At 42.4% G+C, this 72089-nt stretch overlaps 2 protein-coding genes across 2 annotated transcripts; both read right to left on the bottom strand.

Moving 5' to 3' along the window:
* Positions 1–3332: 3332 nt before the first annotated feature.
* Positions 3333–12877, bottom strand: LOC147894615 (uncharacterized). The gene is made up of 9 exons (XM_087385348.1): positions 12789–12877; positions 12276–12407; positions 11979–12202; positions 11598–11867; positions 11137–11441; positions 10993–11046; positions 10686–10910; positions 3538–3627; positions 3333–3430 (listed from the first exon to the last, which is right to left on the bottom strand). Exons 2-9 carry the CDS (start codon positions 12375–12377, stop codon positions 3333–3335), a joined length of 1368 nt encoding a protein of 455 aa, XP_087241474.1. The 5' UTR covers positions 12378–12407; positions 12789–12877.
* Positions 12878–54986: 42109 nt separating this feature from the next.
* Positions 54987–57920, bottom strand: LOC147894614 (pentatricopeptide repeat-containing protein At3g09040, mitochondrial-like). The gene has a single exon (XM_087385011.1). The coding sequence runs from the start codon at positions 57874–57876 to the stop codon at positions 55372–55374; it is 2505 nt and encodes an 834-aa protein (XP_087241137.1). The 5' UTR covers positions 57877–57920; the 3' UTR covers positions 54987–55371.
* Between the last annotated feature and the right edge of the window lie 14169 nt (positions 57921–72089).

Raw genomic sequence — 72089 nt, 5'->3', positions numbered from 1 at the left:
CAAGGAAGGATGGGCCATTGTTGCCTCATTGAGTGTGGAGCACATAGACCGGTGCCTACATTTCTCAATGAAAAGTTTAGCCCTTTGAGTTTCCAAAACCATCATCAATTGCTTGGAGTGCGGTGGAGGGGTGTAGGGTGTGTTCATCCATTCTTGCTTTTAGCACCTGCATATCTATCGCGGCCCGCCGAGATACCATGGCTATGGCTTGAGATAGCAAGAACTCATTTCCTTCTACAGCATCCAAAGACAAAAAGTCTAATCAGCCCACAAACCTGTAATGCCCAAGCTGAGAACATGTTGATGCTTCTGGTTTTTACCTGCTATGTTTTGCAGTATAGACATATAACCCCCAAGTTCATGACGAAGTCTCTCCACCTTCGTTACAGCATCAAGAGTGGCAGTTTCTAAAATGCTAATAGCGTCTTTGGGTGCATTCGAGGCATCCACCTGAGATTCAATAGCCGATGGTAATTCTCCTTAAGCAAATTTGAAAGCATGTTACTAACAATATCTCAAATTTCACTATTACTAACTCCAAAACCCATAGTACCTCACAAACCTTGGTTATCAAACTCTATGAAATTGTAATCATGTAAGTGCAGTGCCTCGACAACCACCATTTCCAAAGGAAATACATGGAGTATCAGAACCTTTGCTTGGTGCTTGCAAAAGTTACCCTTGGAAGACCAGTCACAATCGCAAAAATCCCACTCACAGTTGGCATTGTGCACAGCATACGTTTTCGCGACTCTTAACAACATGTTTTCAATCATAGAAGCTGTGAGGTGATCCCCTTCTAGGAATGTAATGTAGTCATCTGGGATGTCCTTCGCTCTATGGACAACATTCTCGATGATGCCCTCAATATTACAATTCCTTTTAAAGCCCGTGTTCTTGACCATGTCAACATACCAGTAGTAAGGTGCCTAGGCACTTACACAACTTGTCCAACAACCAATCCGTACATCAACCAATAGAGCTCTTCCACCCTGCAAGAAATCTAGCCTTCAACATTCTATGATATGACTCTATGGCACCATTTGTGTCTTGATTTGCATGGGGCAATTGCCTAGTTTCTTGTACCCACATGTCGACATGCCAACGAAGTAATGAGAAATAAGATAGAAGGACTAACATTACATTTTCTTAGAGTTATGCACCCAATTAGTCGTACAGCTCACCCAAGTGGGGCAACCAAGTCTTCTGAAAAATATGCCATGAACTCTGTTTGGTGCTCAAACTCCACCATAAAACCAACCACCCCACCAAGTCGGTCCTCTTGAGTCTTTGTTGGTTGCCCTGGCAACCCACACATGTTCATGATCGCTCTGAGGCTCCTAAACATGGTAGCTCTAGTGGGCCAATTATGCACCTTATTCACTAAATTCTTTATCCACGAACGTCGGACGTGCCACAGGCATAGATATATGTCCTCTCCAAAAACCTACTTGCAACGACATATGTGTTATGACATTGAGAGAGGGATTCGGATCTTGTCATGCAAATGAAAGCATCTATACCTTAGAGCATCTATCTCGATGAGGGCATCATCTATGATGAATGCATTAGGCTCCCATGACTTGTTGTGATCAAGGATGCATTCACAGAATGTCGTAAGCCAACTTTGGACATCCACCTTCGTAGTTGAGGAAGTTATCACCCATGCAATGGGAACCCCATTTCAATGCTTGTCAAACACCATCAATGTGTATAAATGGAACTACATGACATGAAATAGTGAGGTCAAATGAGCCATTTTTGATAGCTTAGTGGGCAATCATTGATGATGTACATATGTGTAAACTATAGACATAGTTCAAACAAGTAACTTGTATCGATTCATGCCAAATGTTGCATCCATTGCAATGAGGCTGCCATTGCCGTATGTGTTTAGCATGCCCATATGCCATTATGTTTGAATGCCCAATATGAATGGCCTTCCATTATGTACATCTTGTTCACAATAGATGAATACGTGCTCTACGTTCATTGTAGACCAAATCCGAACAGTGACAGCATCGTCGGTGTGATGTTGGAAAGTAGTTGAGTCCAGCTTCTTTGCAATATTGAGTATGTCACAGATATGAGGAAGTCATCTCTTTGGACCAAGGCCTTTGGGTTCCCTTGCATACGCTTTTGGAAATATTTGATTTGTTTGTCCCACACTTGCTATGGAGTGGAACCCCTGGGAAGCATTGTCAGCACCCAACCCTTCATTTGCCATGAGAGCCATGGTGCAAATGACACATCTATCCTAGACATGCCATCATATCCCAACCCATGGGCTATGTGTCCAATTTTGTCCACGTGCTCCATCTGGAAGTATGTGATCGGTGCAATGTCTTGAAACAAATAGAGTTGGCAAATGGAGAAATGGCAAGTGTAGCCATGGGAGTGGGTTCCTTTTTATTTCCATGGCCTGTTCCCCTTCCTAGTCTTTGGTGGGTGGGCAGCAGCCATAATGTTTCAAGACGGATAATTGCAAAAGTCATCAGGACCAAAGCTACACCAGTAGCTACAGAATAGGACCACGGTTCTGAGACAAAGTCACAATAGACAATTAACAAAGTACACATGCATGTCAGAGTAGTAGTAGTATAGAAATCCTTACATCGTCTCTTCTGTCCAGCTCTGTTCATTGGGATATTTTAGCAAGCCGAGAGTCCTTTTGTGATCAGACACCCTCTTGAACATGGTGGGATAGTCGATCCGACTACCTTCTCCCACAATAAAGTCTTGGACCCCAACATGTGGAACATGAGCCCATCTTGACATGCCTTGTGCACGTGGGTCTAGCAAAGGAAACCATTGCAAGATATATTGATCAAAGGGGCCATCAGGAGGTTGTTTCACAAAAAGACGCCCACAACCAACATGTTAGAGGGTGTTTCCATGACAAGGTTCATCTTCCCGTGGTACTATGAGGGGAGAGGTTTTCTCATCTCCAAGGAAGTCTACAATATGTTGCTTGCCTTTGCCTTGTGGTGCCTTGGGATGAGGTCTAGTCTTGGGCAAGCATGGTGGTGTAGGGGAGTCCATCTCAACCATAGAGGATACTCTGCACAAAGCATCTGTTTGGCTGATACCTCTACAGTATGTAAAGACCAGTTTCCTCTTTGCTTGAGTCTCGCTTGAGTCAACGAAGATGTGTACCTCAAGGTCCGCCAAATAGGGGGTTGTTCAACCTAGAAGAGCACAACAACCATAATAACATGTGAGAAAGAAAACCATAATCTGGTCTCGATAAAGATTTGATACACGTACGGATATATCAAGGTTATGCACATAACATTGGAACCATGAAGCCCTTTGATGGATCAAGGTTATGCTTACAACATTGGAACCATGAAGCCCTTTGATGGATTGTTGTCATAAAGAAACAATCCAGGTAGAGCATTAAATTTCCAAGAAGCAGGAGTGACCATGACTACAAATAAGAACGGACCAAGAACGACATTAAACCCATTAGGAGTGACCTTTAATGATAAGCATGAAAGTTTACATTACGCTTGCCATGACATATCCACAATCTACAAGCTCCCATGAAGCCCTTTGATGGATTGTTGTTGTATAGAAACAATCCAGGCAGAGCATTAAATTTCCAAGAAGCAGGAGTGACCATGACTGCAAATAATAACGGACCAAGAACGACATTAAACCCATTGGGAGTGACCTTTAATGATAAGCATGAAAGTTTACATTGCGCTTGCCATAACATATCCACAATCTACAAGCTCCTAAAAATTAACTTCATGATGTATAAACATTGTAACCAGCCATAATGACAATTGAGCTTAAGTGCAGGCCAATAAAGCCTCGTACACGTAGAAGTATTGAGACTCGATAAGTGTATAACCGTAATCAAATGCCATATAAGCTTTCATAAATCTTTGTACATGCATTGTAAGTTGCCACTTACTCCATTTCCACATGACCTTGTAACATTAAGATTTCACCATTTAGTGCAACCATTTCAGCATTTTTCTTTACGACATTGTCAGTACAACATTTTACCCATCATATGCATCATCTTTACAACCATCCGTTTAGACAATGAAGATATTCTTTCAACTTGCAAATATCTATATGTAACATAAATATTATTGCCAGAAATAGATATCGCAATGTACTACTTTATAGATACGTTACTCTTGTGCATTGCTATCACTTGTGATATCATTATCATCATTAGTCAGAGGGTCACTTGGAACCTCCTCTTCCACGTCCTCTTCTATGCAGTCGTACTCTATATTATTGATGTAGCCACAGCTCAAGAAGACATACACACAAACCATGTGCATGTGAGGTGTTGAAGACCATAAAAGGTCTTCCCAAGGTTAACTATCAAGGTCTCTCTCTTTAAGAAACCTTCCTTCACATCCCATATTGGATATAGGAGATTATCAAAAAATGCATTTGCCAAGTCTTTTTGTACTCACATGGTATTTGTTTTGTGGATGAAGTAAATAAATACAATCGAGGGTGTTGGTTCAGTAAATAAATACAATCGAGGGCCTGAACCAACTAACACCCACATATTTTTAATTCAAAACTCTCTCTCTTTCTCTCTCTCTCTCTCTCTCTCTCTCTCTCTCTCTCTCTCTCTCTCTCTCACACACACACATACACACACACACACACGCATGTGCACATGTGCGCATGCGCACACACACACACACTGTTGGAGTAAAGGCCACTGGCCCAGTCTATACCCCTTTATACCATACATATATAATAAGAGCTTACCTTCATCTGGGTGAGTTAGCACCCACCATTTTCCATTGTTCTCCCTTTCTTTGTTGCTCTCCGATAAGACCTCCTCTCCATCAACTGGTATCAAAGCTTGGTTGAGCGAAGCCAACAAGGAGACTATAGCATTGTGGTGTTGATGTGCCAAGATACTATTTCAACCTTATATATCAGGTTGCCTCAACTGTTCTAGCAGTCTATTGCCTTGTTTGAGTGGGGAAGAAGGAATATTATCCATCTACGATAAAAAACGACCTCCTGCTCTGCAATTCCAGCCTGCCACATGTTTTCGGACAATCTATTACCTTGTTTGAGTGGGGGAGAAGGAATATTATCCATCTACAATCAAAAACGACCTACTGCTCTACAATTTCAGCCACTAGAAGTTGCCTTTTTTAAGGCCCGAAAGCAAAAACGTCTTTTGCTTGTGGCAGTCCAATTGATCAAAGGTGGTTGGTACATTCAAATTTCAGTTGGGTTTATGCCTTCAAGTTGACACATATCAAGCCAAAGGTTGGCTGAAAGTGATTGCTTGCAATTGATGCTGTGGGGGTTAAAGGTCACTGTGCCTTAACCCCAGTTATGTACAATACTCAAACACATATATAAATGAATGAAAAAGAAGATTAGGGTGGTTCTGCACCCACCAAAACTTGTGTGGCTCTCTGTCTCTCTCTCTCGCTCTCTCTCCCTCTTCCGTTCTTGCTTCCGTTGAGAGCACTCTCAACTGGTATCAGAGCTCGGGTGATCTAGCTGAGCGTGCGTGAATGCTTGGAAGCTCAGCAGCTCTGTGGGAGGAAGGAGAAGCTTTGTGGGAAGCTTTGTGGGTGACTTTACTTGCATCCGAGTGTGCAGAGACCTTGGAGGAACCTTTGGAAAAGTCACTTTGGCTTTACAAAGTGGTTTTGAGAGCCTGTTAAGAGCTTTCAAAGAAAAAGTCGTTTTTTGAGCTTTTCCCTGTTCCGTTCGATGACAGAGACTCCGTATTGACTTGTGGAGGCAACTATTGCTTGCTTTTGGTGTCCACATTACTTCAGGAGCTTGGAAACACCTTCATTCTTGAATCTGAGATCATTTCAGTGGATTTCTGACTCACTGTGTCAATTCCTGCGTTTTTTGCCCGGGTGTTGGAACTCAAGTTTGGAGCAACCATTTGCAGATCTGTCAGTTCCGGTGGACTCAGGAGGTCCTAAAACTTCTATGTTGCTCATCATTCGCACTCCGGTGGAGTTTACAGATAGCTCTGTTTCCAAAAACGTTTTTCAGTCCGTGTGTTGGACCCAGTGATTGAGACCACGGTTTCCAAAACCGTCTGTCCCATTGCGTTCCGGACGCCCAAAAACCCCTACCTATCAGTTCTTGCGCGATTCGGTGAAGGATTTTCAGAGTTATAAATCTCTGTGTATTCGATTTCGTCTCTCTGTTATGCATTTTTCATACTAAGGTTTTGAAACCTTAGATTTATGCCACATGGCAGTGGATAAGTGTTGACTCCCATTTCTCACTCATCGGTTGGGATTTTGGAGTTTTGGCAGAAGAGAGATATTTGCAGATTTTCTTGCTGAGTCCGATTATGCAATGGCGCCCATGTTTTGAAGCATCTCAGGTTCTATTTTCAGTAGCGCTCATTACTGTGGGACTATGATTTCTTGAGCATACCTTATGCAGATCACTCTGGTTGCAGTGAGTGTGCGCTCATTCGTGGTATGCATTGGGTTGCAGTGGATGATTTATAGGCCATTTGGATGCATTGCGGTCCTTGTTGGATGCGCTGATAGGCCCAAATTGCCTTGTGGGATGCTATTTTTTATGGACGCTTTGCACATGGATGCTATTTTAAGCTGAGGGACAGCTTTGACACATTGCAGGTGATGCACTGATAGTGCTATGCTCTCTTGGATGAGACATTATTGATGCATATGCCAGTGGACAGTGTTTATGCTTGAGTCATTTGGCACTTATTGGCATTTTCTTTTGGGCCAGATTTGCTCATATGGATGCATAGTATATGCACATGAGTCAGATGCTTTGAGTTTTGAGTTTTGGTGATATTTCACTCTATTGTGGCATACACATTTGGGTGCACCTGGTATTTGGTGTGATTCTCTCTTGCAGGCACTAGCATTTGGGATTTTGCTTTATTTGCATCATGGCATCCTCTTCCATGCCTGAAAAGGAGTTTTTCAGCATTAAAAAGTTTGATGGGACAAACTTTTCTTTGTGGAAAGAACAGATAAGGGATGTGCTTATTCAAAAGAAGCAGATTAAACCCTTGGCAGGGATTGAAGCTAAGCCTACAAATATGTCTGAGGATGATTGGAATGAGTTGGATGCATTAGCAAAGTCTACTATTAGACTTCATCTTGCAGAGTCAGTTTATTTCACAGTAGTAAATGAGCAGACTACGGAAGATTTGTGGAAGAAATTGTGTGCCACTTATGAAAAGGAAATTGCCTCTAATAAAGTTTACCTCATGGAGAGGTTGTTTGAGCTGCAGATGAAGGAAGGGGTCTCCATTGCTTCTCACTTGAATGAATTCAATATTATTTTCAGCCAGCTTCAGGCTTAGAAAATGAATTTTGATGCGGAGACTAAGGCAATATTTCTCTTATGTTCATTGCCATCCTCATGTACAGCTGTCAGTAACTCTGCACCTGGTGGAATACTGAAATTTGATGATGTTGTGGGTAGCTTGTTGGCCGAGGAGATTAGACGGAAGTCTATGGATGGCAACAAGCAGGATGCAGCCTTAAATGTGCAAAGGGGCAGATCACAGTTCAGGGGGAAGTCCCAAGAAAGAGGGATGTACCCCTTTTCTATACAAATCTGTAAATTTTTTTCAAAACTATTTTAAATAGTCCCTTATGTATATTTATTTCTGTAAATTTTAGAAATTAAAAAAATCCTTCTATTGAACTCACGTGATAGGGTTACATATGATGAGTGACCCCCCCGAGCAAAAAGGATTTGGAATTCTTCTATTGTGGGAAGAAAGGCCATTTCAAAAAGGATTGCTACAAATGGAAGAACGATAAAGGCAAAGGCAAAACTAATGTGCAGCCCAAGAAGGAAGAGAAATCCACAGTCAATATAGAGGAAGTGAATGCCATAAGCAACAATAGTGATGAGGGTGACATTCTTTATGCCTCTATGTTTGAGCATGCTTTTCTTGTGACTAGTGATGATGCATTGTCACAAAATTGGATACTAGACTCAGGAGCATCTTTCCATGTCACTCCTAATGGGATATCTCAAGGTGTATGCCCCAGGCACACCTTGGTTTCTATATGTGTGTTTGCTAGAGGCACAGTTAGGTGCCCATAAGCACTGTTAGGTGGTGGTAGATGCCACATAGGATGATTTAGAGATTCTAGGAGCTGATTGAGGAGATGAGTGTGGAGCTTGGTGGCTCATGTAAGAGGTGCCTACATATGGACCTCACCTTTCTTCATTCCATAAGCAAGCAAGCATTCTCTCATTTTGTGTTTAGCTTCATGCTTTCCTTTTAGTTCTTCAACATGGTATCAGAGCACTATGATCGTCCTTGAGCCCATTTGTGCCATGTCATCTTCTTCATCTTCTTCTTCTTCTTCACCTTCCTCTCCATTTTGCCCCTTTTTGCCCAACCACTTGGAGGGCTGAGTTCTCTACCTACAAGCAACCATTCCTAGGGTCCTTCTGGCTGGAGAGACCCTTCATATGGGTGGACTTCCACGTCAGTAGAATTAGATAATAGTGCCCATGAAACTGTGTAACAGTCGTCTTCTTCCTGACGCCATTTCTTGCAATGCGACTTGTTGGAGCAGCCATTCTAGAATTCCTCTGAGCCAAGCTTGCACAACATTATGAGCTAGCTCGTGTCCAGATTTAAAGGGAAATGGTCCACCAGGGAGGGAGAAACAGCCAAAAAACCAGTCGACTTTCAAGCTGCTGGCTATGGCGACGTGACGTGGCATTTCGCCTCTCCTCCTTAGTGTCTCTTCTCTTGTATATCAGCTTTGTTTCTACCTAGAAAGCCCTCTTTTATTTTCTTTGAAGAGTGAGATACAAGCCCTCTAAGTTCAAGCCTCTGTTTTGGACAGTTTTGACAATGTTTTGAGTTTGATGCTACATTAGATGGAGGTAGTCAATAGAGCGAGCGAGAAAAAGCGAGCGGGCCCAATGAAGCGAGCGAGTTTTTTTACAATTCCTCCGATGAGAACAAATTTGAAACCGAACTTACTATAGCAAGATGTTGTCATAATAAGCATACCAATAATCAGACTTACAATCCACCCTATCTTTCACTTGAAGAACATAAACTAATTACCAAACTCATAACATAGATGACTATTGAAATACCACTTCACCCGCAAAATGCACTAGACCAAAACTTTCCAAATGTATCCATGGTTCACCACAACAATTATCAGTCTATGAACAAAATGGTGTTTTAAACCATGTTCTAATCCCCCTGACATTCATCATCAAGAAAGTAGTTGCGCACATGTGGTTTATCTAATTGCCACTCATCATATCTCTTGTCGGCTGTCATGAATCTTGCCATTTTTTCTGCATAGCATGGCAACAAACTACAACAAAACATACATTTCAAAGGAAAGTAAGTCAAAGTGGAACAATGAAAATAATTTCCAACAAGAAGAAAGTCTTGCCATCCTTATGTGTTATACAAAAGACAATTCGCTACCAACAAAAAGCAAAAAAAATCAACTGCTAGATCAAGGCCTTACAAACACTATCCAAAGCATCAAAATTTGTACTTTCTTGATTCAAAGGCACCCGTAAATGTTCACTATCTACCATATTATAAAGATGCTAAATAACACTTTCAAAGTCCTCAATTTTAGCATTCAAAATATATAACAAAAAAACTCAGGGCCAGTAGCATACTACTCATCAAAGGGGTTTGTGACAGGTTCCACTCTCTCTTCTTCCCCCTCTCCATCATGCTCTGACCTGATCCGTTTTCTAGAATGATCTGCCACAAGTGGCTCAACAATGCTAGCCATAATACTGTTGTCTGAATCAAATGAAAAACAAGGCCTGCCAATGGCCTGACAAGCACGCATAAGAGGGGCTGTACCACAACCCATCTCTAGAACCAGCCCTCCAGGAACACAGAGAAGAGACATAATGCAACCTACAAAAAAACTACTCCTCTCTAGTCCACCTCGTGCTAGCTGAGAAGACATCGGCATGATTGTCCTTGCAGAGGGAGGTATGTAATGAGTCCAGACATCTTCACGTGGATCAATCAAAAGCTGTTGGAAAAGTGGAAAGCTCTCCTCCCAAAAAACTATTGGATTCTTCTTTGCTCTACGTATTAGAGCTAATACTGAAGATTGCATCTGGAAACCACATGGAGAAAAACATGTATAGTATATTGACTTCAACTAGCAAGCATTATAGCATGAAAGATGGCAAAGATAGCATGCATAGGACTTATCCTTCCAAACATAGCATGCATAGGACTAACGAGGAGACATTTGTCAAAGACACTTTTATCATGGAATGCAAACATAGAATGCATGGAATGGTAGCTTACCTTAACACTTTTATCATGTTCTCTACAAAATCCATATGGAAACTTGTCATGAATGATCACACGTCTGACAACCTCCAAGCCCTGAACATATGCAAACCGTTCCATCCAACCAATACATTGTCCTACAAGCAATTAATTTTATTTAAAACTAGTAGAATGGAAACAAAAAATGTGAAATGTCAATTGTGGTATTGTGCCTTACCTGCCAAAGGACATATGCATGCCAACCAACCACTATCAGACAAAGAAGCTGATGCAATTGCAAGCCCATGCTGCACATGGTCCTCGAGCAAGACATTCCAAGTAGGAGTGGATCCTCTCTCATCAAGTGGATAGCCAGATGGAAAATCGAGCAATATAAAATCTGAAGCCCACTTCACCTTCTTACCCATCCTCTTGTAGTCCTGATCTCGACTAGCCACTGTAATAAAAAACTCATGCAAAATAGCATACTTATCATTTCTTTTAGAGTCAGCAAAGTCTTTGCCCATTGCAATGTAATCTCCAACTGTACAAGCAAACAAAGGTGTGATGCCACGGGCCAAGGAAATGTCAGGTGACTGTGATCGATGGAACACGTATTGCTTCACAAGTCCCGAGATTGATTCTCCACCTATATGCAAAAGCAAATTAATTACAAGTAAAACTAGTGTTAAAGGAACAACTACATATGCAGAACACAACAACACCCTTACCTGCACTCTCTATGTGATCCATTTCATGCCGCATAGGACTAGATGGTCCCTCATCTAGAAAGAGAACAATCATAAACTTATTAATGCAATGTCAAAACAAATTGAAGACAACATCAACAAACAATCATATTGTATCTTCCTTACCTTTTTCTGTAGGATGTTCTTGTTTCTCTTTCTCTTTCTTATCTCTCCTTGAGCTTCCCTCCACTTTGTCCTTACTTGCTTCATTGGCTTTTTGTGAAGCATAAGTATTGTACAAGTCTCTTTCTCGCACCAGTACTTGTCCTTTAGGAAAATCTATCCACCAGGGACAATGTGCTAATTCCCATTGAGAGAGACGGTGCATGCCAGGTGGATACATGCATGCAGCATGACCAATCTCCACCCAACTCTTGCACAAATTTGGAATGTCAGAGATCCTTTTCTCTATTGCCAAGTGGGAGAGATATCTATCAACCAAGAAACCCAAAAAAATTGGATGTCCCAAACCATCAAAAGGTCAAAAAATCAAGTGGAACAACTATCAATGATTGTGTAATTACATGAATCAATAGCACAAAAATAGACAAATGAAAAATGAACCTTCGAATGAATTGACAACATACCTATAAACCACCCTATGGGCAGCCATGTCCAACTCAGATAGTCCATCTCCTTTTTTTCCACCCTTGCTCTCCATCTTTGTTTCCTTTGATCTTAGCACCACAAACATATGTTTTCTCCCCTCCAGTTTTATATCCTCCATGTATTGCTGCAATGTGTAATCCTTAGGGGTATCCAAAGGCATGCCCATTGTTGTGATCACCCTCAAATCTTCAAGCACTTTCAATGACTGTCTCTCCACCTTCTCCAAAAATATCTCTCTACTAATCCACCTAAACAATAAAAGTTGACGCAATTTTATAATAAAAAAATAAGAGTCATGTTATTGGCAAGAAACAAACAAACACCATGAAAGATGATTTGTATTGGTAGAAGAAACACACCCTCTGTACTCAAGGTCGCCCACAGGCATGAAGTACATGTCTCGCATAGGTTTAGTGGCTTCTAACAAAGAAAGGAAAATATTTTTTTTTTCTAATCTCAAATCAGACTTTGCAATGAGTTGGAGCTTCTCCAATGTCACGCAAGAGTCCGCACCATCAAAGCGCAAGGCAAACAACTTTTCCAACCAAGCCTCTCCAAGACCAGGATCTATACAATTCAACACCTATCCAAAGATGACATGTCAGTCACTTAACTTCAAAATAAATGCAACAAAGTATAGAAAATTCAATTCACACCTTTCCCATCCTATCAGCAATTCTCTTTTGAATTATGGTACGCTGCTTTCCTTCTGCCTCTCCCCTTTGATCTAAAGGTAGCTTTGTAGATATTTTGTCCATTGCTTTTTTAAGCTCTGTATTGTACTCAACCTACATACATAAGTTCCAATTAGAGAAAGCAAAGGAGTGATAAAGAAGTAAGCATCAATACAAATGCAACATTCTACCTGGAAGACAAGCCTTGCCAGATAACCTCTTGTCAATGGAAACCATGGCTTCTTCCCTTTACTCTCTTGAGCCCTCCAATTCTCTATTGATTTGATCTCACTCAAAGACAATGTTTTCATAAACACCATAGAGTCACACTCACAAATGTTGTGTGCATTTATGAGTATGTCCCTTAGACTGGGTTTGATAATGGCATGTTCATTCATGCTAGAAAACAAACAGTAAAGTACACAACCCAATCAATAAATGCAAAGTAGCATAAAACACAAATGTGGAGAAGATTCAAAGAGTCCATGTACTTACGAATTCATTCGTTGTAGCCCTGCCAAGAGAGCAATCTCACTAATTTTCCTTGGGTCAATTATTGTGCATACCACTCGTACATGTCTTTTCTTGTTTGTAGGAAAGATTTCCTTGATAACACTCATCCATGCAGTGGTCCTATGATTGCCCTCCCAAACAAATAACATCTTTTGCGACATAAAATGAAAGTCAGTGTTAGACATCACATCTTTCTCAAACTCCTCATCCACCTCTCTCCAGGTGGGAGACCAACTCTTCCTCATATCATCTGTCACAACTATCTCCCCTCCATCACTCTTGCAGACAGATACAATGAAAGACCCTTTCTCCGGGAGATAGCCCTCCACTTGAAATGTACTTTTGAGTGAAGATACATCATCACGAAGTCCTCTCACTCTTGCATAAGGTATCAACCTACACAAGGGAATGCGAGGACACTGGTTTGAATCAAACATCCTACATTTGCCAATCACATCACCTCCTCCTTCCACCTGAACTTCACTATCATCCAACTCATCCTCCTCCACTCTTGGACCTTCATCTCTTTGAGTTGATGATACTTCAACCTCTAGACCCACCACACTTTCTTGCTCTTCGGTTCCACCTACTGATGATTCAACATTGTGATCTACTTTTGTTCCTCTTGTCACCTTTGTAGAATGTGCCACTTGAACTTTTCTGCCTTTTTTTCCTGTCATCCTGAAAAGACAAAAAACAAGGCATTTTTCCAATCATAGTTCTCAAAACCTTTTCAATAAAAACCAAAACTAAAAACAAGAAACAACATGTAACAACAGATAGAGTATAACCTACGGCAGGTTCAAAGGTCTTCTCAAATCTTTCCATATGCTCAAAAAAACATGAGAGCTTTTTCACATATATATATGATAAAGGGTTTGTTTATGAAAACATATCCAATACATATCACGAGGGCAAAGCCCCAAACAGATAATGAAGTGTGTACACCTCATAAGGAAAAAGCTTCAAACAAATATCTCAAACTGCTGACATATATGAATGCAAAGGTGTGTAAACTCGCACTTATGAATAAATATCATTTTACATATCTAGACAAAAATACATGTATCTACCAATGCAATTGATTTCCAGTTTAGGGAACATTCACCCACTTGTGTCCTAAAAGAAAAAGTTTCATCTCCAATGCACATAGTATTTCAACTTGCAGTGGTATCTATACACTTAGATATATGGAATTGCAATGGCAAATATGCACTTCTATGCCTACCCCTTACCCTCATGAAAAGACACCTTGAGAAGCGAAAAAGGACAGCGCGTTAACGTGCTGTCCTTTTTGGCATCTCAAGCTGTCTCTCATGAACGCTTTTCAGCAAGGCTTTTCTACTCAATCCTCCATGTATCAATACTCACAAGAGGTTGCTTCGACTATTTCATCTTTTGTCTCCAAGTATGCTTTGGTATACAGGTCTTATGGTCTTTGGAATGCTATTGGACTCTTGGAGGGATAGGTCACATGGTCTTTTGATCGCTATGCAAGGAGGGGACTATTGGACTGCCCGAGGGACCAAAATAGGCAACGCGTTAACGCGCTGTCTCTTTGGGTCTCTCATGCAATTCTAGAGCATAAATAGGACTGTCTTCGAAATGCTACCTAGATGCCGATGGTCTACAAGGTTTTCTAAAAATTTTCCTCTTATCTCTACACTTGAACATTGGACTTGCACTCGCTCATTTGTTTTGTGAACTTCTTTCATCCGTTCAAGAGCTGAATATCACTTGAATGCCTCACATGGGAGAGGGTCTTGGACTGAGTTCCCCTCCCTTGCATGACTCTGGGTAACTCTAGCAACCACATACATGCCTCGTATATATGGTTTGTAGAATATGGGCATAAATTTTTGACGGCAAGTCCTATAAAATGAAATGATACCTCGGGCTGCTACACAACCAAGTCAACAAAAAACCTGTGAACACCATCGAGTCCTTAGCAACAACCACCGAGCAATGCAAGCAAAATGGAGTAACGAAACAAAATGGAGCAAGCAAAAATCGTGAAGAGCCCGAGGAGATAAAATCCGACACCAAAATGCAGACTAATTAGACTATACAGAAAGGCGTACATCCCATAGCCTGGGGCAGCAAAAGAGGCAGTGCGTTAATGCGCTGCCTCTTTTGCTGCCCCAGGCAGTCCAACTGCCACCACAGCAGTTGAACTATGGGAAGTGTGGGAAGGCATACACAACATAGCCTGGGGCAGCAAAAGAGGCAGCGCGTTAACGCGCTGCCTCTTTTGCTGCCCCAGGCTATGTTGTGTATGCCTTCCCACACTTCCCATAGTTCCCATGTTGTGTATGCCTTCCCACACTTCCCACACTTCACAACATAGCCTGGGGCAGCAAAAGAGGCAGCGCGTTAACGCGCTGCCTCTTTTGCTGCCCCAAGCTATGTTGTGTATGCCTTCCCACACTTCCCATAGTTCAACTGCTTGGGGCAGCAAAAGAGGCAGCGCGTCTCTTTTGCTGCCCCAGGCTATGGTGTGTATGCCTTCCCACACTTCCCAGAGTTCAACTGCTGTGGTGGCAGTTGGACTGCCTGGGGCAGCATTTAACGCGCTGCCTCTTTTGCTGCCCCAGGCAGTCCAACTGCCACCACATCCAAGAGAGGGCAGGAAGGTACGCCGACGGCACAGAAACTATACATTCAATAGATGTCAGAGTGCTTACCAAAAACATATGGTATAGCGCGAAAGCAGGACTCAAAAACATATGGTTTTGGCGTCGAGTTCTTGTATTTTTTGGAGGTGCTGCTGATTCGTGAACGGTGAAAGCTAGCTGTGTTGTAGGCTCTAGCTATGGGCCGAGTGAGGAGTAGATGATGAGCACGTTGAAACGTTGAAACTTTGGAGCAAAGCCGGAGAGGGGATCCATAAAATAATACCTGAGTGCGACGTAGGTGATGAAGAAGGAGGCCTGGGGAGGGAAATAGGAAGCGAGGAGGTTGACGATGGAGGGGGGGTGGGCGATGAGGGCACGGGGTAGCGATGGTGACGCCGAGGAAGACTGGAAGCGGAGCGATGGAGAGGCGAAGGAGGAGCCAAGGGAGGAGGGCAAGGAAGGCGAGCTGGGGGAGGTAATCTTGGAGGAGGGAACGGATGATGGGGAAGGCGAGCTTGAGGAGGGCAAGGAAGGCGAGCTGGGGAAAATCCAGGGAGGGCAAGGTGGTAAGGCAGGAGAGCGTGAAGTGATCGAGGAAGAGCGCCAACCCCGTCCTCCTTCGTTTCTGCCTCTAACAGACCAAAGCAGTTAAAGCCCCACAAGAGGTGATGGAACTTTGAAGTTAAAGCCCTTTCAAGAAAACTGGTCGAAGCCAAGAACAAGGAACGACGAAGACATGGACGGTAAAAGAAAAAGCCTTAAAAAACACTCCGGAGCTTATGGGTTGGTAAATTCAACACTGCCGGTAGAATTCCTCCACATCTGCAGCAGAGAAGAGGGAGGACGTAAGCAGCGGAGCCGACGTAAGCTGACGACAATATTGAACGTGAGGAAGGTGACGAAGAAGAGAATCAACGGTGCACGTGAAAAGAAAAGGATGCAAAGAAACGTGAAAAGAGAATCAGCGATTGCAAACAGAAGCGACCTGTGGTGAGAGCCTTGATGAGGCCTGAGCGACGACCGTGGTAGTCGTTGAAGATGTCTATGATGCTTCTGGGGATGGAAGCTCCCGCGACTCTCTCGTGAGAAGACGAAACTGGCATTTGGCTGGCGATGGAGAGCAGCAGATGAGGGGAATCGAGAGGGAACGTTTCCCTGGCGACCGTGGCCTCTCCACGCGCTGCATGCAGGACAATCGGAAGCAGCGGCAGCAAGGAAGGAGAAGCAATGATGATTCGCTGCTGCTGGCTACTACGTAGAAAGGAAGAGCGTGGCAACGGCAACATAGCAATAAAGAAGTAGATCTTGTTGCGAATGGTGCTATCTTCTTTGCAGGTGCGTCCAAGTCTTGCTGCAGGTGCGTCCGGGTTTCATGCAATCTCTGAATCAGCTGGCACACTAAGTTGACCGAGGTGCCGCAATGAAGGAGCGCCTCCGGGCTCAGTTTATTTCCTCCGTTCCAAGTACTTGGAAACTCTGACGGAACGCTGGGAAACCCCGATGCCATCCTGTCTTCATCGATTCAAAAAGCCGCTTCTGATTGCAAGGTCGCATAAAGGAATGCGTGGGCATGCATAGGATAGAAAGAGGCTATGCACACAAACAAATCAGTATTAGTTGGGTGTTCCGTTGCAAACACCGGGTCCAAATTCATGTCAGCAAATCGTGGATCCATTCCAGGTTCCATCACGAAAGCTAGTTTGTCCTTTGCTATAGCAATGCCAAAGAACAGCGCAAAGCGGGAAAGCGTATTTGAGTCAGGGATTCAAACAAAGCGTATTGGAAAGGGGTGCCCTTTCCAATACGCCCTTCCTCCAGGTTAATCTTGTTTTGGAATCCTCTATCTTGTTTTCAAAATGCTACATAGATTGTGATTCAACACAGCCCGATTTCGCTCGTTTTTTGTCAATGCATCTTGGGCATTCCCAAATCAATAGCTTTACCTGTCGCGGAGGTTTTTTGTGCAGTTATTTGTATTTGGGTCGCTTTTTGCGCGTCGCAATTCGTCTTTAATGGCTTCTTTACCCTGCATTTTGCACCAGCACTCTGTGGAGTCTGGACCAAACTACGATGATCGTCATTATGACATGTTGTAATGTATTCTGACGTCCCATTTTGACATTGCACCTATTGCGTGGGGATCATAAAAAGTGGATTCCGTCCTTGGAAGACACCTTTGCGATGAGGAGAAGTGCCTTACTATCGTGTCAGGCTTATCCCGCGACAAGAAGTTGCTTTCGAAGGTCCTGCAAGTCGATGTACTATCGAAAGGAACTTGTCCTCTATTGTGGATGATTGGAAGATGCAACGCGATGGGCCAGTTCTTAACTTGCTATGTTGCCAGCGGAAATATGCAAGGAAGAGCGTGGAGGAGAAAGGGAGAAGAAGGTAGAAGGGTGGCTATTACGTAGAGCAGGAGATGAAGAGTAAAGCACAAGGGAGGACCATGGGGATGGTAAAGCAATAAACTCCACATGCTAATCCAAAGAAAAACATCATACGAGGCACAGGTTGCATTTCCTCAAACAGGAATTCGAGAACATTGCAAACGGCGGTCGCATTAAACGGCGAGCTTGAGGAGGGCAAGGAAGGCGAGCTGGGGAAGGCGAGCTTGGAGGAGGTAAGCTTGGAGGAGGTAAGCTTGGAGGGCGAGGAAGGCGAGCTGGAGGAGGTAAGCTTGAGAGACGAGGGGTTTAAGGAAGGGGAGTTGTGGGTAAGCATTTACTCCACTCGAATTCCAATGGACCTGTCACCCCGCCTTTAGAGAAACGATTTTATCAGATTTTGCAGGCCTGGTCATTATTAGACGGTAGGAGAAGACGTGGGTATGGGTAACGCCTTGTAATAGTGAGGAGAACACCTTGTATTATGAGGAGAACACCTTGTAATGACTCATGATGGAAATAGTAATATTGCTCGTTCATGCAAATGTGAAGTAAACTAACACGTTTTGATAGTTTTCATTTTAGATATGGATTTGAAGATACTACTCATTCTAACTATTACTAGTAAAATATAGTAATTATAAATCTTTAATTTTTTTTTTGATATTTTAGTCTTTCAATTATATAAATTTGAAAGTTACTTCTCTTTTTATTCATTTATATTAAATGTACACCCTTACTGAATGAAATGCATGGAGGCGTCATCCAAGTTACTATATGCATGAAGGCATCTTGTTCAAAGATTACCATTATTGTAAACAAATAAACACATCTTGTTCAATAAAGACTTGCAGTTAAACGACCACCTTGGATGCTAATAGTGACATCCATTTGCATTTGACACTTACAGAGACGAACTTGCTTCTTCTCTTCTCTCCCATAATCCCTCTCAGTGGCTCTTTCAACACTTCTCTTTGCTCCATTCTCTTCGGTCTCCAACACATCTATGCCATTTCTTCTTTTGCCTCCCTGCTTCCGGACCCTTTGTGTAGCTAGCTTTTCTCTTGTTCTTTGGTTGGTGTTGTCTGGTGCTACATCTTGGCTCTAGCATTTGAATCACGCCTTTCTCAGTTTTCATTCGCTTTGGAGAACACGAATCATTGACCATTCGTTTTGACACTCCTTTCTTGGAGGTTTCATTGGTGGAGCTTAAGGAACACTTTCACATTGAGAACGAGGACATTGAGCTGCATCAAGAAATCGGAATAGATGAGCTTGCCATTGTACTTCCAGTGGTAAACTTAGAGGATGGTCAGAAAGGGTTTAAGATTAGTGGTAGCCAACAATCAACCTTAAGAGTTCACATGCCCTATAAAAGAGGTTCTCATGGTGACTTTATGAATCATGAACTAAATAGTGTGGTTTCACTGATAGAGAGGATGCCTTTGAATAGTTCTCTTCATGTTGTGCTCAAATCTGCAGTTCGAGTGGAGAAAGTTACTAAGCTTCCTCTAACTTATGATGGATATATTGTCTTCGAACTTCCACCTATGCCTAAGGGTTCACCAATGTCTGGAATGGAACAGAATACTGATGGTCATGTTTGGACAAAATATTCCACATGTTCGCAAGACTGCTTCAATGGTGTTGTGAGAATGAGTAGATGTTCAGGTTATTTGAGATGTTGTAATTTGGATTGTCCTTTCCTTGAACGAATGGGAGTTTTAAATGATACACAATGGAAAGGAAAGCTTAGGAGACCTCCTCTACCTGGTCCCATTGATCCAGCCTTGGGGTCACTTGTGTGCAAGCATTGTGATGCAATACCAGAGTGTGTTTACCTATGCAGTGCTATTATATATTATTGCTTTCCCCATGAACGAGTGAAGACAACGAGATGTGCAGTGCATGTGGGTTTCCATGACCATCCAGTTGAAAAAGGTAGAAGTCGAGCAAAGGAAATGCAAGTAGATGATCTCATTTCAATGCGTGCAAGGTTGAATGGAAATTCCTCTTGCAAAAACATCGAGGTGTCTGTGGCACAAGACCTTGTGATGGAGATGATGCTAGCAAAGGATGGGGTTGTTGTGGAGCCGCTAGATGATCAAAAGTTCGAAGAAGTGCTTGAAACCATTACACCAATGACCCAGAGAAGGAGGCTTCAGAGAGTGGTGCAGAGCGCAAGAAGTGAGGCTAGAGGAGGGGATGGTGGAATGGATTCAATACTTGATTTAAAGAGGAGATGCAAATATCCATACCTACAAAGTATCCTATTTCCTGAACAATTGCAAGATGAACAACAGCCACATATCTTCAAAATGTCGACCATTGGTCCAGGATCAGGAGTTGATCTAGTGAATCGCATGCGGCCTGGTGGGAGCTTGGGATCACAATGGGTTCATTTTGACCATGTGCATCGAGTGAGGGGATGGTCAACAATGGGTGCTGAATTCCGTGGATTCATGGCAGATGGAGCAGGAGCAAATTGGCTGGCTGTCCGCACTGTTTACAATGGGGGACCGGAAAATGTGATGGATGGTAGAGAAAGAACTTGTGTTTTCCATTGGGAGATGAGCATGGTTGAGCACACCAGACGATGCATTAAGCCGCAATTTCAGGAGGAGCATAAACTTCTATGTCGGAAGTGGAGAGAGGCAACAACTTCAACTTTTGCAGACCAATGCAAACAAACATTGAATTTGTATTGGTCCCCAATTCATGTGAAGGAGGGTGAGCTACCAACATTGCATACGTGGCTTGCTTGGTGGGATGTTAGAGTCAACCAGTGGGGGGGAATGTTCTTGCAGCAAGAAGAGCACTCTGGATTTGTTCCTACAGTGAACCTTTCAGAGACAAAACATTCTAGCATGAGAGCAGCACATGGATATGCAAAACACATAACATTGTATGATGCTTGTGCAGCAGATCTTGCAATGAGTGTCCTTCAGAGTGCCCACTACAATGCCTTTATGAATGGAAGACACTTGGGTACAGGACCAAATTTGGATGCTCTCCGGCGAAGAATACTTGATGGTAGTGGGTCTGGTAAAGGGGACAGAAATAGGCTTGTGGATTTATCACACATAGTGATTGAAGAGGGTGGGATACAATCTCCTGAGATGAATAGGCCAATAACAGAATCGGTGAGCATAAGAAGAAAGAGGGGTTCAAAATGTTCAACATCGGTCCATGCAAATGATAGTCATCGACCAGAATACATGACAGTGACAACAAGGAGAGTGATAGGAAAAAGAAGACAAATTGATTTTAAAAGTCCATCACAGGACGTGGTTTGTAGAGAGATAGATATTCATGAAGCCAATTGGGCGATCAGGAGAACTGAACCACATAGCGTTGTCACATGCTTTGGCTACTTGGCAGAGAGTCGGAGACGATGTGGGGCACTAATCAATGCACTTGGTAGAAGTGCAAGTTATGGTGTGCCAGCCCCTTGTTTTAAGGGAAGAAGGCAACATTCTCATGGAATGACAGAGCAGTTTGTATGGTTTTGTAATACTTCTGTCACCCATACATGGAATGTGGATAAATCCATTCAAGGTGTTCCTGGGGTCTCTCCAGGTGTATGGAAGGTTGCAAGTGGGACATCAATGACTGTAGATGAGAGGGGTGCCCTTGTAAGGGCAGGGTTCATATTTAATAGTGATGATTCTATTGGTGTGATGGGACCTCCTTATGCACAGCAGATCCATACACCTAGCCATGTGCGCCCTTCTCATCGTGATGGAAAGCTTGTTTCATGGAGAAGTAAGTTGAATAAAGATTTCAACGAAAGGATACACAAGGCAGTTACAGAAAATGGGGAGGTGGTGAGAGAGAACATCATTATTCCACATGAGGTGCATGTATTCCATGTTCGTACAATAGGATCAATGTCTAAGGGGCTAACATATAGTGTCTTGATTTCAGAGTTTCCACGTTGCACATGCCTTGATTTCACAGAAAGGGAAGCAAGAAAAAGTCCCTACATGCCTTGCAAGCACATATACTTCGTGTTTATTGTTGTCTTGGGCTTAACTGAAATGGTGCATCAGTTTATGCATCAGGCTGCATTGACAAAAGTTGAATTGTTTCAAGCTCTGGGTGGTAGAAGAAACCCATCAAGTATGTAGTGTATGGCTTGGATGCCCTTTTTTTTCAATTCCTTCAGAATCGGATAATATATGTAGGTGTGCTTCCTTGCATGATGCTGCACTAAGTTGTATTTTTTGAAGGTGGAAGAAACCCATGAAGCATTTAGTAGGCAGCCTAGATGCCTTTTTTATATTTCCTTTGGAAGCGGATGATATACATAGGTGTGCTTCCATGTTTTGGCAATGCACAAAAAAACATTTTGTACAATCATTCCAAGGGTTGGAAGATATTTTGAAGCATCAAATTTTTCTATCAACTTTTTTTTGTATGACATATGCTTTTTGTGCTATGGAGTTAATAACTTTTAGAAAAAAGGTGACTTCTGACAACATGAAGAGCAGTTAATGTAATATGTTACTATTCTCATTATTGAAAGCATTCAATGTTTTATTTTATCATTACTTTTTCATAGCAAAGGAAACATGATTTGAACATGTACTTCTGGAAACATGCTAGCCAAGATGCAGGCGAGTGGTTAAGCTTTCTTAGAGCATAAATTGTGGTAATTGGCTGTCCTGGATGAATATGATGTGGTTGTTATTAAACAGATAACACCTTGCATTGTTGTTTGTCCACGCTCGCTTATTTGGCCTCGCTCGCTTTTCTTCGCTTGCTTTTTGGTAATCCTCCATTAGATGCTACTTTAGCATTTCTGATGTTCTAAAGTGTTGAATAGCATCAGTACAACTGTGTCTACAACTTTCCTTTAAGCTACTATACTTGGATTTTCTTGGAATACTTTCATTTAGCCACCTCTATGAAGCATGCAAGTTGAAGCATCATTTCCATTATGATTTTTAGTATGGAATTTGGTTACAAGTCTTTGCTACTCTAAATGCTTGTACTTTGAAGCTCTTCAACTCTTTCTAGCCTTGTAAGAGAGTAGACACTGCCCATTTTGGCTACCTTGTAAGAGAGTAGACCCTCTCATGGCTACCTTCTTGAATATGGATAAGTTCAATGGTAAAGGCTTTCACACATGGCAGATGAAAGTTAAGTTTTCATTGATGGGGGAAAACCTCTGGGGGCTTGTCAAACCTGCTTCAACTTCTTCTTCAACAGCATCTAATGCTAGAGAATCCTTAGCTCCTACACGCCCGGCACGAGATCCTGCTAGAGAGGAGAAAGCCTATGGCATTATTGCTCTTGGCTTAGGAGATGACTGTATTCATCACATTTCTGATTTGGAGTCTCCTTCTGAAGCTTGGCAGAAGCTTGATATTATTTTTGGTGCTAGCTCTCACATCTCAAAATTGTCACTTAATATTTCTTTCTTTGAATTGAAAATGGCTAGTGGCACTCCCTTGACTGCCCATGTCAATCACATGCGGAGTCTTATGACTCAACTTGCTTCTATCAACTCTCCAATCACTACAGATGATGCAATGGTAGTATTGCTCAAAAGTATGCCTGAAGATTATGATCATGTTGTTACCACTTTGAAAAATCTTCCTAATTCTACTCTTGAAGGTCTTATTACTGCTCTTCAAGAAGAAGGAAGGCACATGGAACTCCAGAGAGGCAATGACACAGCCTGTGCCATAAAAACTCAAAAGGGCAAGTTTTCACTTTGCAAATATTGTGGGAAGACTAATCACCTCTCAAAAGATTGCTTCAAGATCAATCCTTGCAAACATTGTGGGAAAAAAAATCACCATGAAAAGCATTGTAAAGCCAAAAAGGAAGCAACTACAAAGCCAGAAACTGCCAATTTACTTTCAGTTGATGTGCCTCCACAAGATGAGGCCTCCTATGAAGATTATGCTTTTTGAACCATCTCCATATATGCTCCCGATCTCTCTTTTATGTTGAGTCAAGGTACTCTGCCTGGATAGTCCTCCAAAATGAATGAAATAAACTATTGTGTGATTTGTAAACACCTCTGGTCACCATATGATGTAGGCCATGTGTATGTGTTTTGCTCCATGGTACCTCCTATAGACATTGTGTACATGCAGGGGAGATAACCATTGGAAGGTCTTTTGTATCCCTTTGTTTACTTCACACGCTTGGGAACCCCTTGCTAGCATGAGATCCTAGCCATAGATTTATCCTTGACCACCATGAGATGGCATGAGAAACTATGAGACTAGATGTATCCTTGACATAGCCTGAGGCATTCCCTTGAGGGGGGGTATGATGGGATATCTCAAGGTGTATGCCCCAGGCACAACTTGGTTTCTATGTGTGTGTGCAAGAGGCACAGTTAGGTGCCCATAAGCACTGTTAGGTGGTGGTAGATGCCACATAGGATGATTGAGAGATTCTAGGAGCTGATTGAGGAGATGATTGTGGAGCTTGGTGGCTCATGTAAGAGGTGCCTACATATGGACCTCACCTTTCTTCATTCCATAAGCAATCAAGCATTCTCTCATTTCGTGTTTAGCTTCATGCTTTCCTTTTAGTTCTTCAACAACTCCACATAGGGAGTGGTTTACCATTTCTGATGTAGGAAGGAAAGGAACCGTGAGACTTGGAAATGATTATCCATGTGACATTGGTGGAGTGGGAGATATCCACTTGTCTCTTCCTAATGGTTCTACATTTGTACTCCAAAATGTTAGGCATGTTCAAATATGAAAAAGAGCTTGATAAGTACGAGACAGCTTGATGATGATGGCTATCATGTGTTTTTTGGCAACAATACATGGAAAATTAGCAAAGGGTCACTTTGATTGCTAGAGGTTCCAAGAATGGAATGCTGTACTCAATGCATGTGTCAGGCATAAGAGATACTGTAATCAATGTGACCGAGCAGCCATCTGTCTCTTTGTGGCATCATCGGTTGGGACACATGAGCATGATAGGAATGAAGATAATTTCTAGTTTGCAGTATGTTCTCGTGTTTAATTTTTCAAATTTTAGCATGTGTGAACATTACATGTATGGGAAGCAAACACGGCCTTTACATAAAAAATATTTGGGCAAGAAGAGGCTTCAACCATTGGAGTTGGTTCACAGTGATGTGTGTGGACCTATGCCTACTATCTCATTGGGTGGTGCTTCTTACTTTACTACTTTCATTGATGATCCTACACAGAAAGTGTGGATGTATCCTCTTCGGAAGAAGAGTGATGTCTTTGACGCATTTCAAAATTCTTAGCATTTGCTGAAAATTAGTCGGGCAAGAAGCTCAAATGCTTGCACATTCATAATGGAGGAGAGTATACCTTTCATGAAAAATTTTTGTGAGCTATGTGGCATCAAGCGGGAGTTTACTACTCCTGAGAATCCTTCTCAGAATGGGGTTGCTGAGAAGATGAATAGAACTATTCAAGAAAGGAATATAAGCATGCTTTCTAATGTTGGTCTACCTCATGGCTTTTGGGTTGAGTCTATCAAGACAGCAATACATCTTATCAATAGATCGCCTATTCATCGTTGATGTGGCTAGAATAAAGCGTCGCTCTCTGAAGAAGAATTTCATGGTTGTTTACAGGATTATAGAACACATGGCAGAGGTTTGGTCAGGCAAGCCACCATCTTATGGGCATCTTCGTGTATTTGGCTGTGAAGCTTATGTTCATATCCCTAAGTAAAAATGCAGCAAGCTTGATCCAAAGTCAAGGAAGTGCATTTTTCTTGGAGATGGTGATTCAGGCGAGATGGGATACCAATTGTGGGATCCAGAGGCCAAGAAGATAGTACGTAGCCATGATATTATATTTAATGAGGACAAGATGCACAAGAAGCCAGAGAAGACTGTTGAGATACGCAAAGTGGTGTTTCAAGAGGATGGACAACCACCATATAAGAGGCATGCACAGCTTGTTCCACATGATGCAGGGCATGGAAAGCCCATAGATCGTGAGGTGGGAGAAAACATCTAGGTGGACAACCTCAGGTTATGCAGGAAAATCAATTGGGACATCAAGATGCTCATGGTGAGCAAGTGTTGAGACGTTCCATTAGAGTCTCATAACCTCCACAAATATATGCTCCATCTCTAGATTATGTCATGTTGACAGATTGTGGTGAGCCTTCATGCTTTGAGGATGCTACATCTAAGGATGACAAGCATAAGTAGGAGAAGGCTATGCAGTCAGAGATGGATTCTTTGACGAAGAATGCTACTTGGGATTTGGTTTATTTACCCAAAGGAAAGCATGCATTACCATGCAAATGGGTTTACAAGCTAAAGATGTCTCTAGCAGATGCATTGCCTAAGTATAAGGCAAGGTAGGTAGCCAAGGGTTTTAAGCAAGAGAAGGGTATTGACTTTGATGAGATCTTTTCCCCAGTGGTAAAGATGACTACCCTTCGTATAGTGCTTGCATTGGTTGCCAGACAGGACATGGAGCTTGTCCAAATGGATGTAAAAATAGCTTTTCTACATGGAGATCTTCATGAGGACATCTATATGCAGCAGCCAAAGGGATTTGTTGTGCAAGGCAAAGAACGGGTGGTATGCAAGCTTCAAAAGTGCCTTTATGGGCTGAAGCAGGCTCCTAGGGAGTGGTACCATAAGTTTGATGCATTTATGTAATCCCAAGGGTACACACGGAGTGAGATAGATCATTGTCTCTACACGAAGAAGGCATCAGATGGCAGCCTTCTTATTTTGATTTTATATGTTGATGACATGCTTATTACTGGGAAATCTACTTTGGATGTGGATGCCTTGAAGAAAAGGTTGCATGAGACCTTTGACATGAAGGATTTGGGTGATGCCAGTCACATACTTGGCATGAGGTTTGTTTGGGATAGGAACAAGTAACTCCTTCATTTGTCACAGAAAGAGTACATTAGCAAGGTACTTGATCGTTTCAATATGGAGAGGGGGGAGTCCATAAGTACCCCATTGCCTCCATATGTGAAACTCAGCCAAGCGAACAACCCTAAGTCAGATGAGGAGTGGGCTGAAATGGCAAATATACCTTATGCATCCATAGTAGGAAGCTTGATGTATGCCATGGTTGCTACACATCCAAATATTTCTTTTGCAATGGGAGTTGTTAGCAGGTATATTGCAAATCCTGGCAAGAAGCATTGGGAGGTAGTGAAAGGTATCATGAGATACTTGAATGGTACAAAGAACATGTGCATTTTCTTTGGGAGGAAGGACACATCTGTTGTTGGAGATGCAGATGCTGATTTTGTCGGGAATATAGACACTAGGAGGTCTACTATAGGATATGTTTTCTCATTCATTGGAGGTGCAATTTCATGGGTCTCTCCTTTGTAGCCATGTACAACTTTGTCTACCACTGAGGCAGAGTATGTTGCAGCCACTAAGGCATGCAAGGAAGCTATATGGCTTACTCATCTAGTGGGAGACTTGAGCATTGCAGGAGAGGTTCCAGTTTTGCACTGTGATAGTCAGAGTGCCATCCAGTTGGCACGGAATCCTATCTTCCATGCGAAGACAAAGCATATTGATGTGAAGTATCACTTCATCAAAGAGGTGATTGAGGACAAGCGCATCCAGCTTGTCAAGGTTCACACAGATGAGAACCCTGCATATCTTCTTACAAAGAGTCTTTCCTCAGAGCGGTTTGCACATTGCAAAGTGTTGATGGGTATCGGATGACATTAGGATGCCCATCTTCTCCCTTAAAGATGCATTGGCCTTTAAGTGGGAGGTTGTTGGGGTAAACGCCAATGGCCCAGTCTATACCCCTTTGTACCATACATATATAATAAGAGCTTACCTTGATCTAGGTGAGTTAGCACCCACCATTTTTCGGTGTTCTCCCTTTCTTTGTTGCTCTCCGATAAGACCTCCTCTCATCACACACATTCTTGAATGTGCTTTAAGATCCAACTATTTGTCACCTCAAGTCATGGGTTTTCACCATGTGGCATATGTATTTCTACTTCTATTGTGTCCACTGCAAAAAAATCAATAGGAATTCTTGTGCCATGATTATCTATCCAATGCCTATAAGCATATATCATGTAACAAATACCATAAACTACTTGACACCTTATTCCTAAACTTTCTTCACTAACTACAGATCTAAAATGATATCTCTTCTAGAAACCTTCCCCGACATTCCATGTTAGGTATATGATATTATCAAGAAGTTCCTCTTCCAAGTCTTTTCATACCCACATGGTCTTTGTTTTGTGGATGAAGAAATATTTGAATCAGAACGAGTACAATGGAGGGCATGAACCAACTACACAAAAAGATTTTGAATTGAAAATAAATGAAGGGCGGTGGATACATCCTTGATGAGGGGTGGGGGTATGCCCCTGAGTTAGACCCCCCAGGTTGTTGTTGCAGGAATTGAGGGGGTTGCGGAGGGACAATCGTCTTCTTTGAAGCGGGGTCAGACTGAACTTTATCAAACTTTTGAGCAATCTCATGTGCTAGCACCATAGTTTCTGGATTCTCGCATTTAAGCTTGAGACGGAATTCATCACTCGCTCCTGCTACAAGGTAGCCCAGCACATGCTGAGTCATTCCAGCTCGAAATCTGGCATTGTCCTCCTGTGTGGCAATCAAATAGTCCAGGAGCATGGCCGCTCGATCCACATATCGACGTGCCATCTCACCTTCTGACTGCTTCAAGTTTGCCACCTACAGGTACACATTCTCCGGCTCCTCTTCTTTGCCAAAATACTCAATCATCGCTGTTGTCAACCGTGGCCAGCTTTGGCGAACGTCTTCGGCTTGCTTCTCATACCACACTTAAGCCAAACCCTCTAGAAATGTGGAAAGAACCAATAGCCATCTGTCTTCAGTAAGAAAGTTGAGAGAAACACAACGGCGCTTCAAGGCCACAAGATACTCATTTGGATTTTCTTCCACCCATCCACAAAACACGGGAATGTCAACCATGCTTGGAAGATGGAAAAGAGAGTCTTATCTATGGACGAACAATAGTAAGAGGAAGCTTGAACTGAAAATCGGATGAAGATACATCTACAAAGCACACATAGGCAGGGTAGGGTGTGACTGGTGTAGTGTGAAATACTACACGAGAAGAATCTTCAGCATAGAATAGCACATAGACAATCTTAAAAGGACCAACCCTCATGATATCACATCGATCTTTACAAGCGAGGGTTAGAGGCGTGGCGTTGCATGAGGTTGTTCATCAAGGCAAACAAGAATGCCATGACAAATGTCAACAGTTGGAGAGCTTGCACATCACCTTCAACTTCTTCCAGTTCTTGTAGTCGCCATGCTATTTCTTCAAGGGGTGTGCGGTCTGGCATCCTTCTTTTGAGCAATGTCCTTGAGAACCCTCCTGATGATCTTCCGAAGTCGGTGAACTCGTATCAAGTATGCCCAACACTTAGTTTCATGATGACCACAACCTTTGCATTCCTTACAAATGATCACCCTCCTTCGTGGCTTGCGGCTTTGTTGGGGTGGCGCTTCCACTCGCGTCATGCGTGATTGAAGTACAAGCTTCACGTGCCAAGAAATCAGCAACAAGATTTCGAGCTCAAGGGATATGCTGAATTTTTACCTCTTCAAATTGGTTGCAAAGTTCCAATACTTGTTGATGTCATGGAACCAAGCCTTTGCTCCGCACCTTCCACCTTCCACTAACTTGTTCACACACTAGTTGAGAATCTCCTTGCACCTTCAATTGCTTGGCATGATGTTCTTGTGCCTTTTGTAGCCCAAAAATGAGCGCCGAGTACTCAACTTGATTGCAAGTACTTGTGGGTGAAGACTTGCTGTAACAATACTCCTCACCACCCGGAGAAGTGAGCTTCACACCCACGCCAGCCGCCTTGGTCAAAGGTTTGTAAGCTCCTTCAAATTGAAGAATCCAAGATGTCATCACACCAAGACTAAAATTCAGACATCCCAAGTTTCTCGGTAGTCCAAGATAGGTAGGAGGAGAGGGTGGGGAGAATTCAACACTTGAGCCAAACGTTCAGCACCAAATAAACTTGCAATCCTTTGTTGATAGTTTATCTTAAGACCAAAAAGAATTACAACTTGAAGCTCGAAATGAGGCACAAAAGGTTGATTAGGTACAAATGGATTCCTTGGTCGAAACATTACCGAGGCCTAGAAACCTTTGTAGTGAGATTGTGAATAAACCATTCAGGACGAGCTTATCCACAGGAATCAACAAGCAGATGCGCCAAATCTCCCCCCAAGCTTGGGGAGCATCCCACCCTTCGATGAAGGACACCGTTTTAATTACCTCTGAAGCAGCAAGTAGTTCGATCACCGCATAATGAGTAGAAGTAAAATCAAAATCCTCCCAGCGTATCAGTAGTTCTTCACCATGAATCATCCACGGTGTATCATTCCACCCGTCATCTCCTTCAACAATGCACTGGACAATCAGCCGTGGACAATCAGCCGTTGAAGGTCGACATGAAGATCAAGGAAGACATCTCGTGCATTGGTAGCCGTAAGGTGCGGAGGACCAGGCACCAATTCCTTAAATGCGTCGAGAAGTGACATAAATGTCCACCCTCCTCGTGTGGCGTGCGTCCGTGAAGTGAGCTTGGAGAAGTTCTGATTCAGCGATCTAGCAGGAGATGTGGGTTGAGCACATAAAATGAAGTATTTTTGCTTTTTACAGCAAGAGCAAACTCCCTATGGTTAGAGAGTTACAGTTCCCGCGATTTCAATATATGAACAAAAATCATTACATTTTTACCACTTCCAACTTGTTGGCCCAATGATAAGTCTTTCTTTTGTGAAGGGGGAGGTCTTGGGTTCAAATCCTACTCTTTAATAAAAAGAGAGGAGAAGGAGAAGAGAAAGAGAAGAAGAAGAGAAGAGAGAGGGGGGCGCGGGATCTGCTGTTACAGTTTTGCAGAAGCTCAGAAAACTGTCCGCGACCAGAAGCCGCAGCAGTCCAGAGAAAAGGAGATCATGGCGACGCTCAAGGGCCATAGAGAAAAGGAGACCATGAGGCTAAGCATGGCGACGCTCAAGGGCCATAGAGAAAAGGAGATCATGAGGGCGAACGGTTGTCATAGGAGGGAAAAGGAATTAGAAGTGGAGGGAAGGAAGAGGGAGACTATGACACAAGGGGAAAAGGAGAGGGGGAAGAGAAGCATGTACATGATAGGAGGAGGAATGTAGAGATGGAGACATCAAGGGAAGAGAACCATACTTTATTTGAAAGAAGGGATGAGAGGGAAATATCAAAATACTAGCTAGGTGGCTTTACAAGAATGAGCGTGTCTCATCAAGGAATAGCCCCCTCCTTTTATAGCCAAAAGAGGGGGTCTCTCCCCATTAATGTATCCTCCCACATGCATGGTGTGTGTGGAAAAGTCTCCCATGTGGGCTAGGTGGTTACGCACTCTCAATTGTGTGCGACAACCCTTTGCCTCAATTTTCCACATAAATCAAGCCCCATATCTCAAGTCTATGATACTCCCTTGGTCTCTTTCCAATTTTATAATATGTTCAAACCTCTAGGAGGACAAGTGGAGGGTTGGCACAAGGAATCTTGCCACCTCATTCTACTTTCCCCATTATTTAACTTGCTCTCTTGGACCTTCTATACCTCCCCCACATAGGCCTATCCCATATGGAGGGAATAACTCAATATAATATCCATCTCCACCTATTTTATATTGCTTCTCCCATGGACTTTGAGCCATATCTCACTAAATGCAGCGTAGGTGGAGGGGTGGCACATGGAAGAGCCATGCCACCTTACATTTTATAATATTACTATCATGGATTATGTACGACACACCTTATGGGTCCTCTTACATGGAAGGGTGGCACATGGTCATGCCCTGCCACCTCAACCTTGGGCCCTATGCACACCATAGTTTATTATACTATTGCCATATATACAAACACACATACATATTAATGCCTTTTTTCTTAGACAATTTTATCCATAACAACACACACACACACAAACACAAACACACACACGCACACACACACACTTACTTCTTGTCCCCTTACACCGTCAAAAAAGAAGGGGATGGAGTGAGAGTGGAGGAAATATATATATATATATATATGTATACATATATACATACATGTATACATATATGTATACATGTATACATACATGTATACATACATGTATACATACATGTATACATATATGTATACATGTATGTATACATGTATACATATATGTATACATGTATACATATATGTATACATGTATACATATATGTATACATGTATATATACATGTATACATATATATATATATATATATGTATACATATATACATATATATATGTATACATATATATATATGTATACATATATACATATATATATGTATACATATATACATATATATATGTATATATATATATATATATGAAAACAATGGCTGGCACTTATTAGCCAGACGAACCATGGAATATGATATCTAGAATGACCCTTGGGACCCACAAGTCTCAATGAATACCCTATGCATGTCATACGAAGTAATTGGGCAAGGCAAGTTACCAAAGGTGATATGATTTATTAGTGGGAATACGTTTATGGCACTTGATCGAGCATTGGAGGAGACTACTAGCTGATTATTTAAGGAGTTCGATGAGTCGTTTAAATACATTAATTTTTAATTTCCCGTGAAAAAACCTTGTGTCATAAATTAGGGGACCACGGTGACCATTTTTGAGCAAATGGGGACCCTTTTAAGTACTCATCTTACCTAGGGAAGTGATCCTAGCAAACCTTTGCTTGATGAGAGGCCAATGTGGCCACGTAGCTGCACTAGTGTTGTACTATGATCACTGACCAGGGAAATCGCATGCACCACCTTATGTGAAAGGGAAGGAAAAGGGATTGGTATGAGCTTGAATGCAAAAACATGCACTAATGGCTCTTGGGAGCCATTGGGAGAGCCGCGAGAAGACAAAAGTAAACTAGCAGCAAATTTGCACAGAGGGATTAGGCGAGGATGTCACTACACAACCTCTACACAACATGGTTTGGGGAGGAGAGCTTCAGTAGTCCAAACTAATTAATCGAGTGTGATTCCCAGATCCCACAAAACTTTGAGGGGAGAGTAATAAAGGCATAAACTTTGAGCTATATGCCTCTAGCTCCCCTAGCTCCCCACACAAGATTTGTAGCATATGTCTGATGGGTAGCTATGCTAGACACGGAGGCAGAGTGGCGTAACACACAATTCTAGTAAAGAGACCATGGATCTTGACCAGGTAAATTCGAGACATGTGTCCATATTAGACACCATGAGGCTTTTTAACAACGATTAATTGAAGTTGTTTACCCTTCAAGCATACAAGAGACTGTGTGGAGCATTTGGCGACCATTGCCTACAACACTCACTCAAGAGAGACGAGTGGAAAACTTCCACGATAGGCTCCAACTACTAGCTCTAGGATAGCCTATGAGGAGTTGGCCAAGGTTGTGAGATATGTGAATACGCCTCCTTTCCATTGAGATGTTAGAACTATGATCCTTTCTAGAGGACCTTGGATGGAGGCAAACTACATCACTAGTAGTGCAACAACCACCACTTGTACAACCAGTAGTATTCCACCTATTGTACCTCTAGAAGTTGCTCCTCCTAAAAATATGAATCCCAATGTAGTAAGTTTGAAGTGCAAGACTGCAAAGTTCAAGGTTGTAAGAAAGAACTTAGATATCCATGTCAAACAATTTGAAACATGTTCTCAAGAAAGCAACTTTGAAATGATGGTTCGAGATGCAAGGAAGAAGTAGCAACTTACAGGTACTTTTTTAGTAAAAACAATGAGCTCGTTTAGTCCATATAGAGTGGCACATTTCATAGATTACAATGCCTTGAGAATAGATTTTCTACCATGTTTCTGAAAAGGAAGGACCCCTAATGATGTCATGAAAAAGCTAAGGAAATTGAGACTAAGCAAACTCCTGGTAGGGGATTACACCCAAAAATTGTATAAGTTGCATATAAGATTGAATATGGCAGAAAGATTAACCAATAAGATGCTTGTGGAATAACATTGTAAATGACTTTAAGCAGATATCTACAATGCAATTGAAGGATTGGACCTATCAACAATGAGACCAAGAGATTCTAATGCACTCACTAACTTGACAAAAAGATCCAAAAGAATATGTGTCACTCAAAGAAGAGTCATCCCATAGAGGTATGTTGGTACAATCCTAATGCAAGAATTATTCTGGCAAAAAGTGCAACATGAACTCTATGGCTAGCATAAACTAGATTTCCTTTGAACCAAACACAAGTTTTGAGAACCTCATCAAGTGAGCAACTAGAACCAACAAAGAAATAACTAAAACTAGTAAAGGAATGCATGTGGATCAAAATTGGTGTAGATAAAGATTGCAAGTAAATAGTCACTATGCAAGACCATATAGTCCTTCATGGTGTAAGCATAGATAGAAGCATGGAATTTCAATATCTAGTATGGCAACAATGCTAAGAGATAGGTGAGAATAAACCCCCAAAAGAAAGTGTCATAATCATTCATGAGCTACCAACTACATCAAATCAAAATACTTTTGTCAACCTAATTGATACTCAAGCTTTCCTCCATGAGCACCAAGATTTCTCGGGTTGAATGGAAATCAAGGAATTCCATGATGACCCAAATGACAAAGTGAGGGATCAAGGAGGATCAAAGCACCACAAGAGAGACATAGGGTAGCAAACACTCAATCTATTGCAATGTGTGTACTCAACAATACATGATAGGCTTCTTATTTAGAGAGAGCCTTTAGAATAGACAAACCATGTGGGATCCTCTCATCCACATCTCTCCTTGTGGATATCCTTGATCCACATCTCCACATCATGTAGTCCACATCCTAGGGTGGCTACTTTAATTCTTTCCTATACCATACCTTAGCCCTTTAATCTATTTGCACATGGCACCATATCTCAACACCTCCCCTTGGTTCCATGATCCTTTGGCTATTGCAAGGTGGTCAGATGTGAGTTACAAGATCAAATCCTCCCCTGGGTACTTACATAGTTACTCTCAGGTGGTCAGGTTCGATTTACAAATATAGGCAAGGTTGGCAAGGGTTTTCGTTTCTCAATACATTCCATTGATGTCACCTTTTGGCTCATGGCTTGATGACGATTCCACGTAGTTGACCTACTGGTTCTTCAATCTGCAATCTTCTTCCTTGTGTCTCAGCTTCTTGCAATTGTGACACTTTGGTTTGTTCTTCAATTTGCAGTCACTTTGATAGTGACCCATCCTTCCGCAATGGTAGCACTTCGTTGATGTTTTACTGAATAGTGCTTGTTCTTCATTATAGCTGTTGCGTGTTGATGTCGATGTCGATGTCGATGTAGATGCCTTCAACTCTCTTTCTTTTTCAAGAAGAGAGGATACACATTCTTCAAACTTTGGATCTGGAAAATTCTTCAAAGTGGTTGTCAATGCACTATACTCTGCAGGCATGCTTTTAAGGAGAATTGCAAGTGCATCTTTGTCTCCTACTTTTGCATTTATGCCCTCTAGTTGAGTCATAATGCTTTTGATTTTGTTGACAAATTGTGCCATGGATTCATTGAAGCCCATGTGCATACCATAGAATTCAATCTTAAGATGGATTTCTTGGTTTTTGGCTTTTGCACCAAACATTGTGTTCAACTCATCCCATGCATCCTTGGCATGATCCTTAGAGTCTATATGATGAATTATGTTTGGACCCAAGTGCAATCCACTGAGTGATAGTGCTGCTTCATCTTTTTCCTTCCAAGCATCATTTTGTGCAGTGGGTATGTCTTCTTTTATAGTCTTCCAAAGCTTTTGGTGCATCAGGAGATATCTCATTTGTGTAGACCATGTGTGAAATCCATCCCCGGTGAACTTCTCAACAGTTGGGGTGCGGATTGCCATTGCAAAGGTCTTACCAGTTGATGATACTTTCAAATTTGGTAGTTTCTAATTGCATACAAAAAATCTGAGTTGACAGGCGCGTAGAGCTCAAAAAACTAGTTATTTTTCCTTTTTGGAGCGTGTGCAAATTCTTTCTGGATTGAGAGTTATGCCTTGTCGAAGATTTTGTGGAGAAGAGGGGGCATGATGAGGTGGCACAGAGAGTCACATGCTGCTTACAAACCAGTGCTTAGCAAGGGGTTACTATGCTGAGGTGTCACTGTGGTGACCCTTCAACCCAGCTTCTTTAACCTAGGGTTACATAAACTGTACCATGGTTACATTAACCCAAGCAGTTGAACTCAACCATAGGCTAACCTAAGGTCATGGGGTTGAATGGCTTATCTGCCACGTGTCCTATCAAGGGACTGCCACATGGCCTAAGGTCTAATCTTAGGAAGGAAAAGAAGAGAGAGTTTTGAGGTTGCAGAGGCGCGACGACGACGACGGCTTCGACGGACTACAATGCGATGACGACGATGGCTTTGACGGAGAGAGCTTGTGGGTCGCGAGCGTGAATCTGGTTGATGAGATGGAACCGCGGGTTGCTTGACGTAGATGGGTTCTGTGTTGAGCCGTTTGTATGCTCGTTGGCCCGTTGGAGCGTAGGAGCCACGGAGAGCCTATACCGGCTGGTGTTGTCATCAGAGTTGTGCCTTTGGAGCCGATGCTGAGTGTGAAGCTTAGGAGTCTACCCGACAATGGCGAGATGGAGAGATGCTGGGCCGTGGGGATCTCGATGGGCTGCCTTGTCGTTGGGTGGTGTCGGTTGCTGTGAGACGAAAGTGGCTTTGTTCTCTCAACTTGATGGATGCGCAGAGAACAGCGGCTGCTGTTGCTTAGTCAAGGATGCTGTGTATAGTGCAGAAGGGATAGGCTTAGATCTAGCGAGGTCGCCTTGGAGATGCAAGCCTGTTGGCTCGATAGTTACTTCCAAAATCTATTTGAGCTGGAGCTTTGCTTGATGACAAGGCCGATGAAGCTATGGAGTGTGACACTCATTGATAGATAGGCTGTAGATAGAGGAGCCTTATGAGCCTTTTTGTCTCTCCCTCACAGAAGAGTACGGTCTAGGATATCTCTCTCTCACACAAGAACATTGGACGGAACATCTGAATCTCTCTAAATGATTCTAAGGAGTTGAAAAAGAATGGACTCTCTTTGTCTCTCTCAAGCAACTAAGTCTCTAATCTCTTGAAGAATAGAAGAGACCTCTCAAACGAAGGATGGCGCCTTAACCAAAGATACAACCATGCTCTGATACCATGACAAAGTGAGGGATCAAGGAGGATCAAAGCACCACAAGAGAGACATAGGGTAGCAAACACTCAATCTATTGCAATGTGTGTACTCAACAATACATGATAGGCTTCTTATATAGAGAGAGCCTTTAGAATAGTCAAACCATGTGGGATCCTCTCATCTACATCTCTCCTTGTGGATATCCTTGATCCATATCTCCAAATTATTGAGAATGGTACCAAAGTTTTGGAAAAAATAGTACAATAACTCTTAGTAAAGAATGATGCAAAAGTCATGGATAAATCTAATCAAGAGCTATAAGAACCACTAGAAGACCCATTAGTATTCCAAGATGAATAAGAGGACTTGGACTATAAGATCCCAAGTTTGAAAGTTTAATGAAATGTTCAAGAGCTACCCAAGATAGTACTTGATGGTGAATCCAGAGTTAATACCTTACTGTAGTTCATGTACAAATGCATGGGCCTATTAGATTTGGATCTAGAATATGTTTTACATCAAGATGGCAGATCAATCAAGATTTCAACCAATGGGCATCATATGAAACCAATAGATCATGATCCAAGGCTTTACATTCTGAGTTGTCCTTAAAAAATGGATGGAGACACATAATATCCAACGCTTTTGGGAGGACTATGGTTCAAAGTAACCTAGGTCAACCAAGATTGGGGTTCTTCAAAATTAATGTTTGGAGTGGAAACGAGAAGACAAAGTTAGAGATGACACTAAAAGTGGTACTAAATAAGGAATTGCATCCTTTGGATGGCTCAAGGTATCAACATGATGTTGGAGCTGAAGATGATGAGTAACATCCATTGCCATTCCATCCATTGTCCCAATTATTGAAATGGATTTGAGCCAGATAGTGCAATGATATGTACGAAGGAAATAGAACACAATCCCAGTGTTTGCTATTTTCATAGTCAAATTCAATCAGAAATAGAAGAAATAAGAAAACACTTGTCAGGTTCAAAAGCAAACTACAATATTCAGGAAGTTTCCATCATCAGAAGTGGAATGAGGATGTCATTACAAAGTCTATATAGCATATCAAGAATAGTTGTGGAGAATGTTACCATTGTAGCCCACTTGACTTTAGTAGAAACATCTAGCCCTTAGTCAGAGTCAACCAACTCCTAGTCTGATCTGCATCTATCAAGCCTTATGGACATGTTAGGCAATTAAGCACATCGCCACCATAGGAATTTTACTCATCGGTATTTTAAATGTCTCTCAATTTAAATTCTCGATATCATCATAGGTCATGGATGACCATTGGGGGAAATGTGGATTTAAATGGCATACTACCCAATTGTAACTGGTTACCAATTGTTTGAAATTCAAAGTATTATACTCAATTGATCTAGAGGTTGGGTACTTATACTCCATGGTGATATGAGTGTAGCATTCTTCAACCAAAATTCTAACTTTTCATCCATTTTTGTGTCTACTTTTTACTCCTTTTGCTATGTATTTTTTAGTTATGATATCATATCTTTGTTTTTTGACCCAATCCAATGCTCTATTATGCCTCAACTCGTTTACTACATTTTTCACTTGTGGTTGTGTGTGTAAATACTGATCTTGATACATTTTTCTAGTTCACAATAGTTTCTTGCACGAACACCTTGGTGACCATAAATGTTTAAAGAACTTGTATGGTATACGTCTACGTGAGGCGCACATTATCTTTGTTGTGAACAAATTTATCATTTTGTGGATTTGGTTGAGTCCCTCAAGGATTTAATATCCTCTTGTTCGTGTTTGATCCTAGACGTTGGGGGAGCCATCTCTGCCCCACCGCCATTATATCCCCCACTGCTCAAACTTCCACTCATGCTTGCATGCATTTTCGACCAATCACAATGGTAAAATACTGCAAGTTCTTGAGCCTCTCTACTAATTATGATAATGCCCATGTTATGGTATTTGAGAGTGCTTAGTAAAAAAAACTTCCATTGGCATAGAGAATTGAAGCATTGAAGGTATCCCCATTACTTTTGACATTCTAGAAGAAGGCATCACTCTAGGTTCTATAGTATAGCATCAACTTTTATAGGTTTCACGGCCCTTAGTGCCACTTTCTTGGCTTGATACCACAAATAAAATACCACAATACATGTTCTCGCTAAGCTCAGTGGAATGGACCAAAAGGATATGATGCTCCATGACTATGGCTATATTCAACATGCTTCTGAATCGACTTACCCTCATCAATCGGTCAGCACAGGAGATTTTGAACTTGTATTTTGTTCATGGTCTTAATCATAAACTAAAACAACCTGTGGATTTTGCAAATATTGCAACTGCCACATTTTAGAATTTTGTCAATGGCATGTGCCACACAGAGAATATGTTGGTCCACAAGAACAAACGTTTCCACAGGGGGGATTTCAAGTAGAATGGACTCTTGGGATGATTCATGTGCTTCTACATTGGATGATAGCAACTCAAATGAAGAAGTTGATAACATCGTGCATGAAGACGTTCAAGTAAGAAGGCCAACATGATGACTCTATAGGAGTCAGTGGCCAGGGCTCAGCTCCTTGAGGATGACATGAGAGCTACTTCATGTCTCTGACTCATCATTTGGTGTAGCAAATGCCACAACAATGGACATGGTTCTAAAGAGTGTGGACTCAATCACTTGTGGTGTGCTATATGCTATACTCTAATTCACACTTCCGATGCACGTTGGTGTAATGCTTGTCAAGCACCTCAAAATTAGTAGCCAATGTCTAGAGCCTTATTGTCATGTGGTGCTAGCTAAGGCCCCTATTGTTGCAGCACTTACAACTATCAATTGTTGCTACTACGCTTGGTCATGGACCTCACGTATTGGTCCCCGTGAGCATATTGTTTCTAATATTGTGGTGTTGTTAAATCACCATAATATCAAGGGTGAATTGTACAAACGGCATCATTAGAGAAGGAGTAGTTATGTACCATCATAGTCATGGCTCTTGCTATTGCTCCTCAAGTAAATTCAGTGGATGTTGTTACTCTGAATAGGCTGGATGAAAGGCCTACTAATAATGTAGCCTTAGTTAATGCCATGACAAGAGCAATGAAGATGCCTCTAGGTTTTTCATTGCCAAGTGGGAGTTCAGAGGCAAGAAAGGTAAAGAGCCAATGACTGGCAGGTGAAAAAAACATAATTTAAATCATGAAGACTCTGTAAATTACATCATGGACACATAATTTGAATCACGGAGACTCTGTAAATTACATCATGGACTACTAGAAGTCAACTTATAGTTAGATTTTAAGTACTACTAGAAGGAGTTGTTTCATAACTTTCAATCTAAAACATAAGCTTCCTATTTTGGTCAATGACTTGCACTCGCACAACCACCGCTTTCAAAATATCGCCTTTTTTATCATGCCATTTGCTACAATAGAAATAATTCTTTGTCTTCTTATTTATCTTGGTGTGACCTCACTTGTATTGAAAGCAATTTCTAATACCACATTCTTTTCCTGCACATTGTGGACCCCCCAACATATCGCCTCCTTTGTTCAATGCATCCACTTCCTCCTCGCTCAGGTTTGTTCCATTATCAACAACAACTGGCCATTGCTCTAGAGGCAATGTGGGTGGATTCACAATGCTCTTGTTTGGATGATGCCACATATCAATCACATTTTAATGGTAGAATCACATGATTTGTTGTGTTTCATCCCAATTGTAAACCCACTTTCCAAAGAATCCTAGGGCCACATTTTGATCCCATGGTTCATTGATAATGGCGCTACCTGGCACATGACCTAGGACAAGGAGTGCTTCTCCCAAACTGAACCTGGGACCTTGAGAATTGATGATCACCATTGGTGATGATTCAAAGGGTCTAGTAAAAGGGAGAGGTTTCATTCATTTTTCTACTCATGATAGAGGACAAAAAAGTTTGTCTGACGTTTTGTATGTACCAACAATTGCAAAGAACATGCTGACAAGGAAAAACATGAATGTGAATTTTCATGACAAGCCCATTTTGGTGAGAAATTGCCAGAACAATGAGATTGTGCTCATGCCATTTAGGAAGGTGGTCTTTACCAGGTAAATGCATTCATTACTTGTGATTAAAATTTAGTGAGAATGTTGTGGCACAGCCACTTCAAGCACATACCACTCGCTACTTTGGAAAAAATGCATGACATGAATATGGTAATCGGACGTCGAAAGCCTCACCCACATTTTTCTTTCTGCATGAGGGTAAGCAACATCAATAATTCTTTCCATTCAGCTAGAAGAGGACAACTTGCTACTTTGGAAAAAATGCATGATATGAATATGGTGATGGGACGTCGAAAGCTTCACCCACATTTTTCTTTTTGCATAAGGGTAAGCAGCATCAATAATTCTTTCCATTCAGCTAGAAGAGGACCACAACACCATTAGAACTAGTATACTCCAACTTGTCTGGGAACATGTCCACAAGATTATTTACTAGTTGTTGGTATTTTATCACAAGGGGATTTTTTTGGCGAGCATCTTTTCGCGAGCTTGCCCAAAAATGGTGAGCATACTCTCTCTATTCTCTCTTCTCTCTTCTCTCTTTGAATGTATGTTTCCCTCTCTCTAATCGCTCATGTACACTCTCTTCGTTTCCACTCCCCACTATCTAGTTATGCCCCCCCCTTCTCTCTCTCTCTCTCTCTCTCTCTCTCTCTCTCTCTCTCTCTCTCTCTCTCTCTCTCTCTCTCTCTCTCTCTTCCCCTCCCTCTCTCCCTCTCCCAGTCCCTCTATCCCTCCCTCCCACGCTTCCTCCCTCCCTCCTGCCCCTCTCTCTCTCTCTCTCTCTCTCTCTCTCTCTCTCTCTCTCTCTCTCTCTCTCTCTCTCTCTCTCTCTCTCTCTCTCCCCTAGTCCCTCTATCCCTCCCTCCCACGCTTCCTCCCTCCTTCCCGCCGTGCCCCCCCCTCTCTCTCTCTCTCTCTCTCTCTCTCTCTCTCTCCCTCTCTCCCTCCCTCCCTCCCTCCCTCCATGACTCCCTCCCTCCACACACCTATCTCTCTCCCCTCTCTTTTAATGTCTATTTCCCTCGCTCTCATCTCACATCTACTCGTTCTTGTTCTCAACTCCCTTCTGTTTCCTCTTCCCCTTTCACACCCTATGTGTGTGTGTGTGTGTTTAAAAAAAGAAACCTCTAAACAACACGACACACGATGCTTAGAAAAAGGTGGAAAAATCTTTATTTTCAAAAATATTTGACTTATGGATATTAATAAGTACAAAGTGTCGAACCCATCCAGTAACCTCCACTCTGAGGTTGGGGTCTACTTACCTGCCACCATCCAAACAAAACAGTGTGTTAGAACAGCATAGTTTCGTGAGGGAAGACAAGTAATGCTTGTAAACCCCAGCTTGTTATCGCTTATACCAAAGAGCAACACACCTACTAGGATTCTGAAATGAATAAAAAACTGTAGCATCAAAAAATTAGAAAGTAAAAGAAGGGGGATCCTGCTCCTTTACAAGAGATAGTTAATTTCCTTTAAAAGGAGAAATAAGGGGGGTATCACACCCTTATGAAAGAAAATTACTAGAACATATTTTAAATTAATCATAAAAGAGAAAAAATGATTGAACCAAAAAATATATTGCAAGTATGAAGAAAAAATACCTCATAAAGGAACACAAAAAGTAATTAAGCTAAGAAATGATTAATTAGATAAGTAATAATTGGTAGTAGTGTTAAGATACTAGGCAAATTGCATAAATTTACATACGGTACTTGAAAAAAAGACCTACATGAGCACAAAAATGAATTAGAAAAAAATTAAATCGAATCAAGAAATTGTTTTTAACTTGAAAGAAGAAAAAAGAAAAAGAGAGATAAAAAAAAAGCATTGATTAAAGGGGGGGGAAAGGTTTTTATAAGGCGAGGTAGATAGGAAAAGGGGGAAGAAGGTTTAGTTAATAAAGAATAAAGAAAGGGATAGAGGGGGCTGGGCGCCACCAGGGACCAGGGAGAGTGTGTAAGTAGAGGGTGGAAGAGGAGAGGGGGTGAGGGGGTGACACGTATGTTAATTTAAAGAACAAAAAACAGGGTTAAGAAGAGAACTAGAACCTGAGCATCCATGTAAGCCGTGAAGAGAAAAAGGAAGTCGAGACCTCTTGGAGATTTGGAGTAATGGTGCGGTCGTGGGCGGCAGTACAGTACTACAACAGAGAGATGGAGATCAGATGATGGCATGGAATCTGGTCTGGATAGCGAAGGAGGAATGGAGCTCGTGTCAGCCAATGAAGGGAGAGGGCATGGAGCTCGGAGTACGGGTGGGAGGAGATTGATACGAGAGGTGTGGTCGCACAATCGCGGGAGCACAGAGCAGAGAGTTGGGAGCACATCGCAGTGGGCAGAGGGTAATGAAGGCTAGGCTTAGTCAGTGGAGTGAGAGGAGGGTAGAGTAGGTAATTTATAGGCTTGGCATGTAGTCGAGCCTGTAGGTAGGTCCTAGGGTATGCATGTAGTCGGGTGTGTAATAAGTGTTTTAGGGAGGCGGGCCAGTTAGGCGGCTCTAGGGAAGGCATGAAACTACGTGCGAGTGGAGAAAAAGATAGAGGGTGGATTAAAAATGCGACAAGGGGGGTTGGGTTTCTTTTTTTTTTATAATAATAATTAAAATAGGATTGAAAAATCAACAAAAGGGAAAAGTAAAGGTAAAATAAATTAGGAGATAGGTGGGACAAAGTAAATAATTAAATGGAAAAAAAATTAATAGAGGAAAATTTGAAAAAAAGGAGAATAAATAGGAAATATATTTTAAAAGGGAGTAAACTAACAAGGTTTGAAAAAAATTGAACATGTAAAATAAAGGATAAAAAGCAAAAATATATTTCTAAAGGAAAGTATGGGGGGTTCTTTTTAGGTGTTCATCCCAAAAATATATATATATATATGATTTGAAGAAGGAAATAGGGACGTTTTAAAGGGTGATGAAAATAGGAAAATGGGAATTTAAAGGAGGTTAAAGAAAAAATAGGGGGGGGGGGTTTAAAAAGGGGGAGGAAGTGTGTGTGTGTGTGTGTGCTCTCTTTGAAAAAATTAAAGAAAGATCATTTAGGAAAAGATAACTACTTATATGCAAACATCAGAAGAAAAGGGATGTAGTGGGATTTTTTCAAAGGAGGTACAAGGCAAACTTAGGGGGGTTATTTTCAAAAAAAAGAAGGGAAGTGTGTGTGTGTGTGTGTGTGTGTGTGTTGAGAGATCACGCTCAACATCATGTGATCATATGTGAATAGCACTAACACTTATAGAGTGCTATAAAGGAAAGGGTTAGATGCCCTAACCCTAACCCTAAATGGGTTTGTATATGTTCTACATTTTCAACTAAATCTAGTTTATAGTTAGTCATTTGTGGTGTGCTTTCTAGCTGTGCCCTCCCTCCTCATCTCCCCTCTTCATATTTTGTCATGGTATCAGAGCATGATTCTGCCTTCTGCTGAGGCTTCTGCTGAGGCACCATCCGTGAGAGTTTGAGAGAGTGATTGAGAGTTTCTCTTCAGTGATCTTCTCTTCCGTTTGAGAGAAACTTATCTTCACTTGAGAGACTATTCCATTCATTGTGAGAGATTCTTGTGAGATTTCATTCATGAGAGATTTTAGTTTGTTTGAAAGAATTCTGTCTATTCTTTCTTATTCATTCCTTGAGTGTATTCCTTGAGATATTTCATTGAAAGGTTTCTTTGAGAGAGTCCATACTGTCCATACTTGAATCTTGAGAAAGAGAGAGCAATTTAAGTCTTCCCTTTGACATTGGTCTTCTGCAATAGATGCAGTCTTAGACCTACAAGCACCTTGTCAACGAAGTGCCTCTTCTTAGCCGCATCTCCATCGAACTTTGCAGTCTACAACAGTCTTCATTCTAATGATCTTCAACAGCCATCTACAACAGTCTTCATAGCGGCTCCTCCACAAGCCTCAAGCTTCTCTGATGCAAAAACTCCACGACTACAAACCGGACAGCTTCAACCAATGAAGCAGCCGACAACTCCACAACAGCCCAGAGCTCCACCGACTGAGCGACCTCCAGCAATGCCATCTCCGAGCAAGCCAAGTGCACCAACGGCTAATCTCTCAATAGCGTCCGCCTCTCCAACAATGAACGTGACCTTCTACTCTGCCTTCTCCTCATCTCGTAACGCTTCTTTTTAACTCCCCTCCCACTGACTGTCCCACTTGCTACCTGCTTCAACAAGCCCGCTTCTGCGTTATGCACCGTCCCTACACCGGCTCGTGATGGAAAGCGAAGTGATGCGCCGTTCTGCCGTGCTGTAACCATTGAGGGAAGCTTGCCAGCGACGTAAAGGAGCTTGCAGAAGCCACAGGTTTTGTCGTCTACGCATCAGGGGGGCAAGTGTGAGACGGGACAAAAGAATGAGTTGCACTGAAGCATCTCATCTCCGTCGGCATCTCAACGAGCTCCCAGCCTCTAAGCTCCTACATACGCTCAAGCTCCATATGTGAGCTCCTCCAACCACCGACTAATCGAAAGCGCCAGCCATCTATGTGAAGCTTAGGATCTCCCTCCTGCGACTCACGATGTCCGGCCCATGACTCACGACGTCCAGCCCGTGATGAAATCTTCCATATTCCATCAAAATCTGTGAAGATTTTGGCCTATCAGAGGCTTGAACCATAGGCTCCCACGTCGAGTCCTTATCACACTAGCCCACGTGGCATATTTGCCATGTCAGCACCATCCAAACTCTATCTGCCACATCACCTAGCCACGTGGCAGACACATCAGCACACCTGCTTGCCACATCATCCATCAACAGGAAGGTACAGTTGCCACCTCAGTAGATCCAGTCACCTGCCATCTCAGCACAGGGCTCCACAGGCACACCCCTTGCTAAGCACAGTGCCACATCATCACTCCATGTGACTCACAGTGCCACATCATCACATCATTTTTACTCTTTTTTTGCCCCTCCACCTAGGTCAAGCTGTATCTCTTGATCTAGGAGGAATTTGAGGGTGCTACAAAAAGGTGAAACGATCGATTTTTCGTGCTCTACACGCTCATCACATCACGCATACATGTTGGTGTAAGTATCACTCACTTTTGAGCCTCGCCGACAAATCCAATTCCTACATGCACATCAGCCTCTATATCGATGCATCTGACCCAACACATAAAAATAACCAAAGAAAAGAAATTATTTCATGTTCTTTCATCAATCAACGGTTGGTATAGATCTAGATCAGAGTAGACTAGATTGCCATAGACGGGACGATTTGAATTTCTCCAAGTTGCCAATCTAAGTCTTGCCCAAAATTCTCGACTAGTACCTACTCGGCGTCAGTCCATACGCTCACATACGGTTTCACATCATCACATTACTTGAAACTTGAAGTTCATCAATTCAGTGAGTAGACTTCAGAATGTTCAGAGGCATTGCCGATTGATCAGTGGTGGGCAGATAGCACATGATTTGATTTCACACACACGTGCCATCATTGTAAAGCCTGTTCGACTATTTCATGGCATTGTGCACATCATTTCAGCCTTGTAAAGCCTCTTCGCTATTCCCGGCATCATTTGCCACAAGCCTTGTATTTCAGATCGGATTATATATTACAGTTTTATCTTCACCGACAGTTCATATTTCACTTGCTACAGTCAATGTTTTGCAGTTGATTTAGACAGTGATTTTCACAACACTTTGAGTACATTTCTTGTACCAATGTCTACAACTAGCAACCTCAATCTGGAGGCATCTACTAAGCTAGACAACTCCAATTGCGGCACATCAAAATACCAAATGGAGACAATTCTTGTACTTTAGGACAAATGGGAGTATGTCGATGGATCTACACCTAGACCATTGGACGATCCAGCCAGCAGTAGCTCTACTCCACCTGTTGTCACAGCACCAACAGCGGGATCTACAGTGGGATCTCCAACTACACCAGTAGTTTTTGCACCTATAGCACATTCTGCCATTGCTCGAGCTCAGGCAGAATGGGATAAGAAAGATCAGTATGCATATCATTTGATCAAGCAAAATGTGCAAGATGTCATGCTAGGACAGCTCAACACCATCAAGACATCAAAAGAAGCATGGGATATGTTCACAGCTCTCTACGAGTCTAAGAACACTACCAAGATTCTCACAATGAGAAAACAAATCAACCAGAGTTTTTGCAACAGCAGCAAAATCGATCATGCTTACGTACTCAGGATCAAAGACTACAACAACCAACTCGCAACAGGAGGAGAGACCATGAATCCAACAGAAATGGTTTAAGTCATCCTAAATGGACTAGGACAGGGATACGAGAATTTAGTCTAGAGTATTGCCATATAACGGCAAATTCCGACACTAGAATAACTTCAATCAGTGTTACTTGGTGAAGAACTCAAGACACAAGCCATTCATGCATGCAAAGGTCATTCTAACAATCAGGCATTCACAGCTTCAAACAGAAGCAAAGGCAGAGGCAGAGGCAGAGGTAGATCATTCTAGAGAAGTGGTCATCATCAGCAACAAAGTCAGCATCAGCATCAGCATCAGCATCATCCTTAGCAACATCAAAATCAGCAAAGAGGAAATCATTCCAACCAAGGAAGATTCCAAGGATGAGGGAATTCATCCACGAACATGTCAAATATCCAGTGCAACTACTATCATAAGTTTGGACACTATGAAAGAGATTACCACAAGAAGCAGTACAACCAAGGCTGTGAATCCAGCAGTAATCGAGGGAATTTCCGTGGTGGCAGAGGAAATCATTGTGGTGGACATTCTAGTCACAATCAATTTGCAAATGAACATGGGAATATATTTCTTACAAATGAGGAAATGCAAAAGATTGATACAATGTACCTAGATGCTGATTGCAATCCAAAAGAGGATTTCAACTACCAAGTCAACCAAGCAGAATAGGATCCTTGGTACACCGATAGCAGTGCATCATCTCATATGACAAAATCATCAAGAATGGTTCATAGAGTTGAAACCATTAGAAGGTCAAAAGAATGTCATCTACACAGCATATAATACACCAAATCCAGTTCAAGGGATAGGCATTATCCCTATGAACAACTTCACTAGTACGAAAGGATTGGTGAAAGATGTACTCTACATTCCGAAGCTCAACAAGAACCTCTTGTCAGTAGGTCAAATGACGGAACATAACTACCGAGTCATCTGCAACGAAGGTGAATGCACTATCAGAGACAAATCTAGAAGATTTCAGCTAGTAGGAAAAAGTGTCAAGGAAGGATGCTTGTACAGAATGCTAGCTACAGTACTAGATTTGCATGCCATCTCAGCTCAACCACAATAGATGCCACTATCTACAAAATGGCACAAGAGATATGGTCATGTCAATTTCAAGATCTTATTAGATCTCAGGAATCAGAATATGGCAATCAGGATTCCAAAGCTACAGGTTCTTGGAAAAAGTTTGTGAAGCATGCTACTTTGGCAAAAAAAAGTGAACCAACTTCAATAGAAGTGCCTCTCGAGCAAGAGGTATTCTTGATTTGATACATACATATGTATGGGGTTATGCCCAGACCCGTAGCATCAATGGTTCACTTTACTACTTGACTTTCATCGATGACTACAGCAGATATTGTTGGGTCTCCTTTTTGAAAGCAAAATCTGAAGTCTTTTCCAAATTTCAGGAATTCAAAGCCATGAAAGAAAACCAGACAGGCAAAAAAATAAAAGTCATGAGATCAGATAGAGGAGGTGAATACATGTCTTCAGCATTCATGAACTTTTGCAGAAGTCATGGCATTCAAAGAAAATTCACATGTGCAGATACTCCTCAGCAGAATGTAAGAGCTGAAAGGAAGAATGGTTCTTTAGCAGACCGTGCTAGAGCAATGCTTAGTGAGAAGCATCTTCTGAATTAGTATTGGGCAAAAGCAATAGCCACTACAAACTACTTGATTAATCAGCTTCCTACCGATCCAATTCAGGGTATGACACCTTATGATGCATTCACTGGATACAAGCCACACATTGGGCATCTCCACATATGTGGTTGCATAACATGTTAGATATGCTCAATGCCCCACCCTCCTGGTAACCACCAGTGGTCCAAGGTGCTCAAGTTGTAAGGCCCCCATATGAGGAGAAGCCATGTGTGAGCCCGGGACACTGGATGGATCTTAACTTGCATGTTAGATGAGGTCTATCAATGAGACCGTTGATGGTAGAAAGGTGATTGTGTGGGAGCCCCTTATTCTTGCTGGGGCCTGGGAGCTAGTTGGCCCCCAACTGGGGGGTCCCAAGGGGGCCAGCTGTCCCCATGGTGGGGGTTCGGTGGTGAGTGCCCCCGAGGCGATGGTATAGGGAATATTCCTTGAATATTCCATAGACGACTAATCGGTTCCACCGACTAGGTTGACTGGTCAGCTCCACCAACTAGGTCGATTGTCCGACTCCACCAACTACGTTGATCCGACTACTGCCCTCATAGCTATAAAGAGGCGACCTCCCCAGTCCATTGTATTAGATCAGTTCAAATCAGATTAGATCTTCCAGCTAGTAGCTCTTCAGCTAGTATCTGTCTAGATCGCCATCTAAGCTCCACTGTGGGAGCGCACGGGTGGACGGAGCCATCATCTAGACTACATCAGTATTGAAAGGAAATTTTATTCATCTCCAGTTTGCTATGTACTCTCTATTCTTTGTTCATTTTCTATTACGCTACACCGTGTAATTTAACATGGTATCAGAGCACAGGCGGCTCTAAGGATCGAAGAGTAGAAGAGAGGCGAGGGCTTCAACAGCATACGGAGTGATGGCAACAGGAAGCGGCTCGAGTTCAGCAGCTTCAATTGCACCAATAATCCAGGCATTGAGAATTCATCCACCAACCTTCACTGAAGGCAAGCTAGATGGTATGAACTACACTCTGTGGAAGTTTAAAATTACTGCTATTCTGAATTCATATGAGCTTCTAGAGACAGTACTAGGGACTGGACCCAAAACCACAAGGAACCCCTAACCTAGCAAATCCAGGGTGTATGATACCTCCTAATGGCAACCTTCTATGAGCTTGGAAATGCAGGAACGCAGATGCTCTATGTGTCTTGGTTACAAGTACTACTGATAGTGTTTTGACCTTGATTCAGCATACATCTAAGGTAATTGTGGCCTGGAACATATTGAAGAGTCAGTATGAGATTGAAGAGTTAGTATGCGAAATCAAACAAGGATCCACAACATGGAGAATTAGCTCGCATTTGAGAAGTTTGATGAAGGAGAGACAGCGGAGGCATTCGTAACCCGAATAAAAAATCTATGTGACCAGATGGCTGGTGCTGGGATACAAAAGACTAGCGAAGAGCTAGCTCGGCGGTGTCTCCGGATATGTCCACCAAGGTTTGATGGACTGGTAACAATGCTTAACACTCAAATAAGGGGAAAGAGACAGCTAACACAGCGGAAGTAGAGTTGGATCTATTTCTGGCCATTGAGGAAGAGTGTTCCTCACTTCAAGAAGTATAAACCACTGATTCATGGGTGTTGGATAGTGGTGCCTCCCGTGACATGACCTGCAAGAAGGGTCTATATTGTTCCATGCAGGCTCTACTGGAACCCATCACCATGACAGTTCGAAATAACACAAAATGCCCTATTGAGGGTACAGGTACGGTTTCATTTGTTTCTGTAAATGGAGATGTTAACAAACTATCTAATGTGCTGTATGTTCCACAAATCAAGAGAAATTTGCTATCAGTTGCTTCCATAACTGACCTTGACCATGAGGTGACGTTCAACAAGACAGGAGCAAAAATTCTGGATAGTGTTGGCAATCTTGTTGGCACAGGAGTAAGGAGGAACAACCTATATGAGCTAATTACTCTTACAGCCACCGCTGGAGTGGGCACAAGCAGACTTTGGCAAGAAATATTCGACCACATCGGATTTGCAGTGCTGAAGGAGATGCAGAAGCAAGGTATGGTTGCTCACTTACCTGCAGTAGTAGAAATCAAAGAACCGTGTGAAGCTTGCATGATGGGCAAGCAACAAAGAAAGGCATTCCCACAAGAAAACAAGAATAGAGCAAACGCTCCTCTAGAGTTAGTGCATGTTGACTTGTGCGGTAAGATGCCTACACAGGCCTTAAGGGGATCTTCCTATTTTTTATTGATTGTCGACGACTATAGTAGGAAGATGTGGGTGTACTTTCTTTGCAAAAAGGCTCAAGCTTTTGGTAAATTGAAAGAATGGCTACAACTTGTTGAAAATGAAATAGGGAGAAAAGTGAAGAAAATCAGATCGGATGGTGGTGGTGAGTTTGTTTCTACAGAGTTTGGAGATTTTTGCAAGAGCAAAGGGATCAAGTGACAAATGATGACACCACATATGCCTCAGCAAAATTATGTTGTCGAACGAGGAATGTGGACCACCGTGGAGATGGGAAGGTGTATGTTGAAAGGTGCTGGACTGCCAAACCATTTTTGGGCTAAGGCTGTCAATACTGCGGTTTACATCCTTAATCGCGGCTATACAAAGGCACTCAAAGGTGAAACACCACATGAGGCTTACAGCGGTAAGAAGCCATCTGTCTCCCATTTCAGAACATTTGGGTGTGAATGCTATGCGCATGTACCAGACAAAGAGAGAAACAAGCCACAACCAAAAAGCATCAAATGTATCTTCTTAGGCTATTGTGATGAGAAGAAAGCCTATAAGTTGTATGACCGAGAGGCAAAGAAGATCATAGCGAGCCACGATGTGGTGTTCAGGGAGCAACCACATGCAATGGAGATAGAGAAGAGCTCTTCCACTTTATCATCAAGCGAAGAGGTAATTCACTGTGGACCTGTCCCAGGAGCTATAAAGGAGGAGGAAATATTAGATGATGAAGGTATAAGTCGCCAACCTGTTGTTACACCACCGGAAAAGCCATTGCCATGATGGGTAAGGCAGCTTTATGACCATGATAACTAGATGCCTATGTCTGTTGAGCAGCATGCAGATGGACCAAGGCGGTCTCAGAGAATCAAGGAGCAAAAGGAGGGCTTCTGCTCACATAGTCAATATGGCCTTGATGGCTGAGATTATTACAGAAGTTAAGGAGCTTGCGAGTTTGGAGGAAGCACTTGCAGACGGAGATTGGAAAAATGCTATGCAAGTAGAATATGACAGCATCATGAAGAATGAAACTTGGGAGTTGGTAGATCGACCACCTAACAGAAGGGTTATTGGCACCAAGTGGGTTTGGAAGGTAAAGTGGACTTTGGAAAAGTACAAAGCCAAATTGGTTGCACAAGTATTTTCGCAGGTTGAAGGGTTTGATTTTCAGGAATCCTTCGCTCCAACTGCCAAAATGAGCACTATTCGCACAGTACTATCGGTGGCTGCTCATAAAACATGGCCAGTTTATCAAATGGATGTTAAATCAGCATTCTTGAATGGTGACCTCAAGGAGGAGGTGTACGTGGCTCAGACACCAGGGTTTGAGGCCCCCCATTCTGAGAACAAGGTTTGCAAGCTGAAGAAGGCATTGTACGGGCTAAAACATGCCCCAAGAGCATGGCACCAACAGATAGACAAATTCTTTCATGAATTAAACTTCAAAAGATGTGCCTCAGATGCTAACTTGTATATGTGTACAGGAAAGGTGGAAAATCTGCTATTATTATTCTATATGTGGATGATCTCCTTATTACAGGTGACTATGAAGACATGATCGAGCAGACTAGAAAGGCGTTGAGCATGGAGTTTGAGATGACAGACTTAGGTTTCATGCACTACTGTTTGGGGATTGAAGTCTGGCAAGAGCTAGGTAAGATCTTTATCCATCAACAGAAGTATGCAAGGGAGATCTTGAAGGCATTTGGTATGTCCGAGTGCAAGGAGATAGCTACACCTATGGAGGTAAATGCGAGGCTGTCTATGGAGGATGCCTCACCACCTCCAGACATCGGGAGGTACAGGAAGTTGGTCGACAGTCTCATCTATCTGTGCAACACCAGACCGGACATCAGTTTTGCTGTTGGCAATTTGAGTAGGTTCTCCAATAAGCCCCGAGAGAATCATTGGAATATAGGGATGCGGGTGCTTAGGTATGTGAAGGGCACTCTTGATTATGGCATCACCTATGGTACGGGCACTTCCTTGGCTAGTCATTGTGACTCAGATTGGGCTGGAGATGTTGATTCCAACAAATCAGTTTCTGGATATTTTTTCTCTTTAGGTTCAGGTATCTTCTCTTAGATCGATAAGAAACAACCAACAGTGGCATTGTCTTCTACCGAGGCTGAGTACAAGAAGGCAGCATATTTTGCTGCTTGTGAAGTAGTGTGGTTGAGGAGGATCTTATGCCACATGGGAGTGCAAGAGGATGAGGCAAATGTGCTGAGGTGTGACAATCAAAGTTGCATGGCCATTGCTAAAAATCCGGTGTTTCATGTGCGGACAAAACATATAGAGATTCAGTATCACTATGTGCGTGATTTGATCGAGGATGGGATAGTGGAATTGGTCTACTGTCCAACAGAGCAAAATGGAGTAGATATCTTCACCAAGGCGCTCGGGAAGGATTAGCTTCAGGGTCATCTTCAGAGACTCGGCATTGGGCCGAAAAGGTAGTTCACCTAGGGGTGGACATTGAGGGGGGGTGTTGGATATGCTCAATGCCCCACCCTCATGGTAACCACGAGTGGTCTAAGGTGCTCAAGTTATAAGGCCCCCATATGAGGAGAAGCCATGTGTGAGCCCGGGACACTGGATGGATCCCTACTTGCATGTCAGATGAGGTCTATCAATGAGACCTTTGATGGTAAAGAGGTGATTGTGTGGGAGCCCCTAAATATTCCATGGATGACTAGTTGGTTCCACCGACTAGTTTGACTGGTCGACTCCACCGACTAGGTCGACTGGTCGACTCCACCAACTACGTTGATCCGAATACCTCCCTCATAGCTATAAAGAGGCTACCTCCCCAGTCCATTGTATTAGATCAGTTCAATCAGATCAGATCTTCCAGCTAGTAGCTCTTCACCTAGTATCTGTCTAGATCACCATCTAAGCTCCACTATGGGAGCACACGGGTGGACAGAGCCATCATCTGTACTACATTAGTATTGAAGGGAAAAAAATTTCGTCTCTAGTTTGCTATGTACTCTCTATTCTTTCTTCAGTTTCTGTTCCGCTGCACCGTGTAATTTAACATAGCATATGCCCACATACATGATGATCATCATAGGAAATTGGATGCAAAGTCACGCAAATGCATCATGGTTGGCTACAGTGAAGAAATCAAAGCATACAAGCTATATGATCCCATCAACCGCAAGGTCATTATCTCCAGAGATGTAATCTTTGATGAGGAATCAGAATGGAAAACCTCAAATAAACAGTAGATAGACGCACCGATTATGCAGTCATCTACAGAAATGGTTGATGAAGAAGAGCAAGAATTGCCAGAAACACCCCAAGCAGAGCCATAGCAGTTCAAATGGTCTACTAGCCAGATTGACATATGCTTACAAAGGTAATGAAAGCAATTCGGGTTGAAACCACCAACTATGCTCGTATGATTACCATCATGGCTACAGAAGAGCCAGTGTACTTTGAAGATGCAGTAAACAAGCCAGAATGGCAAACTACTATGAATGAAGAAATGGAAGCGTTGTTCAAGAATAATACTTAGGAATTATGTGACCTTCCACATGTCCAAACCCTTGCCATGAACACGCAATAGTCTCACATTTTATGGTATCAATTCGAAGCGAGCATTGGGCGGTCATCCTGGATTGCCGCATTGCTGAGCGTGTGAGAAACGGGATCTGTTGCTATACATTGACGGCAAAGGATACTGAACTGTGGGGGACAAGAATTCAAAGGATAGCTAGAAGCCCAGACCGTAAGATAGAACTATAGCCGAGATACTACTATTAGTAATGATCTGTGCAAGGTATAGGAGCCCTTGGAGCAATGACATCTTTTTGGTATGAAAATAATTATTTTAATTTTTATTAATTTCAAATGGTCGAGAGAGTCAAATCCTTCTTACCACGTTGTTATGGTCTCAAGGATGATAGCCTTCTGGTGTGAAGGATGACAGCATTCCAAGCTTTTAGTACTCAGTGTGCTAGGCCCTTTGCAAACGTAATTGCAAAAGGAAGCATAGCATTCAAATCTTTTGTATGCTCTATAATGAATATGCAGATTCCGTCTGACAGATCTTCTTGCAAAACGATTTGAATTGCGGGTGAGATTTCGCACTAGCCTCCTCCCTCATTTTGTGAGAAAGATATCCAGGTTTGCATATAATATTGGCTTTGGGAGTGTTTCGTATCCCCCACCAAAACTGAAGATAAAATTCCACTATCCTATGTCCAAGCTTCTTCTTTGTCACTCTCATTGCCTTGACTCTCTTCTTTACATGCGAGCATCTGCATAGATGTTAGACATCATGACATAAGCTGCGGCATCATTTTCATCCACTTGCACTGCATGCTCAAAGGCAAGTCTTCCAAGCTCCACATTGCCCCACTTTTGACAAGCACCCAATACCATATGCCACACCACAAGATTAGGATGGAAAGGCATCTTCTTAACCATTGCTACTGCCTCGTCCAAGTGGCCTGCACGGCCAAGGAGATCGACCATGCCAATGTGGTGCTCAATAGTTGGCATGATGCCATAGTCTTTGCTCATGGCCTGGAAGTACTCCTGACCCTTATCTACTAGACCTGTGTGACTGCATACAGTAAGAACAATAGAGAATGTGACCCCATCTGGACTTATCCCTTCTTCTCTCATTCTCTCAAGCATATGGAAAACAATTTCGCTTTCTCCTTGCTGGGCATATCCTGCCATAAGTGTAGTCCACAAGGCCTCCTGTTGGACTGGTGTGTTGTCAAATGCTTCCCATGCTTCTGCAAGTGTACCACATTTGGTATACATATCCACCAAGGTGCTGCCAACAACAAGATCTCTTTCCAGACCCTTTCTGGAAATCTCAGTGTGTATTTCTCGAGCCCTGTCTATGGCTCCTGTGCTGCCACAAGCTTTCAAGCAGCAAACAAATGTGACGGCATCTGGAGAGAGACCCTCCAATTGCATCTGGTCGTAATAATTCAGCGCTTTCTCATCGAGCCCATGTTCGGCATATCCTGTGATCATTGCGGTCCATGAGATCTTGTTTCGAACTGGCAGCTTGTCAAAACATTCCTTTGCTTCTGCAAGCAAGCCACATTTGGCATACATATCCACCAAGGTGCTGCCAACAACAAGATCTCTTTCCAACCCTTTTCTGGAAATCTCAGAGTGTATTTTTTGGCCCTCGTCTATGGCTCCTATGCTGCCACAAGCTTTCAAACTGCAAATGAATGTGACAACATCTGGAGAAGGACCCTCAAGTTGCATTTGTTTGAGACAGGTTAGTGCCTCCTCACCAAGCCCATGCTCGGCATATCCTCTGATAAGTGCAGTCCACGAGACCTCATTTCGAACTGGCAGCTTGTCAAAAACTTCTCGTGCTTCTGCAAGCGAGCAACATTTGGCATACATATCTACCAACGTGCTGCCAACAACAAGATCTCTTGTCAGCCCCTTTCTGGCTACCTGAGCATGTATTTCTCGGCCCTTGTCTGTGGCTCCTATGCTGCCACAAGCTTTCAAGCTGCAAACAAATGTGACAGCATCTGGAGAGAGACCCTCCAGTTGCATCTGTTCAAAGTAGTTCAGTGCTTCCTCACCAAGCCCATGCTCAGCAAATCCTGCAATGAGTGCATTCCATGAGACTACGTCTCGCACTGGCAGCTTGTCAAATGCTTCCCACGCTTCTGCAAGCAAGCCACATTTGGCATACATATCCACCAAGGTGCTGCCAACAACAAGGTCTCTTTCCAGCCCCTTTCTGGCCATCTTGGTGTGAATTTCTCGGCCCTTGTCTATGGCTCCCATGCTGCCACTAGCTTTCAAGATGCAAATAAATGTTACAGCATCTGGAGAGAGACCCTCCAATTGCATCTGTTCAAAACAGTTCAGTGCTTCCTCTCCAAGCCCCTGTTCGGTGTATCCTGCGATCAGTGCATTCCATGAGACCTCATTTCGAACAGGCAGCTTGTCAAGCACTCCCCGTGCTTCTGCAAGCAAGCGACATTTGGTATACATATCGACCAAGGCGCTGCCAACAACAAGATCTCTTTCCAGCCCCTTTCTGAATATCTCGGTGTGTATTTCACGGCCCTTGTCTATGGCTCCTATGCTGCCACAGGCTTTCAAGCTGCAAACAAATGTGACAGCATCTGGATGGAGACCCTCCTGTTGCATCTGTTCGAAACAGCTCAGTGCTTCCACGCCAAGCCCCTGCTCGGCATATCCTGCCATGAGTGCAGTCCACGAGACCTCGTTTCGAACTGGAAGCATGTCAAGCGCTTCCCGTGCTTCTGCAAGCAAGCCATATTTGGCATACATATCCACCAAAGTGCTGCCAACAACAAGATCCCTTTCCAGCCCCTTCCTGGCAATCTCAGCGTGTATTTCTCGGCCCCTTTCCAGATCTTTCAGCCTAGTACAAGCCTTCAGTATGGCCACAAACGTATAGTTGCTAGGGTGTACAGAATCCTCTTGCATTTTTTGGTAGAGGTCAAGGGCATGCTTTGAATCCCCACATTCAATATAGCCCCTGATGAGAGAAGTCCAAGAATACACATTCCGTTCAACCAACTGGTTAAAAACCTGCTGAGCATCACACATGCTTCCAACTTGGACCAACATTGGGACGAGGTAATTCCCAACAGATCTATGATCTTCCAATCCACTTTTGCACATGTAACCATACAAACGCTTGGTAAACGCTAGACTTTTCTTTGTTCTGCACTTGTGCAAGATGCATGTAAGGTTCTGAACTGAAGGCAATTGGGGCGTCTGTTCCATACACGTGAGTGCCTCCTCTAACGTGAGTGTTTCCCAGCCACTGGATGCTGGGCACTGGATGCTCGTCCATCTATCCATATTGACTACTAAGTTATCTTATGCTGAGATCTAGAGTTTGGCTGTTGTTAAGATTGGCCTAGCAGCAGTCGGACAGTACATCGACGTGGGTATGGCTTCTCGTGATAGGAGCTGTCATTTTCCAGCTACTGGGTCGTAAAGCTTGAGAACCTCGTGGGACTGCTCAACGCCATAGCAATAAAGCCTATTCTTTAAAACCGTGAAGCTACAATTAAAACAAATTGGGGAACAAAGACCTTCACTTTTTATCTTTTGCCACTCATCAAGCTCAAAATCGTAGCATTCAGAGGATTCTAGCAGCCTGTTGAAGCAATCGAAACCTCCAAACACATAGAGCTTCCCTCCCAGAACACTGAAGAGTGGGTTGTGCTTGGCATGGATCATTCTTTTCCACCTCGTCCATTGGTCAGACATAGGGGAGTACGCAAAAAGGTCTCCTATAGTAGGTCCCAACTTTCCAACTAGACCTCCCGCCAATAAGAGATGGCCATTTAAAACTGCAGAGGCACATCCGAAGACTTCTGCTGAAAGTTCTCTGTCCCTGGGAATTGGAAGAAGGTACCCCCATTCCCTTCGTGCATTGTATAAAACCAACCAACATGCTCGTTGTTGATTCGATGCTTCGACACAAAGCCAATGTTCTAATCGTCCCAACTACGCTCTCAAGTCTTGTAGCTTCGGATCAGCTACGGCATGTCTCCACTCATGTCCAAACCCTTGCCATGAACACGCAATAGTCTCACATTTTATGGTATCAATTCGAAGCAAGCATTGAGCAGCCATCTTGGATTGCCGCATTGCTGAGCATGTGAGAAACGAGATCTGTTGCTATACATTGACGGCAAAGGATACTGAACTGTGGGAGACAAGAATTCAAAGGATAGCTAGAAGCCCAAACCGTAAGATAGAACTATAGCCGAGATACTACTATTAGTAATGATCTGTGCAAGGTATAGGAGCCATTGGAGCAATGACATATCTTTTTGGTATGAAAATATTTAGGATGAAAATAATGCCCCTCCATGAGTATTCTTTCGGCCATAAAGTATTAGTATATGCATCACGAGGCTCCAATTGTTTGTATCAATATTTATCATGCTATATGAATTCGACCATCATCACTATCTCTTACCGGTGATCCATAGTTTTGAAAATAATGTATGATAAGGTCTACTCAAAGGTTTGTCTTTAGTCCATATAGTTGCCAAATGTAGGTCAATCATGGGCCATAGAATTTGCCTTAACATATATAATTTGTCGGGGATGTATATCCATGTTCAGTTAGGAAGAGACTTGGAATCAATTCTCTATCAAATGTAGAAAAATATCGTGGTCTAGAAAAGATAATCTAGGTAACCCAAATCATGTATACACTAGCATAAGTGTGTGTGTGTGTGTGTGTGTGTGTGTGTGTGTGTGTGAGAGAGAGAGAGAGAGAGAGTAAGCTCGTCATTTTTGCACAAGCTCGCCAAAACATGCTCACCCAAAAAATGATGTAGACAATTATAGCTAGAGGTGTGGGTTTATTTCCAAAACCAGAAGTTGGATACTTTTGGGAAGTTCAAAAAATGGCTAGCTAAGGTGGAGCAGGAGAGTGGGCACCAATTGAAGACTCTTCGCACTAACAGAGGTGGAGAGTCTATGGATAAGGAGTTCCCACCTTCCTACAAATTGAGTGGGATCAAGAGACAAATAATAGTTTCTCTCACTCCTCAACAAGATGGTGTGGTAGAGCTCAACAAAATGGTGTGGTAGAGCTCAAGAACCTATTCATTATGGAAATGGCAAGAAGTATGATGGAGGCAAAGAACATAACAAGGATTTACTAAACCGAGACCATCTAGACAGTCATCCATATCATCAAGAGATCAATGATGAGAGCCCTTGAAGGAGTTCCAAAGGAGGCCTATTTAGGTAAAAATCCGTTGGTTGGGCATTTTTGTATTTTTGGTTCTAAAGCCAATGTTCATATTCTAGATCCGAAGAAAATAATTTTATTGAATAAATCCTAGCTATAAATGAGTAAAAGCTATATGATCTAGCCATGAGGAGTGACTAGAAGAGATGTCTTCAATGAGGAGAAAGAGCACATAACAATCAACTGGCATTCATGAATCCTCCTCTCCTCCATTCTCAAACCTTTACATGGCTTTTTGGTGAGCCATGGCAGTCCGACATATTCTACTACTACTTTGAAATATGGATTTGCTTTCCACTAAGCCGTTAGTCATAGGCAAAGTATGGTCTTAACTTAGACCATTCTCCTTAGAGGAATGTGAGACTTTTGGCACCTTAGGACAAGAAGTAAGACTCTTTATAAGTCAAAAGAAAATTGTCTTATGAAAGATTGTCCTAAACACGATGAATTGGACATCTAATGACATCAGTAGTAGTCGAATATAAAGTAATTCTAAACATAGTGATAGCAATGTATTCCTAAGGTGGAATTGACCTTTTAATAAGTAAGGGCCAGAGGCTTGTTTAGAATGGGTTTGAAATTTGCATTTTAAACATGTTATATATGATTGGGTTAGAGTGGAACACTTTTTGTTGTCCCAAACCAAGGCCCCTAGACCCCATGGTATAGTGTGGGTTTATAAAGTATGGAAGTAAGAGTCGCTAATTTCCATCCTATTCCTAATAGGTCCCCGCAATTGAGAAGAAGTCACTTTGCTCAACTTTTTCTCTCAGCAATGCCTTAGCTTTTATACTCACCAGTTGTAATCTCTTTAAAGTTTGAACTTTAATATAAATAATGCTATTATTGTAGTCATTGTGCTGGTAGCAACCATTGCTCATAGCGATCCTCCTGGTTGTAGTCATTGCACAAGTAATTGGTGCATAAGGAAATACACTTTCCTTGGTTTTAGGATTAACTGCAGTAGCACTAAAATAGTTCCAAGAACTAGTGTGGTGGCTGCAAAGCAAGTACATTTTCCTTGGTTTAGGATTAACTACCACTTACACTAAAATAGAACCAACACAATGGTTGCACAAGGAAATACATTTTTCATTGGTTTTAGGGTTAACTACAAGTAGCACTAAAAGAGTTCAAAGAACTAGCATGGTGGTTGCAAGTAAATACATTTTCCTTGGTTTAGGATTAATTGCAACCCCCACTAAAATAGAACCAACCCGATGGTCGCACAAGGAAATACATTCTCCTTTGTTTAGGATTAAAACAAAGAAAAATGTATTTCCTTCATTTAGGATTAACTGTTAAACAAAGACTTTGTGCAACCATAGCACTAAAATAGCCCTAGAATAGTACCAACATGGTGGTTGTAAGGAAATAAATATTCTTTGGTTTAGTATTAGCTGCAACCCACACTAAAACTGGTGCAGTGGTTGAACAAGGAAATACATTTTCTTTATTTTAGGATTAACTTTTAACCATTTTTTTTTAATTGTTAATTGTGCTCTCATTACACTATAACAACATGCCATTCCAGCCATCGGGTTGGTTTAAAACATGCACAAAGGCATGCTAAAATAACTTAAAGTTAAGAAAGGGGACCCCTCGATGAAAAATATATGAACAATTGTGAGACTCCAATGCAGATCTCATGTGACCCAGCCAATTAATGTAAATACATTTTCTTTGGTTTAATTAGGAGTAGCTAAAGCCACCTCTAATAACACGCATGGTGGGTGCACCAAGCCAATGTCAACATGGTGGTTGTGAATCTAGATTAGTGTGAAAAGCTATGCATAGATTATAGGTGGCAAGCTGCAGATAGATGACACATAGCGAGATAGGTGGCAAGCTATGGGAGACTGCATGAAGGAGGGTAGAACTACTGCAAATTCAAAGGTCCCCACAAGAAACAGGTCATAGAATTCAACGACGATGGTGGCTACTCGCACTGGCTAAGAGGATGCAGTAGCCCCAGCTTTGTTGATACGTAATAGTAGCCGCAAGAAGACACCACGAGAGCTCCTTTCTCAAATCCCCCACTTTCTCCATGAATTCAGGCAAAAGACAATCCAAACAATTTCACACCACGCTACATTCAAAACACCTATAAATGAGAGAGGTAGCGAGACAAAATTGATTCAACAATGAACTAGGATATCTAGATTCTTACTTTTTTTCTCAACCCCAACTCTCCATTCACAAGACCACGCTCCACCTTGGAATAATTGTTGCTACTATGGACAGCCCTCTTGAGTTTCAATGGATGAGTGTCCCCTTCATGTCCAATTCTGGCAAGCTTCTTATGGAGGATATTTCCCATACCATTGGAAAGGAGCTCTCCTTGACTGTGATAACCTTCAAAAATTCTCAAGGGAGTTGCTCAAGGATCCATCACTCTCACATAAAGGATGATGCATTCGATTGCCAAAGCTTGCAAGAAGGAGAGATAGGCAAAAGCTAGGCAAACATATCCCCTTCTTGTGGATATCCCGAGGCCATGAATTTGAATGTCAAAGGACAAATGATTTAAGAAAAGAAGCTCCATTGGCAATGAAATAAGCAAAAAAAGGAGGGAGGACAAAAACATCTACGAGCACGTAAGTAGCCATGGCCATGGAGGGTGAAGGAGATGAGCTTGAGGTCTTCATCAACAGAGTCTAGGGCCTTTTTTAATGTAGATATTGTCATACCAAGGATGAGGAGCTTGAAAGCTTGATGAATAGAGTAAATTCTTTTCCTATTTTACCTTGCTTTTGCAATTTGCTAGAAATATTGGAAATTTCGAAGGATGATGAAATCAATTTTAGGGCTAAGGTTGGTTTTGTATAATAAAAGAGGCTTTTTTGCTTTTAAAACACGATTATGTTTTTTAAACATAAAGATTAATGTAAGGTTTTCTTAATTTAGATATATACATACGTACATATATATATGAGCAAATAAAACTCTCTTAGGCTCATAGGGCATTCATGGTTTCTAAAACCTCACCATTTGGTATGAAACTTGTTAACATCCACAAAAACTTGCTTTTCACCCCTTAAATAATCTTAGAAGCCATTGGTCATTTGTAGAACATTTTTAGAAGTATCCTTTTATCTAAACTTTGCAATTAACAAAGTTTTTATCTTTTTCATTTGTACTAGCCCTAATTGCAAGCCAAATCATTCCAAAAGAAAGATCATAGCTACAAAGAAAGAAGTTTCATTCACTTGAAAATAAATGAGAGATCAAGACTAGAACCTATGCAACTAAGATTTTTTGTCTCGTTGATAAGTTGTGACACAAAATGAATAGAGAAATGGCAATAATGCCATTCTCTACAATGCCCTCATATGGAGAAAATTAGTGTTGTTCTCTACAACCCCCATAGGGAGAATGGCAATGGTCACCATTCTCTGCGTCATTCTCGACAACCTCATATGAGGTTGTGGAGCATGCCATTCTCCCTAATGCATTATGGAGACTGGCACCAGTTCCATTCTCCCCAACCACACCTTCACAACCCCACAAGGAGAATAGCACTATTGCCATTCTCTACGATCCCATAGGAAATGGCACTAATGTCGTTCTCCCTATGAGGATGTGGAGAATGGCATGAGTGCCATTCCCACTGTGGGGTTATGGAGATTGGAACTAGTTCCATTCTCCACAACCTTAGGTGGATAATGGCACTAGTACCATTCTCCCTTGAGGTTGTGGAGATTGGCACTCATGCCATTCTACACACAGTTTGCCGAGAATGGCACTAGTGCCAATCTTCATTTGAGTCTAATAGTTTTAAGACCCACATGGAGATTGGCACGAAAGCCATTCTCCACAAACCCACATGAATATTGGCACCACTTCCATTCTGCATGTGGATTATGGAGAATGGAACTGGCGCAAATCTCCATGTGGGCCTAGCAATTTTCAAACCCACATGGAGATTGAAACTGGTGCCATTCTCCACATGTGGGATTGTGGAGAATGGCACTGGTGCCAATCTCCATTGAACCTGGCAAGGTCCAAATTTTAAAAGTCAAATTAAGATAATTTAGGAATATAATGCATGCTTTCATGAAAAAAAATTAGAGCCATGCCTTGCATGGATTTTGGAGATTGGCACTAGTGTTATTCTCTACAAACCCGCATGGAGATGGGCACCAATGCCATTCTCCATGTGAGATTGTGGAGAATAGCACTGGTTCCAACCTCCATTCAGGTTTCTAAATAATGGAACCCATGCCATTATCCCACAAATTCACATGGAGCTTGGCACCAATTCCATTCTCCATGTGGGATTGTGGAACATGGCAATAGTTCCAATCTCCATGTGGGTTTGTTGAGAATGGCACCAGTGCCATTCTCCAAAAACCCACATGGATATTAGCACCCATGCCATTCTACCCTTCAAATGTAGGGAATGGTACTTAGGATAATGGCACTAGTTCCACTTCCTAACACCTCATGGAGAGAAATGGTACACACTCTTGTAGAGATCGAGGAGAAAAAAAGAGATGGGATGCAAAGTCAAGCACAGAACACCACAGAAACCTAGGAACCGTAGCCGTTTTCCCCCACCCATGATTCCATCCCCTCCCCCTTTGGGCCCATTGTGTCACCTCCACTTGTTCCTCTATTGCCCTTGCCCGCCGCCGTGAGTACCCAAGAACCGCTTGTGCCCTCCTTACAAGCTCAGAAGACTGCTACTCCTCCAGAGCCCCAGAAATCCTCACGACCCCCACTCACCTTCAAGAGACCTATCTCATCAGTGGACCCTGCAAGCACCTCTTCAAGGTGCACATCAAGAATATGTTAAGAGAACTCTTCCTCAAGTCCCTTCAATGAGACCCAAGAGAGTGCTTCTTGAGAAGGGACAGAAGTGCAGGCACTCTTGCCCTTACATGCACATTCCAGGTACTGTGGTTATCAAGGTTATTACTCATGTGGTTACAAAGGAAGAGATAGGCAGACATTTTCTGCTTAACTATTACCTTTTTAATTTCAGTACGACTTGTTTTGGTTGAAGACTCCCCTTTTGACTTCTCCGTGATATGGGATACAAGACTTTTTATGTAAAACGAGTGTAAAACTGACTGTCTCTTTTATGAAATTATAATATAAACCTGCTTTTTTTTGGGGGGGGAGAAATGGCATAAGTGTCATGCTCTACAACAACACCTAGTTATGGATTTTCCTCCATCCTCATTAAAACCTAACCTAGAGTGGATCTCTTGGAAGAGGCCTATTATGAAGTTACTAGAAAATTTTACCACATCGCCGCCGCAAAGCCAAGGCTGACCACTTCAATGAATTCAAACGAGTCCAAATTAGGATCATCGAGTTGTAGCTTACCAAGCCAGCTCCCCCAAAATCTGAGCCACCTCCTCTTGAATGGTCCCCTAATGGACTTGAAGGTGTATGCACAGCAAATGAACCATTACTTGGAGTACTTTGCTAGTGGAAAGGCTACCCCACAATTCCCAACTTAAGAAGTTTCAAAAGTTTGAGTCACATGTGCGGATGAAGCTTGATAATGAGACTTCAGAAAAAGAAATTCCACAAGAGCCTCAAAAATTGGTTAATGATCCTATGCCGCCTAGTGCCCATAGCCCATGTTAGGCTAGTTCAACACCATCAGAGGTTGATCTTCAAGATGTGCCAGAGTACTTCAAGAACTACACTAGTGGTAGTGTCCCCATAGCAATGCCAAGGCCAGTAAGAGAATCTGAAGTGCAAGAAATTGATAGCATCGGAGAGACTCCAATCTATGAGAGACCAGCCAAAACTCGGAGTTTCAACTTTGGGAAGTTCGATCGCCATTAGGACATGGAAAATGGCTAAATCATTGTCAAAGACATGGTCTTCAAATTAAGCATTTTCAGCCTTTGTTTCAAGGTCCCAAGGAAAATCTGAGTCCTTATTGGAATGGGTAGCTTCTTTTGGGTCACTATGTTTGGAGGTATGTCAGCTATGTTGCCTAACATGATGTATGGTAACATTGGGAGACAGCCAAGGATGCAGACTGCTATGCCTGGTATTATGGGAATGCTTGGAATGCATGCAATGGGACCAGGAATGGTCAATCCTGCTGTGAATAGTGGACAGGTTTGCTTTTTAAAACTTTCAAGAGCCATGGCAAGCTCACATAGATCCCAAGTGTAATTCAATTGTAGGGAATTAACACTATATTAGAGAATTTGGGAATCTTGCAAGTCCCACTTTCAATTAAGGGGTCAAGATTTGACCATGTGGCTAAATCTTAACCCCTTATATATACACAGACCCCTTAGCGTTAGGGTTAGGGTTAGGGTTTGGCCCTTAGCCCTTATGGTGATTTTTCCTTTTTTTTCCTTATTTTTCTAGATTTTCCTTAAAAGGTTTTTCTAAATTTTCTTTTTTTCTTTAAACAACTTTTATTTGAGGCTCGAGAGCTGATGTGGATGAGCTTGGTAGCTCATTGCTTGGCGGAGGTATAGGCACTTGTGCTTTCTTTTGAAGAGGTCTTTCTGATTGAATTGGAATATTAGGGCCCTTGGTAGCCTCTTTTTGCTGGCGCATAATTACATTCACAGGTTGTGATAATATGCTTGCTAGCCCTAGACATTGATGGTCCACCCCAATAATGTCGATTGGGATGTTAGGCTTAGCCTCATTTTGTTGTGGGACCTTAGTTTTCATGGGACAATCCATATAGGCATGGCCAATGCCACAATCTTTGCAGAGTGGTTGGAAAGTAGTGGGGCTACCACAATAAGGGCACTTTGCGATCCGGTGATTCTCTCCACAACCGTAGCGCTTGATTAGTGCTCGATATATGTTGGGCACATAAACAGGTATTAAACCTTATGCTCCTTCCACATAGTACACTGGGTACTCAGCTTCATACTCAAATTGTGAATTCACTTCCTTGGCTTGAAGTTGTTCAATTGGAACTACCAGAGGAGCTGGATTTGGCGCTCTTGGATATGGTCGTGGATTTGCATTCCTAAGTAATTGTAAGACTTGGGTCTAGACTCAGCCTCGGAGTTGGGGATGCTTGTGCAAGTGCCGGTTGCCTATACACTGGGATAAGTGCCTGTTGGTATTGTTGAGGTCAGGGTGGGTTGTGCACATGTTGAAAATGCATCTATTTTCGTCATGCCTGTTGACTACGTAGATGTGGCACCAGAACCTTGGTGGTGGATTGGCTTGTGCAATGATCCTGGCTCTTAGGATGGGGCATTCATTTGTTGTATGATTGGCCATACAATGTGGACACCATACATTTTCTCTCCATAGATAAGTCTGAAGGGGCGGCTGAGACATGTGAAGCTTTTGTTCCATGACCTGCATCATTTCTTCTCTTAGCTTCATGGTCATGGCCTCTAGGTGATCTTCATTAGATGCTTCTGCAGTGGACTTGGATTTTTCCTTTTTAGAGAGCTTATTGTGCATACTGGCTCTTCCATCATCACTACTAGTGTCAAAGTCCATCATGCCATCCTCAATGTCAATGGCTGTCGCGCATGAGCAGCACTGAATGTTTCGTAACTACTAATCTTTTTCATGTCTTTCAAGATTTTCTTTCTTAGGCCTGCAATGAACCAGGTCGTTAAGTACTTATCATTGGGGCGTGGGTCACATTTGGCAATCAAGCGTTTCATCTTGCCCAGGTATGTGCATACATCTTCTCGCCAACCTTGTTCGAGCTTTCTTAGTTGCAGAGCGGGATGATCTTGTAGTCTCTCTGTTTGAAAGTGCCTCTTGAATTCAGTTTGCAGTAGGTCCCATGTGGCTCTTTCTTCCACTAGGAGGTCTAGGTACCATTCTGAGGCTTCATCGGTTAAGGCCATGGGGAAGCATGTTACCTTGGTTTCATTTGATTGATCTCCTCTAGCTCGGCATCAAAATGCTGGAGGAATCTTGATGGATCACCTCGACCATTGTATTTGGAAAGTTTGAGTTTGCCTAGGGGCTGTTTGCCTTGATTTTTATTATTGTGGCCAAAATTGTTGCGAGGGTTAAAGAAATTGTTCCCATCTACTTCGACTTCAAGGTCACCATCATCGCAACGGCGATCTGCCATATCATGTTGTAGAGGAGTCAAAGGGATTGGATGAATTCCAAGGGGGGAATTCGGGGCAGAGGGTTGTTGGAGGCATTGGCCGGAGCGTAGTTGCCGTGCAAATTTGTCGAGAGGTGGAACGGGTGCCTCTTCCGCAAGTGCGGGTGTTGATGTAGGTGTGTTAGAGGGGTTAGGGATGCATAAGTGTAGTAGGGACCATCGTGTTAATAATGTGCCTAGGATTGTCCAATGTGAGTGTGGAATGTGCGGGTGCAGATAGATCGTCAATCGGAGGTCATAGTGGAAATTTATGAGTGAATTAGTGCGAAAAGGGGCCCACATGGGGGTGCAAATTAGTGAGTGCTAGGGATGCTGAAATGGTGTAAAATGGGTTGGAAAAAATCCCTGTAGCATGGTGTTTCCATGTGTGAAATCCTCGTTTAATCGGGGTCCAGTTTGGGTCCCAATTAGATGAGTTACAATGGGTTAAAGTAGGGGTAAATTGTGGCCCTTTTTTGTTGGGGGGGTCCTTGGCCTTAAGCTTGGTGTGAATGGACTTTAGTTGGAGGTAACTAGACTAGGGTTGGTTAGTGTAATTGGCTAGTTACTCTAACTGTCAATTATACTAATCGTTAGTTACTCTAACCTAATGTAGGCTAACCTAACCTAGACTCACCCAGTTACCCTAGCCTAACTGAGGTTAACTAACCTCCACAGTTACACTAACTGAGTGGTAGTAAAATTAACCTAACCTTTTTTTTAAGAGAAAAAAATTAACCTAACCTAACCAACCCAACTCTAACTAACTAGGGTTAGTAGAACCAAACCTAATAGGGGTTAGTCTAGCTCAGGTCTCTCTTTGTTTTTTTTTTAATAAGGAAAATTAGGGGGGGGCTACTACCGGCAGTGGCTAAGTGGCCGGGAGGAGAGGCAGGGGGGTGAAGGGCGGAGATGGAAGGGGGGGGCTTGAAGTCGAGGGGGGGAAGGGTGGAGATGGAGGGGCAAGGCGCTAGGGCGGAGGGCAGAGGGCAGAGGGTGGGAGGCCGTTGCAAGCAAGTCCGCGTTGGGCGGGCTGGTGGTTTCACTGCTGGAGGTTGGTTGCACCACCACTCAGGCGAGTGTCGCGAGCAAGATGTGCCGCCTTTATGGCTCGCCTGCAACACCATGAGCGGTCGGCCTGCAAGTTGCAAGGCCCTAAGACCTTTAGAGGGGCTGTAAGGGGGGAGAGGGGGGGGGGGAATGGAGGGGGGGGGGGGTGGAGGGGGTGATGGTGGTGGAGAGAGGGGTGGGGAGGGGGTGGAGAAGGGGCGGGGGGGTGGTGGAAGGGGGTGGTGGTGGTGGTGGTGGAGGGGGTGGTGATGGATGGAAAACTTTGACGGAAACTCAAAGGGAGGAGGAGATGATCACCTGCAAGGCTCTCCCAACTCTTTCTCGATGTAACAGGATTGTTGAGGGCAAATGGACAGTTGGTATATGGCTAGGTTATCGCTACGAGAAGTGCTCGAAACAACTCACCGATGACGATGGGAGTAGGGTGGTGGTCAACGAAGAGGGAGAAGGGTCTTGTGTAGGGCTCGGAATGGGGAAGAGGATGCAGGCTAGATGTGGAAGAAGAAGAATGAGTGGGTGGAGTGGGTTTTTCTGGGAATGGAGGGGGGAGGGGTTTAGGGTTTGGTTTAAACCCTAAACTCCTCCCGAGCCATAACTTTTCATGGTTAGCTCGGATCGCTCTTCTGTAAAAAGGTGAAATGTTTGAAATTGTGAGCTCTACACATTGGTTTGTTTTAAAAAGGATAGCTCGATTTATTATTCAAGTGGCTTGAAAGTTATTAGTTTTTTTAGTATGATGCTTGTAAAGCCTTAAACCGAATACGGTGCTAGTACTACCTTTCTTAGAAAGGCACCCTTTTTCTTTGTAAATATGTACCTTAATAAAACTTTTGATACTTTTGCTTGGGGTTGATACTTTTGGCTAGAGTTGGGAAAAAATGTTATTCTCCTTGCCCTTGTGTGCTATGTTCATAAAAGTTTGTGGTAGTTTGTTTTTTACACATACTTTCATATGTTTACTCGTTACTTGAGACGCTAGTTTCTTCGGCAATGGTGCCAAATGTTGGCTCTTTCCGACGGCTTCTGTAGGAAAAGAAGGGTATTCTTAGCATGTAGGGTTTTGAGGCTTTTTATTACCTATAGATATATCGGTGTCATCATTTGTAGTATAAGTGTAGCTTAGGACCTCTAGTCGTATTTTGATGAGAGACGTAGGCTTAAGTGTTGTAAGCAAACATAATGCATGCATGTGTGAAAGGAACGTGCATCATCATGATTGGGGCGTTTAGATTCGTCTCCTGCACCCAGACTCGCATCAGCTCCCTTCAGCTTCACTGTTCCTTCATCCGTACAGTCGTACAGTACAGACAACCATACTCACAGCTCCGTACAACCGTGCTTGTGCTGTACTTACGTCGTACAGCTCCGTACCTATTTTCAACTCATGTAATAGACTACAGTAAATCTAATCATAAAAAATATATCTATTGTGTGACATTGAGTGTGTAACACTGACTAATTGTTTCTTCACATCTAACTCTAGACTTCAAGGGATAGTTGAGTGCCAGACTAAGTGTCTATGAGCACATCGCATGATATCAAACTTAGACTGCATCACACAACACTTAAGAGATAGATGAGTGCTAGAATAAGTGTCTGTGAAAACATCTCTAAACTTAGACTACATCACACAACTCTCTAGAGAGAGATGAGTGCCAGGATAAGCATCTGTGAAAACATCACTAAGCTTAGATTGCATTACACATTTCTTGTAAGAGAGATGAGCACTAGACTAAGAGATCCTATAAACAACATGTCTATCAAAATTGAGACTACAACACACAACTCTCTCAAGAGAGATGAGTGCCAGCCTCATATAAAAAACAAATCTTTATATAGAAACTGAAATTGCAACACACAACTCTCGTAGGAGAGATGAGTGCCAATCTCAAACATAAAACAAAACAAACATTAATAAATAAAAAAAGACTACATGACACAACTCTCGTAAGAGAGATGAGTGCTAGTGTCTAAAACACAAAATAGAATAAACATTAATAAGTAAAAAATGACTGAAGCACACAACTCTCACAAGAGAGATGAGTGCCAGTCTAAAACACAATACAAAACGTATATTAATGAATAAAAATAGTCTGCAACACACAACTCTCACAAGAGATGAGTGTTAGTCTTAGACAAGAGAGAAGAAGTTACCTATGCAGAGTGGGTGAGATGGTAGGTAAGATAATCTGGCAGGTAATGCAAGCAAGTAGGAGGTAGGTAAGGTTAGTAAGCAAGTAGCTAAGTGGCAAGGTATAGTTATTCATATGAATAAGTTATTTGTATGAATACTACGTTATTCGTACGAATAAAATGGGGGAAAATGATTTAAGCATTTTAAATTGCAAAAAATGCGAGTTTGGGCATTTTTTTGAATTTAAAAAAAAATGGGCGAATTAATGCAACTTAGGATAATTCTAATACATTGGTTTTGAGAGATGCCATGTGAGTTAAACACCAGAGTTATCAAACTAATTCTAAAGAGTCACAATAGGCTTAGGCTGAACCAATGGAGACCTCTAGCCATGCTAAACACTATCTACACGATAGTAGCCAAGCTCCTTGCCAATCGCATAAAGTTCATTCTAGGTAGACTGATACACCCTAATCAATATGGTTTTGTAACAGAAAGGAATGTAAAGGATGCAATCCTAAATGCCTTGTTGGCTATTGACTATGCACTGGCACAAAATGAGAAATATGTCATCCTAAACATGGATCTGGAGAAAGCGTATGATAGAATTAGTTGGGAGTTTATTATTGTTGGGACAAATTGATGTAATGGGTCGATACCAAGAATTACAAGGTGTATGTGTGCTGTGTGTGACCACATGGTGTGTATGTGTGGTCAGTGTGACTAGGTTGGGTGGTAGAAGGTTCAAGTGGGTGTGATTGAGAGGATCATGGACCTCATTGAGAAATCAGTGGAGAAGTTGGTGGATCCGGAGATGCTCTCTCTTTTAGGCACATGCATTGTATCACTTGCCTAATTAAGGAACTTCTACTTATGAATTTTCATTATGCTTCCAGTGAGTTTCCTTCATGTGGTGCCTTTATCCCTCACTATGCCACATCATCATC

The sequence above is a fragment of the Dipteris shenzhenensis genome, chromosome 14 (assembly GCF_047967505.1).
Source record: "Dipteris shenzhenensis isolate YYH24624 ecotype China chromosome 14, Dip_SZ_1.0, whole genome shotgun sequence".
Classification (NCBI taxonomy): Eukaryota; Viridiplantae; Streptophyta; class Polypodiopsida; order Gleicheniales; family Dipteridaceae; genus Dipteris; species Dipteris shenzhenensis.
Note: the sequence above shows the minus strand (reverse complement) of the source record. Positions and strands in the feature narration are given on the sequence as shown.

Coding starts and splice junctions, on each gene's coding strand:
- LOC147894615 (XM_087385348.1), bottom strand. CDS start 12,377: ATGGACAAAATATCTACAAAGCTACCTTTAGATCAAAGGGGAGAGGCA. Junction 12,203..12,275: donor TTGCTGATAGGATGGGAAAG/GTGTGAATTGAA, acceptor ATCTTTGGATAG/GTGTTGAATTGTATAGATCC. Junction 3,431..3,537: donor AAAGGGCTTCATGGGAGCTT/GTAGATTGTGGA, acceptor TCTTATTTGTAG/TCATGGTCACTCCTGCTTCT.
- LOC147894614 (XM_087385011.1), bottom strand. CDS start 57,876: ATGGAACAGACGCCCCAATTGCCTTCAGTTCAGAACCTTACATGCATC.